Source organism: Prionailurus viverrinus, chromosome D1 (genome assembly GCF_022837055.1).
Source record: "Prionailurus viverrinus isolate Anna chromosome D1, UM_Priviv_1.0, whole genome shotgun sequence".
Lineage (NCBI taxonomy): Eukaryota > Metazoa > Chordata > Mammalia > Carnivora > Felidae > Prionailurus > Prionailurus viverrinus.
Window position 1 is genome coordinate 115,352,684 of NC_062570.1, and position 65,889 is coordinate 115,418,572.

Consider the following 65,889-nt stretch of genomic DNA (forward strand, 5'->3'; position numbering starts at 1 on the left):
AGCGTGGCCCCCAGCCCCCAGTTAAAAGGAGTCGAGGCATGGGGCACCTGGGTGGCTCAGTCGGTTGAGCGTCCGACTTCGGATCAGGTCATGATCTCACGGTCCGTGAGTTCGAGCCCCGCGTCGGGCTCTGTGCTGACAGCTCGGAGCCTGGAGCCTGCTTCGGATTCTGTGTCTCCCTCTCTCTCTGCCCCTCCCCCGCTCATGCTCTGCCTCTCTCTGTTTCAAAAATAAATAAAAACATTAAAAAAAAAAAAAAACAAACCAAGGAGTCGAGGCAGCCTGGAGGCAGTGGGAACGGGAGGCCCGCCTCCTGCTGTACTTTGGCCTCACGGAGGACGACGGCTGGGCAGGGTGCTCTGGAGCTTGGAGGAGGAAGGAAAAGGGAGCAGGGTCCAGGGTCCGTGGCCCACGGAGGCCTCGTGCTCTCCCCAAGACAGGGCAGCATGGAGCCCGACACGGGTTCCATCCTGCGACCCTGGGATCATGACCTGAGCTGAAATCAAGAGTCAGACGCTCAGTGGACTGAGCCCCGCAGGCGCCCCGTAATGATTCAGTTTGTAAAAATGATGTGTGTTATGGAAAACTTGAGGAAAGCAAGCTGAGGGAAGAAAAGCGTATCCCTCCATTCACAGTTATATATATTCAACCTACTCTTCAGTTATTTTAAGGCATTTTCACTCAGTTGAGACAAAAAATGCATATGTGTTTTTAATCTGTGTTTTTTCACTTAACTGTGTAACATAAGCATTTTCCCATATGCGCGTAGCACTTTGAAAGAATACTCTGTAACGGCTCAGCGCGTTTTCTCAGACGTCTCCCTGCAGTTGGACATGCAGGTGGTTTCTAATTCTTGCCTCGAAGGACAGATTCATATACATTGTCATTATTTTGGGGTTTTTTCCTTAGGATAGTTTATAAAAAGTTAAGTTAATAGAGTATAAGCAGTTTTAAGGCTTCTGATGCTTTTTGCTGAATTGCTTTCCCAAAGGGCTGTGCCAGATGGGACCTGGTGATGAGATCGGCCTTTATCTTACATCCTGCACCGAGAGTAGGACACCTGTCCCTGTCGGGCCAGGCATTCCTCCCCCACCTGGGCTGGAGACGCCTGCAATGACGCCTGTGTCAGGGGAAATCCATTGGGTTGTTTTCACGTGATGCGAATGTAAATGCAGACAGACCGCCCTGCGCGGGTGGAGTTGGAGACCAGGAGGAGACCGAGCCCAGGAGCTGGCTGGCAGCGTGGACCATGAGTTCGCAGTACTCGTGCTCAAAAGCCCTTGCCTCTGTTCCCTGAACTCTAATGGGCCATTTGAAGCCTGTTGGCCTGTGCACACTGCTGTGTGACCCTAGCGTCCTTCTCAGGAAAAGTGATCGTAGTTCCCAGGCTACCTTGCAGGAAGTTGTGGGCAAGTGACCAACTATGTGACAGGTGGAGCGCCCCTCCTTCACTTTCCTCTCCCTGCTGGCTTGAATGTGGCTGTGATGCCTGGTGGTTTAGCAGCCACTTTGAGCCATGTGGTGAGACCAAGTGTTTACAGTGGCAGAACAACAATTAATACCAGTCCTGGACTAACCCTGCCATGGGGACTCCGCGGCCTCAGTCTTAGTGCACGCGTCTGGGTTTGCTCCATCACACCCGCACAGGCTCCGTGCCGCTAGGTCCCTCTCTCCGTCCCTCTTTGTCACAGTTTGGTCCTGGCCCCTGCTGCTGTCACAGCCTGCCATGGGGTTCCCGAAGCAGAAATGTGGGTGAGATGGAGCCACATAATCCCAGAGCAAATGTGTGTCAACGCTGGGCCTGGACCACAGGGTCACATGGGCTGCATGATGATGTGCCCCGACGCTGTGGGCGCTGCCTGTCCCCCGTGACCTCAGGTGCCCACTAACGCTGTTCCATGTTTCCACGTGCCTCGCCCTGCTGCAGTTCCGCTCCGTCCTCAGCTTCCGAGCCGGGTGCCCCACGTCCCTGTTGGGGGCACTCTGCTCTCTGGTGGCCCAGAGCCTTCCCCAACTGCTGCCCTAGGACCATAGGATCCATGCGGCCCAGGGCCAGCGTGTGCCTTCAGGATCCCAAAGGTCCTCCCCTCTCCCAGTTGGGGTCCACAAAGCAGGGGCTCAGGGCAACAGATTCTTCTTCATCTTCAATCCTTCCTGCCCATTTTTTCCTCTAAGGGAACAAACACTGGACTTGGGGAGTGGGAGTCAAGGGCTGGATGCTCTGGGGGCGAGGGGCTGGGGGAAGTGTGTCCTGGGATCTGGAAGAGTGAAGCCTGGGAGAGTGGGGAGTGCTCATGCGCTCCACGCGTGCTGTACCCCAGGAGGGAGGCGCCAATCTAACTCATCTTATAGGGGAAGCCCCCTGCAGGTGAGGGCAACGCCCTCGGGTCGGGGGAGGGGTCCCCACCTGACCAGGTCCTCAGGAAGGTGTCAACACCCCCCCCACACACACACACACACAGGGAGGGGTGTGCCTTCCAGCACAGGAGTGGCAGCAGAAGGATCAGCCAGGAGAAGGAGGAAGAAGGAGGGAGGGGTGCGTCCCACGCGGAAGTCAGGTAGGACACGCCCAGCTGCCTTGCTGCCACACTCCGGTCCAGCTCTGTGGGCACCGCGATCGATCGCTAGCCCCTCGCCAGACTCTGGGACCAGCATGCAGGTGAGTCGGGCTGGGCGGGGTCCATGCTTGTGGCCAGGCCACGCCCACCCCGTGGGCCCCTCCAGCCAGCCCTGCCAGCCTCGCCTGGAAAGTGCCCGTGGAGGTTCCCTGGAGCCCTCAAGGCTGAGGTGAGGGTGGCCAGAGCTCAGACGGAGCCCCTGGGTTGGCTGGGGGTTGGAGCAGGACAGAGGGCAGATTTCCTCCTGCCCAGCCAGGGATTCTGGGGACCCCAGGGCCAGGCCTTTAGTGCATACGTAGGGCCTACAAGAGGAGAGCTTGTCCATCTCTAGACTTTGCAGCTCTGCCCTGCAGAGGGAGAGAGGGCTCTGGCCCCCAGGGTGGGCTGACCTGGGGTTGGGGAGGCCCAGGGTGGCCGACCGGGCCCTCTGCTCCCTGGGAGTCCTGCCCCAGGTGGGTTGGTGGCCGGCTGGGGGATGTTGGACTCTGATTCTGGGAGGCAGAGTAGGAGGCTGTGGGAGTCCCAGGGAGGTGGGCAGGAAAACATCCTGGGAAGACATCGTTTCTCCCCTCTGCCAGGGAAGGTCATCCGGGCCTGGGCCAACGACTGGGTAGCTCTGGGAGGAGACCCATGCTGAGGATGAGAGCGAAACCAGCCTCCCACTCAGCCTCCCTGGGGCTCTGCCAGGTGTGGGCCAAGCAGGCGGCCTCCCGCCCCACCTTTGCCCAGGGCCTCCTCGGCCCTTCCAGAACCAACTCTGGCACCTGGCTGCTCAGGCTAGCACACGGGCACACCTTAGCCTGACCCCAGCTTCCTCTGCCAGCCCTTTCCCCTCATGCCAGTCCCAAGCTGGGGTGAGGGAGACACTCGGGGCTGCCTAGGGGCGGGTGGGGAGGTGGCACGGGGTTTGGCTTAGGCTCGAGAATCAGTGCCTTGAAAGGGACGTACGCAGATGCAGACGGCAGGGAGGACTTGGTGACCCCAGCCACGAGCGGGATCTGAACACACCCTTCCACTCCAATCCCGTCCATGGCTCCCCATGGCCCCAGCGGCCTGAGCAGCTTCCATAATCCCTCTTCTGCCAACCCCCAGCCTCACTTCCTGGCAGCTCCCTTCTTGCTCTTTATGCTTCTGCCAAGCTCAAGTGCTGAGTTCTGAGTCCCTGGGAGTACTAACTACCAAGTCCTTGTTGATGCTGAGCACTGAGTCTCTGGGAGGTACTGAGTACCAAGTCCTTGGAGGTGCTGAGTACTGAGTCCCTGGGAGGTCCTGAGTACCAAGTCCCCGGACACTGATTGCATGCTGCCCCTCAGGGCCTGTCCCTACATGTTTCCCTCTCCCAGGAACGCTGCCCCTCCTTTTTTGCCTCCTGCCAGCCTGTTGCCCTACAAGGCCAAGCTCCGGGCCGCCTCTCCAGGCCCCCGCGTCTACTTACACCGCACATCACCCTCAAGCCTGCTCTGTAGCAGGCTGCATCATAAAGGGTCTGGGGATGGGTGGATGGACACATGCGACGAGGAACTGACAGAAGGCAGACGGACAGCTGAGGAGGTGGAGGGGGGCTGGGGGGGTGCAGATGACTGGCTTCAGAAGTTGAAGAGAGAAGCAGGTGTGGGGAGATTCGTTCAGGAAGGGTGGACCCAGGGCGTCTGGGCTGAGTAAGCGAGGGTGGGCTTCTCTGTGCTTGTACGCTTTAGTGGGGGCAGGAGGGTCCCCTGCTGGATGATGAAAGTCCAGGATGCCCATGGGGCCCAGGCAGAGGTGTGCTGTGACCCCAGGGTGAGATGTGCCACGGAGAGTGAGGGGCGGTCCAAACGTATTCCTTGTGCAGCTGGGGTGTCACCCGTGCGTGCTCCACGTGACCCACCTGATCAGGAGCTGGGTGGCAGTCCCACTGCACAGCAGTGTCCTCAGTCTCACTGGTGACCTAGAGGCCAAACTGGGAAGGACTGCCCCAGCTCTAACTGTTCGTGTCCTGTGCTGTCGGGGCGGGAATGTCTCCCAGGAGTTGTGGTGTCTCCAGAAGTTTCCTCGTTTGGAGCCACTCTGGCCCGTGTTGCGCCGTGGGCCCTGGCCCACTAGGTGTGCGGCTCGCCGGGGGTGGAAGCTGGAAGGACTAAAGGGAGAACAATATGGGTCTCCGAGCCTGCACCCCTCATCTGTGCAGGGACTTGCCTGGGGTCTGCACATGGCCGAGGCCAAGTGTGTAGGGACAGCCCCTGTCTCTGCCCTGGGGGTCTGGGGGCCTGATGGGCACACACAGCTTCCTGGAGGTGGAGCTTGCTGTAGGTGGGGGCGCCTTCACATAAGCCCAGTCCCCACGTGTGAAGGCCTGTCACCCCGGAGGACAGACGGACCGATGGACAGCCTCGTCCTGGAGGCCGTGGCTGTGGCTGTGGCCCACAGAAGGGACTTGCATCCAGCGAGTGACCTCAGGGATGGTGAGCCCAGAGTACATGGGAAGCAGATTCTCAGAACCTGGTCCCTGTCTGGGTGTGGGGAGGAGGACGGCCAAATGGGAGGGGGGACCCTGACCTGACTGCTCCTGTGGGTGCCTGCCCATTGTCGGGGGTGACCAGGCAGTGACCTGGGGGGGGGTCTCTGTCCAGTGGCGGGAATCAGATACCTTAGGTGCATCACTCCCCACTGTCCAGGTCACACGCCAGGCCCCCAGAAGAGGCCGAGTCAGCCTTTCCCAGTTGCTCTGGGCAACTGTCCCAAAGCTGTGCAATGTCTCTGGTAGGGGAAGGTGCTGTCCAAATCGGGAGCTGTACCAGGCCCAGCAGCCTCATTTCTGGGATTCAGTAAGGGCCCCCCGCCAAAAGCCTGAGCTTTGAGGTGCCTCTAGGACAGTCCCTCCTCCCCAGGCTCCATCCTCCTGCTCGGACCCCCGTGTTCTGCCCAGTCTGGTTTCCCTGTGCTAACCCTTCACCACCTGGGGTCCCATCTCCCACCCCTGGTTGTCCTGCCTGTTCTTCCCACTGAAGCTGGGGACTCTCCTCGCAGGATCTGCCAGAGGCGCTCAGTTCGGGGTTGGGGGTGGACAGGGAGAGCCCCCTCCCGCGTCTGAGGTCAAGCACATGAGGTCCTGTCGGTGCACGGGTCATCGTCCGACACGGCACTTGCTGAGCCTGTGGTGGGCGAGTCACAGAACCCGAGGCTGATGACCTGGATGTCCCTGTTCCCATCCAGTTGAGACTTTACTCTCTCCCCCGAGACAGAGGCACGTCAGCCCAGGGGCTCTCCCCGTCCCTGCAATTCTGTGAACGGCAGGTTTCTCCTCTGGCCCAAGATGGGACAGGAGTTTCAGACACCGTAAGCCACATCCGAGCGCTAGAGGCTTGTTGTCTGTGTTAGCCCAGGCTTCTGAGATGGACACAGGGAGAGTGGGGCCGACCCGGGTCCCACCCTGGGGCTAGTAGTTCCTGGTGTGCCTGGGTGGGGTTGAAGGCTTCGAAACAAATAAAAAACAGATACCCAGTTAAATTGAATTTTACACGAAAACTTTCTTTTTAGGTATAAGTGTGTCCCATGCAATAACTGGGACACACTTATACCACAAAGCACCTGTTGTCTGTCTCGGATCCAACTGGGACCGGGCAGCCTGCATTCTTCCTGACAGCCCTTCGGGGCGGACCGGCTGGAGCAGTCCAGGGAGGCTTTCTGAAGGAGGCAGGTCTTGAGCTGGGTGGAAAGTGGTTGTGGAAGGGAAGGGGTAGGAGGTGGGCGGACCAGCAGGGGGAAGGAGGCCTGGCGGCGGGCAGGATAGAGAGGAGGGTGTGATGTGGTGCCAGACAGCCACGGCCCACACTGAGCTCGTAAGCCAGGAGAAGGGCGGCCGGGGTGGTGGGCTGGCAGGAGGCCATGGCAAGAGCCCAGCAGGAGCGAGGTGGGTGCTCTGTGGGCCCAGCCCCCAGCGCGTCCCCCGCACCCTCATCCCCGGGACGCTGCAGGGTCCCTGCGCCTCCCCGGAGAGCTGCCGGCTGGGAAGCACGCTTAGCGCCACACTGGGGTGCAGGGCGCGTCCTGCAGCCAGGCCGGAAGAGGTGGGCAGTCTTGCCTGAGGGCGCACAGGGTTGGCAGCCCAGGCTCTGGGCTCCAAGGCCAAGGTCCCCTCCACACCCCAGCCTGGAGCTCCCCCCTTGGGACCCACTGTGACTGTCTGCCCTCGTCGCCCGCCTCCCGCACCTCCACTCCCTCGGCTGCCCGGCCCCGCGGCGAAAGGGCCCGGGTCTGCCTCGCAGCCTGCTGTCCGTCTGCTCATGAGGAGTGAGGCCTGAGCCCGCCCCCTCCCCACCTGTGCACGTTTAGCGCCTCTGTGAAGATTCCTGAGGTGTATAGAGACAGCACGAGGCTTCTCAGCGCCCCTCGCCCTGCTGCCCCGACGCCACAGCCCCGTGGCTGGGGATCTGGCCAGAACCTAGAGCCCGACACGGGCAGCCGGACTCCGATGTCACCAGCTGCCCCGCTTGCGTCCTTCCTGTTCCCGGGTCCTTGCAGGATCCCACGTGGCACTTATCCTCACGTCTCCTTGGGCACCTCCCGTCTGTGACGTTCCCTCTCTCCCTCCTTGTCCCTGGCCATCCGGCTTTGAGTCTGCTCAGGCTCTGGAGAAAGTCTGCTGTTTTCTCAAGCTGACCCAGGACTCCGCGTTTTGGTGGGGGGGTCGCTAACAGCTAACCCATACCCCTGTGACCTAGACCTTCATCATGTAGGGTGGGGGCCGCCGCTGGGCTCCTCTCCTTCCCCTTCCCACGTGTCCTTTCTCGGCCGGGAAGGCTGGAGCACACTCACAAGGGGGAGCACCGAGGGAGGAAGAGAGAAGGCCCCGTGCTGTCCATAAACGCCGCCACAGTAACGGGGGCCCAGGAGGGGCCCCGGGGGCTGTGGACTCGTCCGCCTCCTCCTTGAGGTTCTGCCCCTGACTTATGATCCGTCCGTCTGGACGTGCCTGCAGCACGTACCTCCGGGGCTTCTCATCGACTTTGGCTGAGCTCAGAGCCGTGTCACGTTGGTCCCCAGGGCTCCGTGTGTCGCAGCCCGTTCACATCTCTGCCGCGTGATTGTCCACCGTGTGCGGGATAACTTCATCCGGCCACCCGCTGGTGGGAACTCGGGTTATCGCCGCAATTTCTGTATGCAATATGCTACCGGGAGCATCTTGTTCAGGGGTCGGTGGCCCGCCCGGCTGTACAGTCTAGGATGCTCAGCTTTGTTTCGCAAATTCGTGCGCAGGGAATCTGTGTGACGCGGTCGGGCCAGTGAAACGCCCGTAACCCAGTGGGTAGAGGGGATGCCTCCGGTGACCTGAGCCGTGTTTCCCTGACCGTCTAGAGCTCCCGCGTCTTCCTCTTCTGCGAAACCCTCTCTGCTGCTTGCCTTTTCTCAAGGATTTGAGGAGCGGTTTGCTTACGTTTTTGAACAGACCTTTGCCGGAGGCCCCGACGCCTCTCCAGCCACCCTTGCTCCTTGTGGTCCCAGCCCCGCTTGCAGCTTCCCCCTCGCCCGCTCGTTTTCCTGCACCCCTGCTTTACGTGTTGCCCCGTGCTGCCCCTCGGTGCTGAGGCGCCCCGGCCCGGAGGGCTCTCCCCGCAGGAATGAGCCCCACCCTCCTCTACTCCCAGGCTGAGGAGAGCCTCCGGATCCTGGTGGGGACCGAAGGAGACAGCCTCCCGCTGATGGAGATCAACGCCGGTGAGGTGAGTCCCCTGGTGAGGGGAGATGGGTCCCACCCATTCCCGGGCCCCGTGCCGGCCCCAGCCTCGCGCCTCCTACCTCCAGACCGAGGCCTCCGAGCAGTGGGATTACGTCCTCGTGGCTGACCGCCGCACCCAGAGAAACCCCAGGCAGGCCTGCCAGCAGCGACGGTTCCTGGAGGAGCTCAGGACAAAGGGCTTCCATTACAAGGTGTGCTGGCTGAGCGCCTGGCTTGGTGTGGGGCACAGGGGACGAGTGTGTCCCGGGGGCCCGGAGACACGGCTGGGGCCTTGTGCCTGAGGTGGAAGGGACAGGCCGGTGTCAAAAAAGGACGAAGGGGATGGTTTCCAAAGTGGAGCGGAGGTCCCCAAGCGCCCTCCCGCCCCCCAGATGATGGAGGACCGCGAGAAGGTGTTCTTTGGGGTCCGAGCCGACAGCAGGATCTTTGATCTGTACCGCACACTCCTCATGGAGCCTGAGGGTCCTGCCGCCAGAGTGCAGCCTGCCAGGCCAGCCCCCATCCCAGCCACCACCAGGTGAGAGGCTGGCCCAGAACGCCGTGTCCCTGGTCCGGTCAGGCTTCCAGGCGTGGTCTCGTGTCAGAGGTCCCAGGGGCCGGGCTCCGTGACTCGGTGTCCGTGTCTGTCTGTGATAAGGGACAATTTAGTTCTTGCTTCTAGGAGAGTTCTGAAGGTTACGTGTGTTCCCCGAAGGGACGGCGGGATTTGGACAGGCCGGGAGGACCCTCCCAGCCAGCCCTCCCCCCACCCCCGCCGACCTGGGATGTGGGTCCCCACCCCCCCTCTCCAGACCAGCTGCGCCTCCCTGGACCTCTCTCCTCAGCCTCCCAGGCCTCCCAGCCTCTTCTCTGCAAGCATCTCCTTCCCCTGCTGAGACTCCACCTTCCACACCACTCTACCCTCGTTCCCCATATCCCTCCTCTGTCACCTGCCTGGCCTTGGCACAGGCCTCTCTGAGCCTCAGTCTCCCTGTATGCAAAATGGCTCACGGGGTGCGAGGGGGATTTGTGCATGTAAAGGCGTAGAGTGTGCTCTGAATGTGCGGGGGCTCCAGGTGGGAGGTGTGATTGGAGGCGGGGGGGGGGGGTCCAGGCCCAGTATCTGGGAGGGAACGGTGCAGGCCTGAGCCCTGGGAGGGGTCCTGGGAGGGGAGGGCCTACCCTGAGAGAGCCCCATCCTGGAGCCGTGGGGCACAGGCCACGGGAGGACTTAAGAGGTGGGGGTCGGGCTCCCAGGTGAGTCTTAGATTCTGGGCTCCGGTCAGGCAATCAAGGCAGGCAGGCTGGAGGCTCCACTAGGGACACAGAGGGGCCTGGGACCTGGCCAGACAGAGGGTGGGGTCCCCTGAGGAGCTCTTGTGTTCCAGAATCCGAATTGTCAACTTTGTACTGAACAGCAAGACAGCAGCTGGTGGTAAGGATGGGGTGGGCAGGTGGCCTGTGCAGCTCCCCACCCCTGCCCCAGGAGGGGTGTCGATGTGGGGAGAGCAGGGCAGGGTCCCCCCTAACCCCTCTGACCCGACACTCCCTGTGACCTCCAGACACGTTAGAGGATTTGGTGAAGAATGGGGTCTTTGAGACCAGATTCGCCCTGCACAAGGTGAGGGGTGGCCAGGGCTGGGAGAAGGCCTGAGGGCGGGACCGGAGGCAGGGAGCCCTCGCTGTCTGTCACCTGTGCCCAGGGGGAGGACGACCTGAAGAAGAAATGGGCCCAGTGGAGAAACATGGTCAACAAGCAGCCAATTGATGACATCAGGTGACACTGCCTCAGACAAATCACCTGTGTCCCCACAGACACACCCGTGGCCCCACAGACATATGCATGTGCCCACCTACACACCCAAGATCCCAGACACACCCGTGTCCACGGCAGACAGATGTGTCTGTGCTCCTGGGTGGGACACAGCAGTCTGGTCTCCCCAGGTGGCACCTGGACCCCGGCACTGGCCTGTGGGGTCACATCCGGGGGTGGGGAGGGGCGGCCTGACGGGGCAGCCTCCCCACAGGGACTACTTTGGCGAGAAGGTGGCCCTGTACTTCGCCTGGCTGGGCTGGTACACATACATGCTGGTGCCCGCTGCGGTGGCCGGCCTCGTCATCTTCCTGAGCGGCTTCTCCCTGTTCAACGCCAGTCAGATCAGGTGGGGATGGGAGGCCTGGGGCGCGGGGGGGGGTGCACAGGACCCCTCAGGGACCCCTCCTCCCCGAGTCAGGGGAGAGCCGCCACCAGCCCGTCCCTGCGCCCTCAGCAAGGAGATCTGTGAGGCGGACGACATCCTGCTGTGTCCTCGCGGGGACCATGGCCGCAAGTACCAACGGCTCTCGGACACCTGCACATTTGCCAAGGTTTGCGGCTCCGGGGGTTCTGCTCCCCCCCACCCGGGGGTCCCCTCCGGCCATCCTCTCCCACGAGCAGGGTGGAGGGTCTGCCCCTGCAGAGCCGTGGGGTGGGGGGCGGCAGGCCACAGAAGGCTGTCCCCAGCCTGGCTGCCGCTCTCCCCAGCTCACTCACCTCTTCGACAACGAGGGCACCGTGCTCTTTGCCATCTTCATGGCTCTGTGGGGTGAGTCGCTGGGGCGCTGGGAGGGAGGTGGGGGGGGCGGCCTGAGCCCCGGGGCCACTCCCCGCCCCCTGCCACCACCCCAGCCCTGCCCCCTCTTCCCCCCCCCACTCAGCCACGGTGTTCCTGGAGATCTGGAAGCGGCAACGAGCCCGAGTGGTCCTGCACTGGGACCTGTATGGGTGGGACGAGGACCAGGTGAGCGGCCGGCCATGCGGGGCTCTTTCCAGCGCCCCGTGCGGCCCCCACAGCGCGTGGGACGCGGGTGTCCCTGTGTGGCAGGCCGTCCCCCGACTGAGTGTTGCGTTCCCTCCACAGGAGGAAATGGCACTTGAGCTCATTAACTGCCCTGATTACAAGCTCCGGCCACACCAGCACTCCTACCTGAGAAGCACGGCCATCCTCACTCTGTGTCTCTTGATGGTACTCCTGGGGGGCCTGCCGGGGGGCTGGAGACCTGGGCCGGCGACAGCCCTCCTGAGGACCCTCCCCGCAGATCTGCCTCATGATCGGCATGGCCCACGTCCTGGTGGTCTACCGCGTCCTGGCCGCCGCCCTCTTCAACTCGGCCCTGCTCTTCCAGGAAGAGCAGGTGACCACGGCCGTGGTGGTGACCGGGGCCCTGGTCCACTACGTGGCCATCCTCATCATGACCAAGGTGGCTGGAGGGGGGGTGGACAGAGGGAGAGCGGGGTGGGGGTCTCCACCGAGGCCCCAAGTGAGCCATCTGGTCTCCCATCCTGCAGGTCAACAAGCGTGTGGCCCTCAAGCTCTGTGACTTCGGTGAGAGAGGAGGCGTCCGGCGCCTCTCTGGCCTTGGGGGGAGGGGTGCGCGGGGGAGGGACAGGACCCTTCGGGGCTGGGAGCCTGGGTCCCTGGATCCTCTGTATCTCCGCCGCCTCTCACAGCTGGCAGACAGGTGAGGGCTGGCGGTGTCTCTGAGTTGTCGGGAGAGGGACAGGTTGGGGACGGGAGAGGAACAGCTCCCGTCTCATTCTAGAGAAGCCCAGGACGTTCTCAGAGCGCGAGAGCAAGTTCACCGTCAAGTTCTTCACTCTGCAGTTCTTTGCCCACTTCTCCTCCCTCGTCTACATCGCCTTCATCCTGGGCAGGTAGGGGCGGCCCCTCCCACCGCCTGCCTCCGACTCTTTCCCCTTTAAAGGAAATACCTGCTCATCTTAATTTTTAAAACGGTTTGTGCTCAGAGCAGTTGGAGCCCAATGTAAAACCACGTGCAAGAGCCCACGGTGAACCCCCGGCTCTCTGCTCCCTGCCCTCGAGGTGACCCTGTAACCGTTCGGTGGGTCTTTCCAGAACTTTTTACACATTGAGGTACCCACGCATGTACACCTGTCGACATACACTGCCGTCTCCTGTAAATACTCCTATCTTCTCTTTATGCTGAAAACATACCATGGGCACCTCCCACATCCGCATGGATGCTGAGGCCTCATTTTTTTTTAAATTTTTTTTTTTCCAACGTTTATTTATTTTTGGGACAGAGAGAGACAGAGCATGAACGGGGGAGGGGCAGAGAGAGAGGGAGACACAGAATCAGAAATAGGCTCCGGGCTCCGAGCCATCAGCCCAGAGCCCGACGCGGGGCTCGAACTCCCGGACCGCGAGATCGTGACCTGGCTGAAGTCGGACGCTTAACCGACTGCGCCACCCAGGCGCCCCGAGGCCTCATTTTTAAAACCACGCTATGAGCGCTATTTTGTGGAACGTGCTGGAATTTGTTTTCTCAGTTCAGCTGGTGGACGTTCGGCTCATCTCCAATGTTTGAGCTTCACAAAGCTGCATCCCGTGTAACACACATGCACCCCCCATTCCCTTTCCTTCTGGCAAAATGGACACGTTTTCGGTTCAACCAACATACACTTTTTTGTCCCTCCTGAAAAAAATAATTGCTTCACCTGTTCTGTGTGTTTAAATAGCACAAGACACAAACCTATTGCCAATTGGTTCCAAACTCCAGCAGAACTTACAAAACCAACCCAAACCACACCAACTCCTCCAAGTACGTTCAAAGGCATCAGGCGGTGCCTAGACCTGGGCCGTCCTTGGAGATGCCCCCGCCTAGGGGCCTGCCCGTCCCCTTGCGGCTGTGTGTGCTCACGCTGGGTCCGGGAGCCCCTTGTGGTCTGCCGTGTGGGACCCCAGGTTTCCCAGGCTTCCTGAGGAAGGGTCCGTAGGAAATCGGAGGCCCCTACTGCTGGAGGCAGACCTCTCCCTGCTCTAACCTCGGCTACGCTGGCTTCTGAAATCTCTCAGCAGACTGTCTTGGTGGGTGTTTTCACTGGACGGGCTTGAGCGGTTCGCCTCTCTCCTCTGCCTCGACCACGGCGATCTCTGTCCAGGGTCATCTCCACCTCCACACAAGTCTCCTGCCCTATTCCTTTCCAGGAGTGCTCTCAGCAGTGCGCCCGATGTCTGGGCCTCCCTGCTCCTGCCTCTCCCCTCCCCAGGCCTGCCGGCCCTTCCCTGGACGCCCACCTCTCCTCTTCTCCCGGCCTCGAAACATGCCAACGCCCCGGTATCTGTCCTCATGACCTGACGTCATCTAGACACATCAGTGAGGCCCGCGTTCCTGTCTCCAGCACAGATCTCTCCCTGAAATCCAGACTCACGGGTCCGGCTGCCTCTCGTTCCCCCTCAGATGCCCCGGCGGCACGCCGGCCTTACCGCCCGCTTGTCCACGCCGTCCCTCCTGCGCCCAGAGCCCTGGTCCCCCCACATTCCCCACCTTCCCTCTGGCCCCACGCTCTCTTTGCTGCAGTCTCTCTTACGGGACCGCAGCTCCCTGAGGGGTCTTTGCCGAGTGGGCAACCACAGCAGGCTTGGCCTGTAGAATCGACCTCGGTCAAATGGGCAGAAATGACCAGGCACTTGCTGGGCCCGGAGCCTCGGGTCCTTCAGTCGCGAGTGGCTTTCATGCATCTTGTGTCTTTGGACACAGGCGCCATTCCTTTTGTTTGGAAATGGGACCTTCTGAACGGACCGCCTAACTGCTTTTGCTTTTTTTCCTCCCGTTTTTGCTCCAGCTTCTGGGAGTTCTTCTCGGCACTGTTTCCCAACCCTTCGATTGAATGTTTTACTTCTGTACACGCACTTCCCCTCAGGGCCCTCCTTTGGACAGTTCCTTCACAGCCTCCTTCTCATGCCCCCTGACCCCGTGGCTTTTCTTGTCTGAGGAGCTTCCTCTTTTTTCCCCTTCTGCTCTGCGATTCCTTCTATGCTTTCCACGTTTCTTTTACTCTTTTACTCTTTCCCTAATGGTCTCCGATTTGGATGTTAGCGGCCTCCTTAGATGTCCTCCTTAGATGTTCTCGGCCCCTGTCCATCAGTGAGAAAGGCGCGTGCCAGTGGCTGTGCTCTGGGCCACACCTCTCCCGCGAGGGGCTTTTGCTCTGTCAGTCCCTGCATCCTGCCTGGTGGCAGAAGGAAACTTGTCAGTGTTGCTGGGAGCTCAGTGGGGGAGAGATAGTATGGGGGTCTCGGTATGCAGTGGTCCAGGCCCCTAGAAGCAAGACTCTGTCTTCCTGACCGTTGGCGAGGAACCTGATTTTTGGTTTAATGCAGTTTGTATTTTTTTTTATCATGTAAGGGAAAGGAGGTGGTTTTAAGCACAAAGTAATCCCGTGTGCACGGTTTCAATGGGGAGAAACTGAGGCCACTCCTAACAGGTCTTGTCAAGCGCCTGTCTGCGCCTGGGATGGCCGGGCTGCTTGTGTGTGTGTGTGAGTGCGTGTGGAGGGATGTGTGTGGATGTGGGCAGGTCCCCCACCCCCACCCAGTCAGAAGCAAGGTCTGCCCCTCCCCTGGCCTAACTGTCCTTCCTAGGATCAATGGTCACCCCGGGAAGTCTGTGCGCCTGGCGGGGCTGTGGAGGCTGGAGGAGGTCAGTCTGTCCGGTACACTTTGTCATGCTGTCCCTGAGCACCCGCCCCCCAGCCCTGCCTCCCCATACCTGACCTCCCATCCCAACCCCTGACCTCTCCACCCCTGACCTCTCATCCCCCACAGCCCTGCCTCCCCATACCTGACCTCCCATCCCCACCCCTGATCTCCCACTCCCCACCCCTGACCCCCTGACCCCCCCATCCCCCCACAGTGCCATCTCAGTGGCTGCATGATGGACCTGTTCCTGCAGATGGCCATTATCATGGGTCTGAAACAAACACTCAGCAACTGCATGGAGTACCTGGGCCCGTGAGGACCTCCCTCCTTCCCTAGGGCCCTCCCGCTCCCCCCACCCCACCCCAGGGAGCCCCCCCATCTCCACATCTCCCAGAGCCAGCAGTCCCAAAGGGTCCTCAGCCCCCAGTTCCCCTCCCTGTTCCCCACTTGTTCTCATCACCCCCAGGTGGCTGGCCCACAAGTGTCGCTTAATACGGGTCAAGCTGGGCCACGCATCCGAGGACCCTGAGCTCAGGGACTGGCGGCGCAACTACCTCCTGAACCCAGTCAACACCTTCAGCCTGTTTGACGAGTTCATGGAGATGAGTACGTGGGTGGAGTTGGGGGCCTGACCTCGAGTCTCAGGGGCAGGTACTGGGGGACTGGCCGAGGGGGAGGGCACTGGGGGCGGGCCTTCTGGCGGGTGGCACGCCCCACGGCACAAGGGGCCATCTCCACACCCCCCAGTGATCCAGTACGGCTTCACGACCATCTTCGTGGCGGCCTTCCCGCTCGCCCCGCTGCTGGCGCTCTTCAGCAACCTCGTGGAGATCCGCCTGGACGCCATCAAGATGGTCAGGCTGCAGCGGCGCCTGGTGCCCCGCAAGGCCAAGGACATCGGTCAGGGGCCCGACTCGGTGGCGAGGAGCACGGGCGCTCCAGCCAGGGGCGGGGTGGCGAGGGGTGCTGGGACCAGGTGGTGCCCTCGAAAGGATCCCAAGATAAGCCCCTCCCCCCAGCCCTTCCCCAGGTTCTGCCTAGGCTGAGAGCTGGCCTTGGAGAGTGGTGCTCAGGCCCCGGGAAGAGGCGGGGCTGGTGTGCACCCGCAGGCCCCTGCCTCCCTCCCAGAGGAGGATCCAGCTTGGGGGGGTGGGGGGGCCCAGGCAGAGGAGCTGGGCTCTGAGAGCCCGGAGCTGAGGGAGGGAGGGGTCCAACACCTGGGGGCAGGGGCTAAGAGGTGGCCTCCGTCACCCAGACTGTCCTTGCCGAGATGGCCAGGTATCAGGGAAGAGCAGAGGGGACTGGGTGCTGGGTGTGGGCAGAGGGAGGGGGGGGGGGGGAGAGGCCCCACTCTAGGGCCCAGGTTAAGGTGTTCTGACCCGGGAGTGGGGCAAGCTTGAGGCAGCTGAGGGGTTCAGGCAGAAGATGGGGGCCGGGGGGACCTGAGCCCCTCCTGGTCTATGTCCGCCACGGCCCAGGTTTTCCTCGTCAGTGAATGCTGCCCACCGAGCAGAGGCATGGGCAGAGGCGACAAGGCCCCATGACCATCCACGCTCCCAGCCTTGGGGGACCACGGGTGGCGGTGGGGCAGGCAGTGCCAGACGATCAGGGTTTGAGGAAGCAGACTGCTTCACCCCACTGCTGTGGCCCAGGGACCTGGCTGCAGGTGCTGGAGACCATCGGCGTGCTGGCGGTCATTGCCAACGGAATGGTCATCGCCTTCACGTCGGAGTTCATCCCCCGAGTCGTGTACAAGTACCACTACGGCCCGTGCCGAAAGGGGGCCGACCCTGCAGTCGAGTAAGGGGGCGCCAGGGGAGCCTCAAACTGTCCCGAGACGCCTGGGAAAACTGGCCCAACCACAGCCCAGCCCTAGGGGAGCGCAGGGCAAGGGCTTGATGTGGCCAGTGTTGTCTGTGGTTGTCATGAATCTGGGCCTGAGGGGGGTCCTGCCCTCCCATGACAATCTGCTAGGAACCCCTATGGGGGAATTAAGGTCCCAGCAGGAGCTGTTTTCTGAGCAGCCACCACCAGAATGACTCCCTCCCAAAAGTCAGATCCTCTGGGGTCTGCTCCACAGAAGAGGGCCGAACAGGGGACCACTGCTCCTACAGACGGGGTTTGCAGGGGTCTTCCTCCAGAAGGCTCCCCTTGGTTTTTGCCACGGAAGGCGGGGGGGGCCCTCTGAGTCCCTTCAGTCACCCCCAGAGGCCCCTCTCCCACGCAGAGAAATGAAGGGGGTTCCGTGCTGTGCTCCACCCTGACAGCCCCCACCACACAGGGATTAGCTCCAGGAAAGCACCCTGGAAGCCAGAAGAGGCCACGCTCTGCAGCCCACACCTGCCTCTGCCCTTCTCTCCCTCCCCCAGCTGCCTCACAGGTTACATCAACCACAGTCTGTCCGTGTTCCACACCAAGGACTTCCAGGACCCCATCCGGATAGAGGGCTCAGAGAACGTGACTGAGTGCAGGTCTGGACTCCCCCAGCCCCCATGAGCAACCTCTGAATTCCTGCCCTCGGCCCCCTGACCTCAGGTGCTTCCCCCCCCTCCCCCCCCTCCCCCCCGCCAGGTACCGGGACTATCGCAACGCTCAGGACTACAACTTATCCGAGCAGTTCTGGGTCCTCCTGGCCATCCGCCTGGTCTTCCTTATCCTGTTTGAGGTGGGCCAGAACCGGGGGAGGGGCCCCACAACGGAGGCGGCTCTCTCCAGCCCTTCTCCCTGGCCCCCAGCCCCTAAAATGCCTGCTCAGCCCTTGTCCCGTCCCCCCACGCCCAGCACGTGGCCTTGTGCATCAAGCTCATTGCCGCCTGGTTCGTGCCCGATGTCCCCCAGTCGGTAAAGAACAAGGTTCTGGAAGACAAGTACCGGGCACTCCGGGAAAAGATACGGTATGGGAGGCTGAGGCCAGGCGGGGGTGGGCTGGCCTGAGGTAGGGCCTCACCCTGAACCCCAACACTTCGCCCTGATCCCCAACAATCCCGGTCCTGCCTCCAGCTCCAGCCGCAAGAGCACAGATGTGTAGGAGACCCAGAGCTGGCCAAGAAGACTGGTGCCCGGAGCTGGGACTCAGAGCCACCACCCCCCCCCCCCCCCACCGCTTATGTGTGGGGTCCCGGGAGGCCAGTGTATACGCGGGGTCTTGGAGGGCCTGCGTGCGTTTGAGGTGTTGCGGAGCAGCACTCTGTGGTCTAGGAGGCCTGTTTCACGTGTTAGGGCTCAGGCTTGGTACAGCCCTGACTGGAACTCTGACTGACTCCTGCCACCCACAGAACTGGGGTGGGGGGTGCTTCTCAGCGGTCAGAACACAGGAAAACCAGCCCAGCCTCCTGAGCCTCTCTCTGACTTGTGGGACCCATATCCTAACCCCCCCTCCCAATTCTGGCTGGTCAGGGGGCCCTGACCCCACCTCTCTGGCTCTCCTCAGCCTGAAGAACTTTCTATAATAAAATAAAAACTTCTTCATGTCAATTCTGGGCCTCTTGTGGATTGTGTCTGTCCTCAGGGCTAGATGGGAAATTCTCCCAGATGGAGCAAAGTCTGGAATGTGGTAGCCTCCTGGTCCTTCTCTGGTTTTCCGTGGGTTTCCAAGCGAGCAGCGCCGTGTTGAGATCCTACCGTCCCTGCACGGGAGGGTCAGGGGCAGGCTTCCCGGAGGAAGAGCTGGGGAGGAGGGGCAGAACCAGAACGGTGCCCGGTGCCCCTGGGGACAGTGGAAACTCTGAGGAGTCCCCCAGGTCCAAGACTCTGCCGGCTGGTTGGGCCGGTTCGCCCTCTGCCCCCAGGCTGCGTGGCTGCAGTTCCGAGGCTTCCCGGCGCCTGAGAGCAGGACGGTCTTAAGCGCCGGACTTGGGCGCAAAGCGGGACTCTCGGGTCCGCCCTCAGGCCCTGGCTGCTGGGCGGGGCTGCACCTGCCGCCGCCGCCGGGATCGTCGCCGCTGCGCACCTGGCTCAGGTGAGCTGCCCCGCCCCCGCGGTCGGCGCGATCCCCAGGTCTTGGCAGCAGGTGAGTGGCTCAGACCCACGGAGGTGAGTTGAGGTCGCCGGCCCCTGGGAGCCGGACTAGGCTTGGAGCTTGGGGGCCCCTTGTCCCGAAGAGCCTCTGGGCCGTGGCGGGCGCGGTCCCGCAGGAAGTGGCTCGGAGTCGGGCCGGCTGTCCCCGTCGCCCGGAAGCCTGAGTTTGTCGGCGTCCCGGCCCCGTGGGCCTGGCGGCGGAGCGGGGGGGGGGGGGGGGGAACCGCAAGGGCCACGTTTCCCGCTCCGCCCGACGTGGGCAGTGGCTTCCTCGTGACCTTTGCCCAGGGGAGGGAGGTGGGACGCGGAGGCGCGCGGGGACCCTCGCCGCCGCCCGCAGCTCGGATCCCAGGCGCGAGGCCTCCCAGGGCCCCCGGGGCGTACCGAGGAGCCGGCTGGGGCCGTGCGCGGCGCTGGTCGCCGGGCGGAGCTACCGTCACGCGCGCGCTCCCGCCGTCCGTGTGTGGCCCCCACCTGCCGCGCTAGGCCTGCGCGCCCTCCGCGCCACCGCCGTGCGCGCCCGACCCGCCATCCACGGCCCCCTCGTGCGCGCCCCAGTCCGCCCTCGGCTCTCGGTGCGCGTTCCCATCGCGATACCCGCGTCCCCGCCCTCTGTGCCCGACCCCCACCCGCGTGCTCACCGCGCCTGGAGGGTGGGGGCCTGCTAAATCCGGATCGCCCCTGACTAAGGCGGAGCGCCGGAGGTGGGGTGTATAGTGGAGGAGAACGGGGCGTGTGGCCCGGGGGAGCGGGACAGAGCTCCTCGCCTGCGGGGCCGAGACCTTGTGGACCTTGTGTGCAGTTGTCCTGCGGGAGACACGTCGGGGGGCGCAGCAAACGCGTGGCGCACAGAGGGCTGCAGGCCCGCTGAGCGGAAGATGTAACGAGACCGTGGGGTCCTAAGCAGCAAACCAGACGGCGGAGGGGTGGGATCGCCGCCCCTCCCCCCCCCCCCCCTTCCCCCGCCGTTTCCTGCGCCGCCGCCGCCGAGTGAGCCAGACCTCCAGTCAGAGCACAAGCAGAAGACCCGGAGCTTTCTAGGAACCCTTGGGGATGGGGGTGGGGGTGGGGTGGGGGGAGGGGAGGGGCGGTTCTTGATGGTGCCTGAGGTGACGTGGGCTTGTGGGCGCTCACCTTGGAGCGTGAGCCTGGGGAGGAGGGTGTGGTTTAGAGGAAGAAGGCGGGGGCCGTCATGGCTGTGAGATGGTGGCACCGGGGGACACACACTGAGCAACAGGAAGTCTGGCAGGAACTTTGAGAGGCAGCAAGGCTGCTCGGGGCTCTCTGTGTCCTCCCTGGGTACCCCTAGGCCGGTCACTGACGACTGTATGCCAGGTGCTTACACCATCCACCTCTGGGCGTCAGGCCCATTGAGGCACCTTCCAGGAGGGGCTGGTAGCAATACCCGCGCGCAGCCAGGAAGCTGCAACTCGGTGGGGAGAGGCTGCGGGCAGGTCTTCCGGTAGTTCTGTGGGACCCTGAGCCCTAGATGCACCATCAGCTGAGGGTCTTGCCAGCCATGGGGTGGGGGTGGGGGTGAGCAGGGCTGGGGCAGGGTCAGAGCAAGGACAAATGAAAGCCAGTACTGAGGGTGGCCCACTGGTGGGCCTCTGCTCTGGGTAGGTGAAAGCAGGGACAGGGCCTGAAGGGGACTCTTGCCCGGTTTCTACGGGTAGTGATGCCAGCCACCGATTTCTGGGCCCTGAGTCCCAGTCAGTCTGGGAGGGAAAGTGACAAAAGGGGATGCCAGCTGCCTTGCCTCCCCCCCCCCCCCCCCCCCCCGCCCCACAGCTGGGCTCAGAGCCCAGGAACCTCTATTGAGGCCTTTTCTTGTTTCCTTATCTGGAAAAGGGGGGACTGCCTTCCCATCCCAGCCTGAAACTAAGGTCCATGTGATACCACAGCCCCTGTCTGGGCACTGTAGGGGGGAAGTGGACCGGGAGGGAGCCCAAAAGCTCTGCTCAAGGCCCCATTATTGGCAGGAATATCCACAGGACTCCCGTCACCCCAGCAGGTCACAGGCCAGATGCACATTGGAGGCTCTCACCATCCTGAGTGTCACTCTGTAGGCTGTGTCTGGGAAGCGGTGACCCTATGCGATTGTGTGCGGGATGACCCTGACTGGGGGGGTCTCCTTAGGACCCCCTCACGTCACCCGGGGCCCCAGCCTCTCCGCAACCTCCTCTCCATCGCCCAGGCTTGGCCTCGGGAAGTACACTGCCTCGGTGGGCTGGGGTGGGCCCCGGAGGAAGGAGCCGCTTGACTCTGAGTTAACAGGAAGAAGTTGAGCAGGCGGGGCAGGGGCGAGAACCACCAACTGCGCGCCTGCCTGGGTGGGGTTTGGGGTCAGGAGAGGATGTGACTGTAAAGCCAGGAAGCTGCAGGGAAAGTTCTGATTAAAACACACACACAAACAAAAGGCAGGTCCTCATTGTGCTTGGCGATGTGCTCTGGGGCTGCGGTGCTGCGGGCCGGACCTGGGGCCCAGCTGAGCACACAGTTTGCTCCCAAGCAAGCATCAATGACCTCGACGACCGCCATCCCCCCCCAGGAGGAGAGAGCCGGAACCAGGTGACTTCGCGTGCTCCCCCGACAGCCCTGCCGCTCCGCGTGGGCCTGTGTGTGCCTTTAAGAGCAGGGGGTGACAGGAGGCTGTGTGCGCGCCATGGGTGGCAAGGGCAGGTGTGAGATGCAGCGTGCGGTGTGGGGTTTGTACAGATGCTCGAGGCCATGTGCCCTGTGCGAGCCGTTGCAAGTACGTGTGTGCTGTGTGTGTGGCCACAAGAGTGCTGGAGGTGCGGGGGGGGGGGGGTGCATGTAGTGCAGGTGTGCATGGGGAGAGGGCTGTGTGTGGATGTGGTGTGCAAAACAGACTATGCAGGGGAGGGTGCGCAGGGGGAGGTTGTGCAGTTTGGCCTTACCTTCCAGGAAGGCCGGAGACTGCCTCCCTGGGAGTAAAAGATCTTAAGAGTTTGAAAGGTGTGAGTGTTACTGCAGGAGTTTCCCTGGGACCCGCCGAGCTGGGGACCCCGGGGAGGGGGTGTGCGCTGCCCCGTCTCCCACAGTCTCCCAGTGGACTGGTTCTGCTTCAAGGACCTTCCCGAGACTGCCCCCCACCAGAGGGCTTCGGGAAGGAACCTCCTCACCAGTTCCCTGCCTGATGCTCCAGCAATCCCCAAGGAAATTGAGCCAGCCGAGCCCAGGGCTCCTGGGGGTGTGGAGGCTGGGCCAGGCCCACGGTGGCATCACCCACACAGAAGGAACGCAGGGGAGGCTGAAAGACTTGGGGCCCTAGGCGTGGGGAGGACAGCCCTAGGCAGGAGGGGAGTGAGGTCTCAGTAAGTACCTGCTGCATCAGCTGGGGCTTCGAGGATGTGGCCCCAGGCCTCTGGCTCCTGCGCTGGGGGGTTTGTCCCCTCCTTTCAGCCCAGGTCGCCCTAGAGCTTTTTGTGTCAGGAGGCACCTGCGGCTGCTCCCAGTCCGGGTTCGGATGGTCCCAGCCCCACAGAGGAGAGGAGGGTCACCCGTGGTGGGGTGGGGGCCTCCCTTGGAGAACTAGACAATGTGGACAAAGGTCTTTGGTTTTGGACATGACAAACGGGGCGGGGGGGACACGGGTGTGGGACCCGGAAGGAGGGGGGACCCACAAGGCCTTCTGGAGCAGACTCAGTCCAGCCAGGCCCCCTCCCTCCTGCCTTGAGGACTGTGGCCTGGCTCAGCTCAGGTGCCCTGTCCCCACACACGCGTGCACACGCGACATGTCCAGGACAAAACGCTACAGCTGGGAGTATGGCTCCGAGTCCAGCAGCCCACACCCACCCCGTGGTGGCAGGCAGGTGGCATGTGACCCTCGGCGCTCAGGGCCTGGGTAAGCGAGGTCTGCACCCTAGTCCTCCTTGTCTGTGGCGTCCCTATCCCGGGGAATAGTGGGGACACAGCCACGTGCCACCCTATGAGGGGTGCCAGGGGGCCCTCCCTGGGCCATCGTGGTGACACCGGAGCAGGCGAAGGTAAGTCTGAGGGCTCCCCAAGCCCCCTGGGCCATGCCCACTCCAGCATGAGGTGCCACACATGCTGCTGTGCTGGTGTGCCCGGCACCCTCCAGGCAACTGGTACGAGGTTACATGTTAACTCATCCCGTTCTTGTTTAACTTTCTCCTTTGGGATGGCAGCAGCCTCTGACCCCTCCCGGTGTCCTGACTGACCGGCCACAGAGACAGAGAGCCCCGGGGGACCAGTCTGCTCAGCCAAGGAGCCCTGAGGAGCCGGGGGGGTGGCACCAGTGCCCAGCCTGCCCCGAGAAGGCCCCGGCCAGACCATGGCAGGTAGACGGGTCAGAGAGGGACAGGCACGGACCCCACTCCCACCCCCATCCCTCGGGCTGGCTCCATGCTGTGATGTTGACTGGCCTCCGGCCAGGGGTACAAAGGCCTCTACTCACCCCTCCCACAGAGCCCAAGGTCCTGACCCCACAGTTAGGGCAGGCCCTGCGCCTTCTCCTTCCCAAAGCCTCTAGACTATGGTCGTGGAAGTCAGTAAAGCGGAGAGACACTGGAAATGGCAGCTAGTGGGGGGCCCCTTGGGGGCAGGATGGGTAGGTGTGGGCTACCGAGAGACCACACCACCAAGATGACGGTGGTCTCCTCTCACGTCCCCTGGGACTCCTCGCCCCGATTTAAAGAGCAGAAAGCGTACGTCTCAGGGAGGTGGGAAAGCTTGCTCGTGGCCAGCAGAGGAAGGTCCTGGAATCCCCTGCTGCCATCCCAAGTGGAAGGAGTGGCACGCTCAGCACCTGTGCCCCCCCAAGCCCCCGGTGTTTGCACTTGTAGCTCCCCCGGCAGAGGGGCGGGGGGAGGGGTGCAATGCCTGGCCGTTCACCTGGGCGGGAGTCGCAGTTGCCGGCAACAGGCGCACACAGAAAATGTGGGAGCTGGGCTCATGTCCCGGGTGGATGGGCAGTCAGGTGGGCCCCCTGAGCTGGGGTGGGTCAGCTCAGCTATGACTCTGGCCCCTGCCTTCCAATGTCCTCTGTGGACAGAGCAGCCACATCGAAGGCAGGCAGAACACCCAAGACCCTGCCGGGCCCTGTCCCCTGTGGGACCTGTGCATGGACATGGTGAGGCCACCAAGCATCACATGGCACTGACCGTCTTGTTTTCTTCCTGGCCCACAGACCATCTGTGGTTGGTGGGAGCCCAGCATTCCAGGCATGGCTAATCACTGGGTCCTCTCTCTGCAGGTGTCTGTGACACGGCCCCCAACTTCCTCTCCCCGTCTGGAAACCAGGCCCTGGAGCCTGCCCTGGGCAGTGCGGTCTCCCTGAACTGCACGGCCTGGGTGGTCTCTGGGCCCCACTGTCCCCTGCCCTCAGTCCAGTGGCTGAAAGATGGGCTGCCGCTGGGCAATGGAAGCCACTGTGGCCTCCATGAAGACTCCCGGTAAGAGACTGGGGTGTTCAGGGTCAGGTGACTACCCTGGTTATACCCGTGGCCACCTATACCCTGGTCTATAACCACCTGGACATGGGCAGAGTGCCACTTCTGACACAGACCAAGGGTCAGTGACTGCAGGGACATATGGCCCCTTGTAGACAGCCCAGGGCCAATGGTGCTAGCACAGTCCTATGGCCTGAATTAGGCACTGGCCCCCCAAAACCCAGACCCAAGATCACGTGACTGCCCCAGACAGATCCACACCCCCACCAGGTTTTGGCCACTTCTCTTAGCTTTTGGCTCAAGGGCTACTCAGGAAGCCCACACCTGCATCCTCCGTGGGTCAGTCCAGGGACATCCACTGATGCTCTCAGGCCCCAGGTAAGAGGATTGGGCCTGGTCTCCCCAGGATCAAGGCCAACTCATCAGAGGTGCTTGTGTCCAGTGTTCTGGGGGTCAACCTGACCAGTGCTGAGGACTATGGGGTCTTCACCTGCTCCATCCGGAATGTCAGCTCCTCCTCCTTCACTCTTTGGAGAGCTGGTGAGTGGGAGTACACTGGGTGGAAGGTGGGAGGCCTGGGGGTGGGGGGCTGGGGAGCCTTGAGGCTTGGAGAATGCCGGGTGGGAGTGGCAGCGGTTCAGACTGCAGCTCTGTCCCAGGCCCAGCTGGCCACCTGGCCGCAGTGCTGGCCTCACTCCTGGTCCTGCTGGCCCTGCTCCTGGCGGCCCTGCTCTATGTGAAGTGTCGACTGAATGTGCTGCTCTGGTACCAAGACGCCTACGGGGAGCTGGAGATGAACGGTGCGTGGGGCCAGGATGGACGAAGAGAATGAATCAGCTATGAGACCTCCCTAGGCTCAGTTTTGGGTGGGCGGGTTGCCCCGGAAGGTGTGGAGGGGGGACCCTGGAGGTCCCTCAGGGCTGTTGAGCGCGCAGTCCAGGAAAGAGGGCAGAGGGCTGGGGTCGGCAGAAGCCAGATAGGCGGCCAGCATCCAGAGCTGGAGGCGGCGTTGTGGGCGTGCGTGCGGGATCTGCCAGGTGGGATCTGCCAGGTAGGCAGGCCTGGTCCCCCCAAGCTCGTGGGGAGGGGTTAGAGGACCCGGAATGGGCGGGGGCGGCGGCCAGGGTAGCGGGCCCCGGGCCTGGAAAGCCGGGCGCTGACCCTTTGCCGTCCGCAGACGGGAAACTCTACGACGCCTACGTCTCCTACAGCGACAGCCCCGAGGACCGGAAGTTCGTGAACTTCATCCTGAAGCCACAGCTAGAGCGGCGTCGGGGCTACAAGCTCTTCCTGGATGACCGCGACCTCCTGCCACGCGCGGGTACCGCGGGCCCAGCCTGGTGGCCTCGCTCCAGTCCGGAGACCTTGCCCGCCCACCCATGGCCCCGCCCCGTTCTGGGCCCGGGCCCCGCCCTCCCATAGTACCGCCCCCGTTCCGGGACCGGGCCCGCCCTACGTGGCCCCGCCCCATTCTGGGCTCAGGACCGCCCCCCATGGTACCACCCTCGTCCCGGGACCGGGCCCGCCCTCCGTGGCCCCGCCCCATCCCCGGGCCCCGCCCCCGTCCGAGACAGGGCCTGCTCTCTGTGGCCCCGCCCCGTTCTGGGCCCGGGCCCGCCCCCCGGGGCCCCGCCCCATCTCCCTCCGGGCCCCGCCCTTCCTCGGCCCCGCCGACGCCTGGTTTTCGCAGAGCCCTCCGCCGATCTCCTGGTGAACCTGAGCCGCTGTCGACGCCTCATCGTGGTGCTGTCGGAAGCATTCCTGGGCCGGGCCTGGTGCAGCCACAGCTTCCGGTGCGTCCCGCGCAGGGTGGGGTGGGCCCCCGCCTCGTCCCCTCCCTGACGGTCCCGCCCGCGCAGGGAGGGCTTGTGCCGGCTACTGGAGCTCACGCGCAGGCCCATATTCATCACCTTCGAGGGCCAGAGGCGCGACCCCGTGCACCCCGCGCTCCGCCTGCTGCGCCAGCACCGCCACCTGGTGACCCTGCTGCTCTGGAAGCCCGGCTCCGTGGTGCGGAGAGGGGCGAGGGGAGGGGCGCCCTAATGGGGATGGTGGTACCGGGCTCCAAGGAGGGCCTCCTCCGTGGGCAGCTCTGTGGTGTGGGGACTTGTGGATGGGACCCCGTGGGGGTGAGGGTTCTGTGGCCTGCTGCCCAGAAGAGGGGCCTCTTTTGAGGCCCCTGGAGCCAGGTGAACGCATGCCTCCAGGTGTGCTCTTTGGGGCCAAGGCCACCAGGCTAACAGCCCAGTCCTGGCCCCCAGGCGCCTTCTTCAGAGTTTTGGAAGGAGCTGCAGCTGGCACTGCCACGGAAGGTGCGGCACAGAGCCATGGAGGGAGACCCCCAGACCCGGCTGCAGGGTGACAAGGACCCCATGCTGATCGTGCAAGGCCACCTGCCCGAGGGTCGCACCCTGCACCTGGAGCTGGACCCCGACCCTGAGGGGGACCTGGGTATGCCCCCCTGGTCCCACACCGACCCTGAGAAGCTTGGCCTGGGGCGGAGGGGGTGCACGGGGCTGAGGAGCCCAGAAAGGGGGCCAGGTGGCGGGGACTTCCTCCCTGCAGCCCATCGGTGGGCTTGACCCCCAGCACACCCTCACTGCCTCTTTCCCGGAGGCACGCGGACCCAAGGCCTGCCTGGGAATCTCCAGGACCTCCGATGCCACTATGCAGGAGGGTGAGCAGGGAGTGACCCTCATTCATGGGTCCTAGCAGAAGTCAGGCTGTGGACAGCCCAGCCTCAGGCCTGGTGGTACCCTCTTCCCAGGTGTCCGAGGGCCTATCTTTGGGGAGCCATTAGCTCCACCCCATGCAAGTGGGGTCGCCCTTGGAGAGGGCCGGGGCAGCGAGGTGGATGTCTCGGACCTCGGCTCCCGCAACTACAGTGCCCGCACGGACTTCTACTGCCTGGTGTCTGAGGATGACGTGTAGCCTGCACCCGCCGGAGCGTCAGGATCACCAAGGACAGCTGGGTGCAGGGCGGGGTGGGGTTTTTCTCCTCTCAGCAGGACTACCAGCCATGAGACCTTGAGGGAAGTGGGGGGACTCTAGTGTGCCTCCTTGTGCCAGAAAATAAAGTCCTTTTAGATCCTGCCTGAGCCTCAGCCTCTCCTCTCCTGGGGCAGGAAGGGGCACGTCCATCTCAGGGTCTCCACGGCCCTCGGCCCCTCCCCTTCCTCATCCCCACGGCCACCCAGTCACAGGTCTGGCTGTCCACGCAGTCCCGCCCTCTCTCCAACCTCCATCCTGAGCCAGCTCAGACACATCTCTTAACGGTAGCCTCCTTGGGTCTCTCTGCTTGGGGGCGTGACAGTCCCCAGCCCCGCTCTGATCCACACAGGTCCTGGAGGAGGGGCAGGCCCCTTAGAGTCTGCAGGTTCTGAGCTTTGCAGAAGAAGCCTTTTGTTGTAAAAATGTGAGTGGGAGGGAGCTTCACCACCAAATGTCCTGGTTTGGTGAGATGGGTTCCCAGGGCTCAGTCAGACGGTGCGAGTCCCTGGTCAGGACACCCCCAGGCCCGGCGAGGCAGGGCAGAGACAAGTGTTGGGTGTGGACGGCCCAGCAGGGCAGCACCTCAGCCAGGGGAGGTCACAGCTCTCCCAGGAGTGGCCACCCCTCTGCACACACGGTCCCCAACACTGCTGCGTTTGTGCCTCGGTTGGCCCCTGGGCTGCCTCTGCTGTCTGCCCTGGTCCCTCCAGTTCTCTCCCCACTGGATACTCTTGTCCTGGTCCTGGCCATTCTGACCTGGAGAAGCATCTGAGTGACTCGGGGTGAGTATCATTAGGGGCAGGTGCGGCTATGCTCAGGGACGCTGCTGAGTCCCTGGCCTGGACCCCCAGGTCGAGCCAGCCGAAGAAACTTGCAGGGCTGTGTCCATAGCTATCTTTATTCCCAGGACTGGCAGTTCACCACCTCTGCCCAATGACCCGGTCACCACCCCACACACCGAGCAGCCTCAAGCCCTGCCCTACCCCTGCCCTATAGAAGCCAAATCCCTAAAACAGCGCCCCCATGCCCTCCCTGGTGCCTGGGCCCCTGCAAAGTGGCACACGGGGCTCCCGTGAGAGGCCCCGGGCCATCAGCCTTCTCCGCCAGGCTGGCCAGCGAGCAGCGCAGAGCTGAGCCTATCCCTTGGAGGCTAGGCGACGTTGCATCCTCCTCCAGGAAGGCCTCACCTATGGGCCCAGGAAGTCCTCCTTTCGATAGCCTTTCTGCAGTGGAGAGGGGGGCCCGGAGTCAGGGTTCCTGCCCGCGGGCCCTGTGGTCCCCATGCCCCACTCCTCCCTGGGCCTCTGGTCTCCTTTCTCGTGTTCCCCACTTCCCGAGTCTCCTGTTCCACGTGAGTTGCCAGGTCTGTTCCCTGCCACCCGATGTCCCGCCCCCGGGTCCGGCCCTGCCTGCCCTGGGTCGCCAGAACGTACCGCCCGGAAGTCTCGGTGGAGCTTGCTGTATTGCCACAGGTTGGCCAGGAGGCTGGAGGCTGCTCGGGAGGACTTCTCGCTGTCGGGGCTGGGGTGGGGCGGGAAGGGCGGGCGTCAGCAGGAGGACAGGCTGGGCCGCGAGAGAGGGTGCCGGAGGGGCCTCACCTGTCCCGCTTCTTCTTGATGAAGACCAGCTTTCGGAGCCCGTCAAAGTAGAGCAGGTCTCGGGCAGCGATGGGACTGGCCACCACCAGGTTGTTGAGCACGGCTATGATGTTGACCAGCACGTCGGCGGGGGGACACTTCTCGCCCACGCTGCCCGGCAGCTTCTCGATCAGGTGACTCACCACCTTGGTGGCTGCCGGGAGGCCGGGAGGGGGGGAGGTCAGGAAGGCAGCCTCCGCTCCTGGCCGCCTGCCCACCCCCGGTTCCGCACCCCCCCATCTATCCGCTCAGCTCTAGCTCGCCAGGGGCTCGCCCAAACGGGCAGCAGGAAAGAAACCCCAGGTGTGAGCCCAGCTAGGCAGGGTGAGGGCAGAGCCCGGGCTGCGGGGTGGCCTGACTCACACATCTCGTCCTTGTTTCTGGCATTCCGAGACAGGTTTCGGATGAGGCCAGTCAGCGAGCGGAGCTGGTGGTGGTCAGCGGTCCGAACCCGGTCCAGCAGCGGGTTCAGGACGCGCTCCTGCTCCAGGGCCAGGCGGCTCAGCACGCCCGCCCACTGCGGGCAGGAGAGGAGCTGGTGAGCGCCGCGGGTTGGGGCTCTTCTCTGTCCCCGTCCCTCTCCCTCCCCAGAACCCTGAGGCAGGACTGGACCCCACCGTCTCTCACCTGCTCTGTTCTTTTTATTTAAAAAAATTTTTTTTCCAACGTTTATTTATTTTTGGGACAGAGAGAGACAGAGCATGAACGGGGGAGGGGCAGAGAGAGAGGGAGACACAGAATCGGAAACAGGCTCCAGGCTCTGAGCCATCAGCCCAGAGCCTGACGCGGGGCTCGAACTCGCAGACCGCCAGATCGTGACCTGGCTGAAGTCGGACGCTTAACCGACTGCGCCACCCAGGCGCCCCTCACCTGCTCTGTTCTTTCTGCTTCTGCCCTCACAGCCCAGCCAGGAGCCTCATCACGTGTGACTTGGGTCAGCCCCTTCTCAGCTCACGCCTCTCCCTAAACCCTCAGGGATCCTGTGGGCCTGTCCCGTCTGGGACACTGGCCTCACACTCCTGGCTGCCCCTCCTGTCCCCTGCCTCTCGCACCCTGGCTGGACGTCCTGTCCCCCTGTGTCCCCTGCCTCTCGCACCCCTGGCGGCGTGTCCTGCCCCCTCCGGTGTCCCCTGCCTCTCGCACCCCTGGCAGCGTCCTGTCCCCTTCGGTGTCCCCTGCCTCTTGCACCCCTGGCGGCGTGTCCTGCCCCTCCGGTGTCCCCTGCCTCTCGCACCCCTGGCAGCGTCCTGTCCCCTCCGGTGTCCCCTGCCTCTCGCACCCCTGGCGGCGCGTCCTGTCCCCTCCGGTGTCCCCTGCGTCTCACACCCCTGGCGGCGCGTCCTGTCCCCTCCGTCTTGGGTTTTGGCTCATCCACCTGGCTGTGTTCATCCCGCTCCAACAGACTAAACTGGAAAGCTCCTGCACCCTCCTCATTCACCCTTCGTGTCCCCAGTGCAAGGCCACACGTGGGTCCTCACCCTGCGGTCGCCCGCGGTGATGTTCTGCAGTGCTCCCGCGGCTGCCTCGGTCGTGTGTGGGTTGAGTTCACAGCGCTGCAGCAGCCGGTTGTACAGCCCCACGATCTGGGGGCTCCACAGCCACTCAAGACCCTTGGGGTCCTTAGACACCTCGGCGAAGGTCAGTGCATCAGCCGTGAGGGGCAGCTGGGTGGGAGGTGTGGAGGGTCAGCTGGGTTCGGGCCGGGGGGGCCTGCTCCCAGCTGCCCAGGCCCGCGCCCACCTCTCGAAGCCGCCGGCTCTGAGGCGTGAAGCAGCCCACCACCTCGCCGGGTGGCGCCCCGGCCGTGTCCCTGCGGCCCCGGCCCTCGAGCCGCTGCAGGGCGGAGGGCGGCATCTCATCATACAGGCGGTAGGACAGGTTCCTCAGCACGCACACGGCGTTCTCCACACTCTGCAGAGGGCGGACCGTGGTCAGCGTGGGCCAGAACCCCCCAGGACCTTTCGGCAGTGGCCGCCCCTCACCTTGTCCTCACACTTGCCCACGTCCAGGGCGTGGTTGATGTAGGTGACCAGGGCGTCCACCAGCCCGTGGCACTCACGCATCTTCTGGCGAGTGGCCTGGGAAGCTGAGCTGAGGTTCCTGCGGACGGAGGCAGACCGGGGACCCCCCCCCCCAGTGGGAACCGGTCCCAAGGGCCGAGCCCTTGAGCCCCAGTCACCTCCTTGCCCTGAGCTGGGCCCCGCCCCCTGGCACCTGCAGCCCCTCTGCATGCCCATCCTCCCCCACCCCCCGCCAAGTGTCCAGAGTGGAGGGGAGCCTGCGGACCCCAGGGCCCGCTGCCCCCTGACATATCATCGCTCTGCCTGGGACCAGCTGCCTGTCTCACTTCTGTGCCAGCACCCGTACCTTGCGCGGCCGACCTGCTTCTACCTGCCGCCCTGGCCAGCCCCACCCTGCCATTCAGACCTGGGACTCAAGTGCCCCTTCTCCAGGCCTCCCCTGCCCCCTTCCGGGCACCCAGTTCTTTCCCCACGGCCACCGTCTTAGCCTCTCTCTCTGCCCCCCGCCCCGGCGCACCTGAGGAAGCCCGTGGCATTATAGAAGATTTCAGCCTCAGAGGCATTCTGCTGGATGAGGGGTGGTCCTCCGGCCCCCGAGAGGGGGCTCAGCACCAGGTCTGTGAGCTGTTCCAGTGTGTCCCTGGCCAGGCGATCCTTCAGATGGTCGCTGGAGGACAGGTTCCACAGGATCCCTGGGGCAGGCGGGGCCGTGGCCGTGGTCAGCAGTCGCCCGCTAGTCCCCGCCAGGCCCTCCAGGGAGGGTGGGGACGAGGCTCCCAACCTCTCCCAGGGCCCCTCCTGGCGTTTGGAGCCTCGCTCGAGAGCCCCATGGAGAGAGCCTGCACACAACCTACAGGTCACGGGGCTGTGACACAGCTGAGAGACCGTGCTTGGGGACACGGGGCCCGGGGGCTGGAGGCTAGCTGCAGACCTATGGCACAAGAACAGTCGGGACCGATGGAAGGGGCGGGGACAGAGGGACAGAGGACGGGGGGAGGGAAGGAGAGGGCTGGCGTGGGCTGGCAGGGCACCTGTGACGTTCTTGCGCAGCTCGTCGTCATGCTCACGCAGCGTGCGCAGCAGCTCGAAGATGCCGTTCTCCTCCACCAGGGCCAGCTTGTTGTCCGCGTTGTCGTAGATGAGGTTGCGCATGGCGCCCGTGGCGTGGCGTTGCACCTCCTGGGTGGCGTGGTTGAAGAGCTTCACCAGCCTGGGCACGGCCTGAAGGCTGCGGGCCTGCACGCACAGGCACGCGGGTGTGAGCAACGTGCACACAGGCGTGTGCAGACGGGTGCGAGTACGGGAGGGCGTGTGCTGGTGACGGAGACGTGCAGGTGTACGCAGGCGTGTCAGGCGTGTGCAGGGGTGCGCAGGTGTCTTTAGATGTGTGCAGATGCGTGTAGGTGTGCGCAGGTTGCGCAGAGGCACGCAGCTGTACTTGTACGTATGCACATCACTCCCTCCTGCCCCTCGTCTGCCGGGGAGGCTCTGGGCCAAAGGGGGGTCTGCCTGCCCACTCAGCGTGGGGACCGTTGAGGGGTGGTTAGGGACCGGAGATTAATGACAAGTGGGAGGATCACCGAGGGTGGTAGGCAGGGGTGTTCACGGACCAGTGGGCCGCAAGTGGCACCAGCGGGGGCGGTCGGTCACCTGCTTCTTGGCTGCCGCATCGCTATAGCACTTGTGCTGGATGTAGGCTGCTCCCAGCACCTGCAGGTTGGGGTCTGAGGCCATGAGGTACTTGACTGCTGAGGGCAGGTCGATGTCGTCAAATCTGTAGGGACGGGGGCCAGGAGGGGTCAGGCTGACCCTGGGGCCGGGCCAGGGCCGTGGCAGAAGTCCCCTCCCCAAGCCAGGCCCAGCTCACCCACTGCTGAGCCTCTGCAGAGTGCGGTGGCCACCGTAGCTGTCCAGTCCACGCACATCCGGCAGGTGGCTGGAGTCGGCCAGGCTCAGGCTGAGGCTGCGCACGGATGGTGCTCGGGCCACAGGCTCCAGGACACCCCCTGGGGCCACCCCGGCCACGCCACGGCTGCGGTGGCCGCTCTGGAATCGCTGCAGGGTCCGCATGGCCGGCGCACGGATGGTCCGGCTGGGCGGCCCCTCAGCGGCTCCCGGCCAGTCCAAGCCCCCTGACCGGCCGGAGCTGGCCTGGCGCTCGTAGCCAAAGGCCCTGTAGGCGGAGGCAGCTGGGGGCTCCAGCTGCTCGGATACCACGCTGTAGCGGTCATCCAGGCCCCCGGCCCCTAGCCTCAGCGAGCGCAGGGACAACGTGTCGTAGTCCACCCGGCTCCCCGCCCCCCCACGCTCGTGGAAGGACAGGGGCCGGGTAGGCATGGGTGCGGCAGGCTGGGCTCCCCCGTACCCCGCGACCCCAAAGGCGCTGCCCCCGTTGTGGGCAGAGCTCAGCCTCCGACTGGAGCTCAGATCCACAGCTGAGCGGGAGGACCAGGAGGCCGGGCTGTAGGCTGGCTTGGCAACGGGCCGGAAGGTCTGCGGGGCAGGGAGGAGAGCGGTGAGTGGGTGCTGGGGGCTCACCCGGCACCAGCCCCTCTCCCTGACCCGGCAGCTCCCAGCTTCCCCCAGAGCCTCCCCCACGAGCCTCTCCTGAGGCCGGAGAGAGTGTACTCACAGAGACGTTGTCCCCACCGAGGCTCTGGGAGCGCGAGCTGAAGCCAGACTGCAGGGTGTGGTAGTGACCGCGGGATGTGCCTGCCGACAGGGACAATGGTGGCCTGGCTGGGCCAGATGCCTCATGGGTCTCCTCCGCTTGTGGGTCCACCCTGGTCGGACCTCTCCCACAGCCCCCTGCCCCTCCAGCTGTGCTGGGGGATGGGCATGCTCACCACCCCCCCCCCCCCCATCTCCCACCCCCGACCCCCTGGCTGCCTGGGAAGTGTGCCGGCACTCCATCAACTCTCTAGTCCCTGCCAGGACACACACCTGACCCCCTCCTCCAGGAAGCCACACTGACCTCTGTGAGCCCGTCCTTTGCTGTGGTCACACGGGAGTGATGCCACACTCGCCAAGGACACACAGTTCCCTGTCCCACCTGGAAAAGCCACGCCCGCCCCATCCAGCCACACAGAAACTGAGGCTGCTGGCGCCAGCCCGACTCTGTGGTGAGTGGACAGACAGGGGGGGTGGGTAAAGGGTGGAGAGATGGCAGAGGAGGAGGGAGGGAGGGCTGGTCGGACCGTTGGAAGGAGGGGTGGATGGACAGATGGATGGCTGGTTTGATAGACAACAGGTGCATGAGCTGGAAACACTGAGGACGGTTGGGTGAAGGTCAGACCAAGGCAGAGCAGGGGGATGGACTGGGGTGAGGTGGCTCCGGCGTCTCTGGACAGGGAGGAGGTGCCCGGAGGGGATCAGCCTCTGCCAGGGTCCCTGCTAGGGCCATATCTTGCGGGAGAGGGGTCACACGTCCCCAGAGAGCCTAGGCAGGGTGAGTGGCTGAAAGGACTCATGATGTGAGTGAAGGGAGGGGGCCTCAGCCCCTCCCCCGGCCTCTTCCAACTAGGTCTGGGGGGCTCCCCTCCCAGTACATTCCCCAGACCCGCCCTGGTTAATGAGGCTTCTGGGCAGGGGCTATTAACCCTTTGACGCTAGTGAGGCTCAGCCTGGGGGGACACACCCCCAGCCTGGGGACCTTACTCCCACCCCCAAATTATAATCCTCCCCCTAATTGGCAGGGTAGCCAGGGTGGTAATTAACCCTTCCCTGCTCCCTCCTCCACCCCATGACCCCTGGGCACCCAACTACTTAGCCACCAGCAAGGCTGAGGCCCAGGGAGGAGAGGACCCAGGAATCCAGGCTGCTCTGGCAGGCCCCTATGCTGGCTGACCCTCTCCCCCCCCTGTCTGGCCAGCATCTGGAGACCTGTCCTGGGAAAGGGCCCTCTAAAGGTCACATGAACCACTGTGGAACTGTTGTCTTGGCTCCTGACATCCTGGGAAGTTCACCTTACTATCTAACCTTGATCCCTGTTGCTGCAGTCTGGCCAGGGAGGAAATGGCATTTCTAGAACAACTGCTCTGAACTCACTGTGTCTGTGGGATCCTTTAACAGGCATGCGCCCACATGCGCACACATACATCCACACACACATGCATGCACACTCACGCATTTGCTCTCGAACTCACACACACCCTGGTAGAGCCGGGGTTCCGACACAGGGCGGTCTGCCCGCACCGAGGGGGCACTCCCCCACCTGAGGTTCTCGGGAATGATATCTGGGTCACTCCTGCGGGCCCCCACCCCCACCCCGCCGCAATTCCACAGGGAGACCCCGGTCCAGACAGGCAGGTGGCTCTGGTCCAGGCTTCCCAGACCCGCCCCCTCACGTTTCTGTCTGCTTATTCCCTTGGGGCCTGGAGGGTGGTGGGGAGGGACGCTGGAGTCTGGGTGTCTGTGTCTCAGGGTGTTTGTGTCTTAGCGGGACTGACGTGTATGGCTGCGCGCCCGAGGCCGCGTGCGAGCCTGTGTTACGTGGGACCGGACGTGTGCGCGGTCCCGTTTTGCCGACAGAGGCTGGCCCGGGTGGCCTGCCACGTGCCGATCGTGCCACGTGCCGACGGCGGCGCTCGCTCGGGGCGGAAGGGGCGGCGGGGCCCGAGCTCGGGGGTCCCCGCCGGCTGGTGGGAGGCCGCACCCATGCCTTCTCCCACACCTGGCGGGCGGGGCGGGTGACTCAGTGCGAGGCCTCGGTGCGTCAGGGCGCCGAACCCCATGCGGGCCCTACCCCGGCCTCTGGCCCTCGTACCGCCACACCCACCGAGGCCACCTCTGCCCGCTGCCGTTCCCGCTGCCCGGCACCCACCCTGCAGGCGCCCGCTTACCTCTGGCCACCTCGGTGGCGCCCTCGGGCTCCGCCGCCCCGTTGTGCCGAGCCTGCCGGCCCAGCTGCAGGAGGCGGGCGCAGACCTGCTCCTGGACGCGGGCCGCCCGCAGCCGCTCAGCGTCGGGCCCCTCTGCGCCCCGGCGGTCCAGCTGCAGGTCGGAGGGCAGCGCCAGGGAGCACACGCCGGCCTCGGGCTGCAGGGCCGACAGCAGGAAGTTACCGTCCTGCATGGCGGCAGGCGCGCGGGGCTGGGTGTGCGCCCGGCCTGGGCCGCCGCCGCCGCCGCCGCCGCCGCCGCCGGGGCCTCCTCGGCCTGAGCAGTCTTCACCGTCCCGTCCCCGAAGTCCCCTCCCCACTGGCCTCGCCCAGAGCCAGCCTGGAGACAGACGCCTGCCCAGCCCTGAGCTTGGCTGGGGGCGGGGACACCTGGGCCAGGTGAGAGGGAGGGGCCACCACCAGCTTAAGGTGGAATTTGGGCGGAAGAACAGGCCCCACGTCCCGGCCTGGCCTCCCCGTTCCTTCCGCCTGTTCCGGGACGGGGTGGCAGGGTCCGGGCCCATCTGGGTTCCCCGGCCACAGTGGGGCCTTTGGGGTAGGGGCGGGATAATCAGGCCCCACTGTCCTGAGTGTCAGGGAAGGGCCAGGTTAGGTCACTGGGGAAGCTACGGCCAGCCACCTCCAGGAGTCTGAAGGGAGGGATCTTCCCTCCCTGGGTGACTGGGGGCCCTGAGCCAGGCAGGGGTCAGCATCCTGGGTCACTCTTAGGAATCAGGGGTCGATGCTAAGGGTGAGGACTGAGGACAAAGGGCTTGGGGTGGGGGGGCTTTGGGGTAGAAGAGGGCCCCATGGGCCTCGATCTTTGGTGCCCAGGAGACCCCAGAAGCATACAGATAGACTGGCCCACACCCTAGTCTTGTGACCCTCTGGATCTCTGTCCTGTAGACCCCAGAAGTTGCCCCCATCTCCCCAACTTCTGCAGAGGCCTCCAAAGGGCTGGCTTGGCCCTCTCTCTCACCCCTCCCTGGCTTCTGCCCCCCAGGCTGTGAGGTAGAAGGCCATTCCCTACATGTGAGTCAGGGCTCAGCTCGACAGAGCTCTGATGGGGCAGGGTAGGCAGGACTGCCACAAGGCATTGACTCAGAGGCTGTGTCAGGGGAGGAAGAACCCAGGAGTCCGGCAGAACAGTGATTAGGAGGGGTCGGCATCAGGGGTGGGGAGGGGGGCCCGGGCCTATCAGGGCTTGCCCCCAGAAAGTCTCCCTGGGGTGCTCCCATCCAGCTGGACCAGCATGCTGCAAGGCCTCCTGGATAGGCCTGGAGTGAATCTAGGATAGGCCCCTGGTGGATGGAGCAGGGGCAAGGGGTGAGCTGGGCAGGGCTGGAGGGGTGGGGGGGTTGAGTGGCTTCAGGTACCTCCTGGGGCCCCCTTGAGGAGTCACTGTGGGGCCCACCCTAACAGCCTCCTCTCTCCCGCGGGAGTCCCTTACCCTGGCCCCTGAAGACAACTGCCTTAATCTGCAATCAGTCTTTTCAGGGGATGTGGCCCCCGGTGGGGATGGTGGATGGGGGCCTGGGGGTGAGGAGGGAGGTCAGGGTCAGAAGGCAGGCCTAGGAGTGAGGTCAGTGTTGGAGAGGAAGGGGCAGGGTGGGGACAGGCTCAAAGGGGAGGGGAGGGTCCTCGGAAAGGTCAAGGTGAAGCCTGGGGTGGGACTGCTGGGCCGAGGTGGGCGCTTGGGTGGGAGACCTACCGTGCTGGGGGTCTGGATCCTGCAGGCTCCATGGCTCAACCCGGAGGCCACTGCTACAGGCAGAGGGGTCCTGGACTCCATCCCAGACCCAGCGCGTCCGTCTGGGGCGGCCTCTCACTGCAGGACGGGACTGTGGGGGCACCAGGAGGGCGGGGTGGGAACGCCCGCACGCCTAGCTCATCAGACCGGTTGCTTCCCTGGGAGACGTGTTTTGTGTGGAAAAATCCTGGGAGACAAGTTTGTGCGGCGCTGAGCTCACCTGAAGGCACACGCCTGGCACGGGCCTCGGGCCCGCCCTCCATCTGGGGTCTACCTGGGCCCAGCTGGGGCCCTGCCTGGGGAACCAGCCTCCTCGAGGCTGCAGGTAGGGGTTCAAAGGGCTTGTGGGGTAGCCCCAGGGGTAAGCCGGGTCAGCCGGGGCTGCAGAGGAGTGGAGGGGGCTTTGCTGGGGTGGCACGGCTGGCTCCCACTGCCCCAAAGCTGTGCTGAGCATCCCTGAGGACATGTGGACCCCTCCCCCACCATGGACCTCTTACCTCTGTGACCCAGCGTTCCTAGGAAGTCTGGGATTCTGGGCGCTGTAACCACCGCAGGGCCAGGAGGCTGGCCGTGGCCCAGACCTGTCACCAGCACTCTGAAGCCCAGGCTGGGAGCCACATCTGGCCTCTGCGACCAGCCTTCTGCTCTGTCCTCCTCAGAGTTCCCCTTTCCCTGTAGTGCAACGAGGATTCAAGCCTAGGCTTGATGGTAGGCTTCCTGGAAGGGTGGGTTTGTGGCAAATGGAAGATCCATCTAGGGAGCTTAGAAAACGGATAGGGCCGTTTGTGGGCCAGGGCCTGGGAACCCGCGTCTAACCCTCCAGATGGCTATGGTGCCTCATCAGTGTTGAGAACCTGAGGCCTGGGGCCTCCACGGGGGAGTAAGTTAGGCTCTCACTTGGGAGGTGGGCAGCTCCTGGGGGGAGCCTGGACTCTGCTCTGGGGAGTTCCAAGGAAAGGCCGTGGCAGCTTGAGTGGGGTGACTTAGCATTTATACTCCTCCATTGCACTGGGCATAGAGGATGTGCCAGGTGGTCGACTGGAGGTGGGGACCCCCAGGCGGCTGTTAGAAAAACCTCTGGAAGAGGAGCGGGGGACAAAAATCAGGGGGCAAGGGATGGCGAGGCCTCCAGGGCTCAGTGCCAGAGTGGAGGGAGGGGGTGGAAGGAGGACCCCCTAGTGCTGGCTTCAGTGACCTGGAACTGGAGGAGGGGCCCAGAGGGCACCCCAGCCCTACCCCACCATCGGGAGCGGGGTGTGGAGTGGTGGTTATTAGGGAGCAGAAGATGGGGAAAGTTTGCGGCAAAAGAATGTCGACAACAAATGTGGGCGCTGGCGCACAGAGCGGTTAAGCGGATTGCCTGGGACCACACAGCCCGCAAGGGTGGGGGTGGATCGGCGAACCTGCCGGGAGCTGGCGGCTGGAGGGGAGGGCGCAGCAGCTCACTGGCGGCAGGAGGGCCAAGGCTCGCATCTTGTTTCCTTCCCGCTCCAGCCCCCCGGGCGCAGCCTCCCGGGCTTCCCGTCTGTGAGCCTGTGCCCACGCTCGCAAAGCTTCCAACGTTCCACGGGCTGGGATCCCGCCAAATGCAGCCTGCGCCCGCTTCGTCCACAGAGCCCACCTGGGTTAGCGCGATGGCCACCAACCCCCTGGCCCTGTGGGCAGGCTGGCCTCTGCGTCCAATTCCCGGGGACCCTGGTTGGGAGGTTTGGGACCTGGCATCCTCTGTGCCCCCACCTCTTGCCTTGCGCCTTTGGTGTGGAAGGTAGGTGAAGGATACGGGCGCCAGGTGGCCCAGGGAGCGGGGTGGCACTTTGCGTCTCCACACCCATCCACCCAGCTGTTCCCCCGCCTCTGTCCGTCTGTCCGTCCGTCCCTTGTGTGTTGGTCAGATGTGTCCTGAACTCTTCTAGGCACCTGGGGCTGTTCTGGGGAAGGCAGGTGTGACCCAGATGTGTGCAGCTTTCCCCGGGAGCTCTCCTGCCCCGCAGGAGAAACCGGCGCTGACCTGCCCTGCCCCGCCCCGCCCCGACCCGGGCCGTGTTCTCCGGGATCTTCACCTCTGAAGCCCGCTGACCTCCTGTGCCTGTGCATTGGCTAAATTTCTGGCATCAGTTGGTTCAAACTTTTGGTCCTGGCATGTATTTATTTCAGAAAAGTTTTCTCCTGCTACATCACTCACATACTTTTCTTCTCTTGTCTCCTCAGAAATCGCTTTTAGCTCTGTTCTTTTCCATTTCATTTTGTGCACTTTTCTGGGACTTGTCTTCTGTGTCCCTGGTTTTTATCATTGATTTTTAAAGAAGACTGAATTTTTTAGAGCAGTTTTAGGTTCCCAGCAAAATTAAAAGGAAGGTACGGAGATTTCCCCGCCCCCCCCCATGCATAGACTCCCCCCTTTCCCAGCATGCCCCCCCAGAGTGATACATTCGTTACAATTCACAAGCCTACATGGACACATCATTACCACCAAAGTCCACAGTCCACACTGGTGGTGTATACTCTGTGGGCTTGGACAAATACGTAATGACATGTGCCCATCACTGTGTCAGCCAGAGTGGTCTCACTGCCCTAAAACCCTCGGCCTGCTCATCCCTTCCCCCACCCTTCCAACCCCTGATAACCACTGGCCTTTTCAGCTGTGTAAGAAACTGGCAAGTGTCTTCCAGGGTGGCCACACCAGTGTGCATTCCCACCAGCGATGACAGAGCTCCTGGTGCCCAATGTCCTCATCAGCGTTTGCTGTCAGTGTTCCAGATTTGGGCCATTCTAACAGGTGTGTACAAGGATCTCGTCGTTTTACTTTTCATTTCCTGATGACGCACGACACACAGCGGCCATTCGTGTGCTCACTTGCCATCCATGTATCTTCTTTGGTGAAGTGCCTGTTAAGGTCTCTGGACCACTTTCTACTGTTTATTTAAAAATGTTTTGTTTTGGGGGCACCTGGGTGGCTCAGTCAGTCAAGCGTCTGGTTTCGGCCCAGGTCATGATCTCACCGTTCGCGGGTTCAAGCCCCGAATCGGGCTCTGTGCTGACGGCTCGGAGCCTGGAGCCTGCTTCAGATTCCGTGTCTCCCTCTCTCCTTGCCCCTCCCACACTCACGCTCTGTCTCTCTCTGCCTCAAAAATAATTAAACAAACAACAAAAAGACATTTTAAAAATGTTTTGTTGTTTATCTTTTTTTTTTTTTTAATTTTTTTTCAACGTTTTTTATTTTATTTTTGGGACAGAGACAGAGCATGAACGGGGGAGGGGCAGAGAGAGAGGGAGACACAGAATCGGAAACAGGCTCCAGGCTCCGAGCCGTCAGCCCAGAGCCCGACGCGGGGCTCGAACTCACGGACCGCGAGATCGTGACCTGGCTGAAGTCGGACGCTTAACCGACTGCGCCACCCAGGCGCCCCTGTTTTGTTGTTTATTTTGTTATTATTGAGTCTGAAGAGTTCTTTCCGTATTTTGGGTAACAGTCCTTTATCAGATGTGTCTTTTGCAAATATTTTCTCCCTGGCTGTGACTTGTCTTCTCATTCTCCTGATACTGTCTTTCACGCAAGTTCGTGAAGTCCTGCTTACCAATTACTACTCTCATGGACCATGCCTTTCGTGTCATGTCTAAAAAGTCATCATCATGCCCCAGGTCATCCAGGTTTTCTCCTGTGTTGTCTTCTAAGGGTTTTATAGATTCGTGTGTTACATTAAGGCCTAGGATCCATTTCAAGTTAACCTTTGTGAAGGTTTAAGGTCTGTGTCTGTTGCACGTGGACGTCCAGCTGGCCCAGCAATGTCGTTGAAGAAACGGTCTTTGTTCCTTTGTCAAGGACCGTGTTTATGTGGGTCTGTTTCTGAGCTCTCCGTTCTGTTCCATTCACCTATTTGTCTACTTTCCATCAACATCACAGTCTCGATCACTAGCTTTTCAGTCAGGTGGCATCCACCGAAGTTTGTTCTCCTTCAGTGTTGTGTTGGCCATTCTGGGCCATTTGCCTCTTCGTATAAACTTTAGAATCAATTGTTGATATCCACAGAATAACCTGCTATGATTTTAAGTGGGATTGCATTGAATCTACAGATCAAGTTGGGAAAGAACAGGCATCATGGTAGTATTGAGTCTTCCTATTCATGAACGCGGATATTTCTCCATTTATTTGATTTTTCTTTGATTTTGTTCATTACAGTTTTGTAGTTTTCCTCATATAGATCTTGTGCATATTTTGTTAGGTTTATACTGAAGTAACTAATTTTTTTGGTATTAATGTGAATGGTATTGTGTTTTAAATTTCAAATTCCAGGGGCGCCTGGGTGGCTCAGTCGGTTAAGCGGCCGACTTCGGCTCAGGTCATGATCTCGCGGTCCGTGAGTTCGAGCCCTGCGTCGGGCTCTGTGCTGACAGCCCGGAGCCTGGAGCCTGTTTCAGATTCTGTGTCTCCCTCTCTCTGACCCTCCCCCATTCATGCTCTATCTCTCTGTCTCAAAAATAAATAAACGTTAAAAAAATTTTTTTTTAAAATTTCAAATTCCAATTGTTGCTGGTGTATAGGAAAACAATTGACTTTTGTGTATTAACCTTATTATATCCTGCAACATTGCTACAATTGCTTATTAATTCCAGGAGGGTTTTTTCTTTTTGTTTTTTTTTTCTTTTTTTTTTGCTGATTCTTTTAGATTTTCTACATAGATGATCATCAGCAAACAAAGCCATTCATGTACGTAACCCTTTTATTTCCCTTATGTATACTTTTTATTTCTTTTTCTTGTCTTATTGCATTAGCTAGTACAGTTGACCCTTGAACAACATGGGTTTGTGCTGTGCGGGTCCACTTATTGGTGGATTTTAAAAAAAATAAATACAGTACTGTGCTGTATTTTCTCTTCTTTATGATTCTCTTAATAACATTTTTTTCTAGCTTATTTCAAGAATACAATATATAATACACATATTTAAAATACATGTGTCAATTGGCTGTTATCGGTAAGGCTGCCCGTCAACAGTAGGCTGTAAGTAGTTAAATTTTGGGGGCGTCAAAAGTTATGCACAGATGTTTGACTGTGCAGGGATTTTGCCCCTAACCTGGAAGTCAGCTGTACTTCCAATGCTGTTGAAACGGAGTGGTGAGAGGCATTTACTGCTAATTAAAAAAAAAAAAAAGTCCTCAAGTGTCACCTCTGAGCCCTTGTACCCCCAGTGGCATCCTTGGTAGCTTTACAGCCTTCAGATCTTTTCTGGGATGTCACCTTCTCAGACTTGCTTTTTCTGACCACTGTTTACAACTGCAGTCTCACTCAAACTTACTATTCCCTTTCCTGGCTTAATTTTTTCTACAACAGTTGCCACCATCTAATATGCTAGACGTTTTCTTATTCTGTCTCTCATCCGCCAAGTTCTACAAGGACAGACTCTTGTCTCTTTTGTTCACCTTTCCTCAGCACCTAACACAGTGGGTGTTCAATGAACAGTTGTTAAAATGGATTAATAAACTATGGTTTATGTATAGTCCAGATTATATGTGATTTTGAGATTTTCTTCTGCTTCTGGAAGTAACCTTTTCTTTTTTTTTTTTTTTTTTGGTGTGAGGCTTCATCTGCCTGTTGCTTGCATGCCTCCTGCCCTTCAGAGAATGTATTCCTTTTTTTTTTTTAATTTTTTTTTCAACGTTTATTTATTTTTGGGACAGAGAGAGACAGAGCATGAACGGGGGAGGGGCAGAGAGAGAGGGAGACACAGAATCGGAAACAGGCTCCAGGCTCCGAGCCATCAGCCCAGAGCCCGACGCGGGGCTCGAACTCACGGACCGCGAGATCGTGACCTGGCTGAAGTCGGACGTTTAACCGACTGCGCCACCCAGGCGCCCCAAGTATTCCTTTTTTTAATGTTTATTTATTTTTGAAAGAGAGAGACAAGGTGTGAACCAGGGAGGGGCAGAGAGAGAGAGGGAGACACAGAATCCTAAACGGGCTCCAGGCTCTGAACCCTCAGCACAGAGCCTGACACAGGGCTCGAACTCCTGAACTGCAAGATCATGACCTGAGCTGAAGTGGGATTAACTGAGCCGCCCAGGCGCCCTGAGAATGTATTTCTAAATCCAGCACTCGTTTTTTTCTTGTTACGAAGTATCTGTGAGTGGAGAAAATTCCCACTCACTAGATACTTGAACTAGATACTTGGGGAGAAGTGGGCAGTGTGAGCTAAAGGCATCTGGTAGCTTCTGAGCAGGTATGTGGCAGCGTGGTGGTGTCCTCTGCCCTGTAGGCACTTGTGCTCCGTGGACCCGCAGGACTTGTGAGGCCCACGTTATTACGTGGGACTTGGTGTCTACACACATCTGCTGGCTACTCTGGTCAGCAGTGGCAGTGGTCAATGTCCCTTCCAGCAGGGTCATTTCTAGAGTCTTCTCAGGGCCAGATGGTGGTATCCATCTGGTTCTTCTTTCATCGGAATCTTTCCTGCTGCCCCACGTTCATGGTGAGGTATGACCTAAGGAGACAACTTGGGTCAATCTCACAAGGGTTATTTGGGCTGCTGGGTGCATGTACTGCCTTCCCACTGAATGTCAGTGAGGAGGTACAGAGAATTATGGCCCCAAAGAATCCAAGCCCTAACCCTGGAACCTGTGGCTGTCAACTGACGTGGCAAAAAGAACTTTGCAGATGTGATTACGTAAAGAATGTTAATGGAGATGGGGAGATTATCCGGGAATAATGGAGGGGAGCAGTGTAACCACACATGTCCTTACAAGAGGGAGGCAGGAGGGCCAGAGAGATGTGATGATGGAAGCAGAGGTGACAGACACAGGAAGGGAGGGCTCTGAAGATGCTAAGCTGCTGGCTTTGACATAAGCAGCAGCCCTGAGCCAAGGAACTCAAGTGGCCTCTAAAAGTGGGGACAGGACAAGGCAGATGCATTTCTAAAGCCTCCAGGGGCGCCTGGGTGGCTCAGTCGGTTAAGCGGCCGACGTCGGCTCAGGTCATGATCTCGCGGTCCATGAGTTCGAGCCCCGCGTCGGGCTCTGTGCTGACAGCCCGGAGCCTGGAGCCTGTTTCAGATTCTGTGTCTCCCTCTCTCTGACCCTCCCCTGTTCATGCTCTGTCTCTCTGTCTCAAAAATAAATAAATGTTAAAAATTTTTAAAGCCTCCAGATCGGGCCACAGAAACCTTGTTTTTGGGCTTCTGACCTACGGAACATGGAGGTCATACATTCTGTGTTTCTGGAAATCTGTCAGGGCAGCCACAAGGACTTCATATAGGCAGCTGCTTAGTACCAGGCAGAGCACTGGGACCCATCTTCAGACAGCTGAGACCCCCAGGGAGGGGCTGGGCCTTGACAGCATCATCCAGCCTCTGGGTCAGCACTCTCCTGGTGTGCTCCCGACCCTGAACTTCCACTGACACGAACAGAAGTAAAATAATCACGCCCCCACCCCCACTGTGGCGTAAACCAGCTTGAGTTGGGTTTTCTGCTCCTGGCAGCTCAGCCCTGAGTGCCACTCCCAACGTGGCCACAGAACGGGTGCCGAGTTCACCTTGACCTTCTAGGAAGACCGGGTAGGGCTAACATCCAAGTTCTGTTTTCAAAAGGAGTGAAATGACCGAACGTTCTTTTCTCAAAGCTGTGCAGGCCCTGCCCCATGTCTGTCACTGGTGGCCACGACTCCACGGGCACCGAGCAGCAGGAAAGAGGCCCGAAGCCCTTTCACCTCCAGGTCCCACCTCTGAAGGTCAAGAGGAGAGGGCAGGAAGAGAGTGGTCTCGGGAGAGGGTGGGGTCGGTAGCCGCTGCTGCTGTGGGACAGGAAGGGGCCTCGGGGGCAGAGAGAGTGCCCGTGAGGGCAGGGCTCCTGGCAGTCACTGAGGCTTATCTCTGCCCTCCCAAGAGAACCAGGCAGAGGACAAGTCAGAACTAAAAAAAATATTTCATTTCATTCTGAATAAAAAACGGAACAGACAGAACTCTCGGAAATCCTGAAAACAACGTCATCGCTACAGCAAAATTTCACAGAAATCATCGCGCAGAGTGTGGAGACCAAGCCCGGGGCCCCAACCAGCTGTGAAGGCTGCCTCTCTGGGGAGGGGCACAAAGGGGGCGGTGGCCTCGCTGGGCCAGGCACAGGTGGTGGCCATTCCCCTGCGATAAGCCTTGCCGGGGTTCCCAGGGACCAGGCTCAGGGCCCGGCCTCCAGCCCCCACCAGGGGACGGGGGCCAGGGGCCGGAAGGGGGTTGCCTGGTCTTCAGGATCCCTCGGTGCGGGAGCCCTTCCGGCCACGTGCGCCCCACATTCCCCGCTTGGAGTGGTAGTGGTGGTAGAAATTCCGCACTCGGAGTCGCTCCACCTCCAGCCCTGCCTGCAGGACCCTGGGTGGAAAGGGGGTGTCAGGACCCTGGAGAGGGGTGCCTATAGGATCTGGGTGGTAGGGGGATAGTTGTGGCTGCCCTGGTTCTTCCGGAGCCTGGGGCAGCGTGGAAGTGCTCAGGACCCCGGCCCAAGGGCTAGGGGTGTCAGGCCTTCCACTACTGTGGGACCCCGGTGGGAGATGGGGACTCAGGGCCACCACTGGGCCTACAGGATCTGGGGACAGAATTTGTTGCAAGGCTGTTCCCGAGTCTGCAGAACCCTAGAGATAGGAAGAGGTGTGGGGTGGGGTGGGGTCACAGATCCTGGGATACGAAGCGGAAGTCCCTGCAGCACGTGAGGACCCTGGGGTACCCTCCCCGCTCAGAGAAGGTATCCTCAGTCCCCAAGATGGGGGGGTAGTCACCTGTCCAGGAGCTCCCAGTCCTCGCCCCCCCACTGGTCCCGGAACTCCTCAGTGTTCATGCCCCCGACGCGGTCGAAGTCTGACTTGTAGATCCCGAAGAGGCCGAAGCCATTCACCTCCCAGTAGCCTGGGTAGGGAGGTGCCCTTCAGACGCCAGAACCTGCAAGCCTTCCTCCCCAGCCTCCAGAAGGGGTGTGCTGCAGGGTCCCATCCTTAGAGGGGTGTCAAGGGTCACTCTTCTGTGTGGGGTCATAACCTGCGGCCCTGCACACGACTGGGGTGCTGGAGGAGGTTCCCAGGCATGACCCTGGAGGCTCTGGGGTCCTAGGCAATAGGCGGGGCATTGATGGATCCCCAGGCCCACCTCCGGGGTTAGGAGAGGCCCCCAGGGGCCTGGGCCTCACCCTGCCGTTGGTGGAACTCCCAGTGTTATTGGGGCATGGGGGGGGGGCATCCAGGGCATTACCGTGCGGGTCCCCCGGCGAGCTCCCACAGCCCAGGCGCATGACCACGGGCGCAAAGGCCAGTTTGCCCTCCACGCAGTGTTTGCGGATGCCGTCCAGGATGTTGGGCGGGAAGTGGATGTGCAGATCACAGAGGAAAACGATGCTGCTGGCATCCTGGAGGCCGAGGTCACGGGGAGGCCTGAGCACGCCCCTCCGCTCCCCCAGCGGAGCTCCTTCCTTGGTGGTCTGGACGGGCTCTCCCTGCTCTCCCAACCCTCCCACGCACCTCCACTGCGTCCACTCCAGCCTGCAAGCCCGCCGAGCGCTCAAAGTTTCCAGTTCGCCTCAAGTACTGGTACCTGGGGGAGGTGGGGAGGAGAGTGGGGGGAGGGGGGGGTGGGAGGTCACAGGCCCTGACCCCTGCGGGCCGGGGCTAGAAAACCCGCGTCCCGGAAGGGGCGAGGGAGGCAAGACGCGCTCAGCCGTCCCTGGCGGGGGCGCTGTTACCGGGGCAGCCGGGCAGAGCGCAGCGCCTGCTCGACGTCCATGTCCTCGCTCTCAAAGTCCACCAGGGTGATGCTGAAGTGCGAGTCCCCCGTGCGGGCGTGCAGCGCGGCCATGTCCGCCAGGAACTGGGCCACCCAGCGCGCCTGGTTCTTCACTGGAGGAAGGTGGTGCCGCTGAGCCCACCCCGACCTGACTCCGCGGGACCCGGTGCACGGCCAGCGGCGCTCCCACTGGCCGCGGGGGCTCGGGGAAGCCCAGCCCACGTCCCAGGTGCCCGGGCCCGAGGCGGTCCCGCGCACCTGGCACGATGAAGTGTACCATCACATCCTGGCGCCAGGCCAGGCGCAGCGGCCGGCAGAGCTCGGGGCGGCCGTCGGGGCGCGTGGGGGCGGCGGGAGCGGGCTCCGGGCTCTCTCCGTCGGCGTCGGCGCCTCCCGCGTGGGCTCCGGGCAGTCGCAGGAAGACGTACTCTGACAGGCGCAGGCGGCCGCCCCCGCGCTCCTGCAGCTCCAACTCCAGCAGGAAGCGGCTTCCGCGCGCGGAGTCCCGGCGCTTCTCCACGTTCACGATGCGCAGAAGCGCGTAGCGCCTGGGAAGCGGGGGCTGGGTCGGCACGCTCGGGCTCCGAGCTTGCGGCCCTCCCTCTTCCCTGCCCCCCTCCCCCCCGAGTGTCCCTGCGGGTCGCCCCCAGCCCCAGAAACCAGGCGGCCACTCAGAAGAGGGGCTGGGGCAGCTGCCGTGGGTTCCCTCGTGTCCCAGGCTGCCATACCCCGCCCACGCCGCGTCCTGCCGGGGAGCTCCGAGAGGGCGGGCGCCCATTTCGTGCCTCCCCTCCCTAGGGCGGCCTCCTCTGTGGTCTTCGAGTCACCGCTCACGCACCCACAGTGACCTTTATGACGGCGCCACCCACTGTCCACAGGACGAGGTTCGCTGGTCTCACACTGACGTTCTAGGGCCTTAAGCCGACTCGAGCTTGCCTTCAAGCTGAGTGAGCCGACTTCCTCCCGCACTGGCTCTTTTTTCTGGGGTATCCAATCTGCAAGCTTGCCCCAATCCTCCCCGGCTCTTTCCGAGGCTCCGCAGATAAGCCTCCCTTTTGCCTCTTCTGGCACCAGCCCCGGGGCTATCCTGACCCAGGGGAAGATGCCGCTGGGCCTACCCTGAGCCTCTTCTGCCCCTTCCCTCCTTCTGGCCCTGCTGAGCGTCTTCGTCCTCCACTCTGTTACCAAGCAGAGGCTTCTCATCCCGGGAGAACAGGACCCTGCCCTCGACTAAAGTGGCTTCTTCCTTTCTCCAAATGTCCTCCCTTTGCAGCCCCCTGACCATGGGAGCCTACCTGTGTGACCCCCAAGGAGTCCCCACTCCTCCCTGCAAACCCCGCCATTCCCACTGTGCTCTCCCCAAGCGTCAGGGACTTTCTGCCCCAAACACTCTGGGTCTTTCTGAACTCTCAGTCCTTAGGCCCACCCACACCCTACTCTCAGGAAGCTTTGAGCCAAGAACTCAGCCACCTAGAATCAAATCCCTGCCCTTCCCACACCATCTCATCACTGCCCTGGCACAAGCCAGGCAGTCATGGCCCCTGTGGGCTTCCCATCCCGTCCACTCCCCTCCAAGGCAGCGACAGGCCTGTCTGCAACCCCAACAGGTCGGCCCCTGTCTTGCTCAAAACCTGGTACGGTCTGCAAGAAAAATGAGTCCTGAGCAGGTTGCTCGAGGCCCACGATGGCCCCTTCTCCGTCCTCTGCACACCGGGCTCCTGGCCTCCTGCCCCAGTGCCTTTGCCTACCAGTGCTGTCTGTACTGGTTCTACTCCTCTTTTAAGGCTCACAGAACCCACCAGTGTCTCCTTTGGGGCCAACTTTGGGGCCTCCCATTCTCTGCCCCGCTAGCCTACATATGGGGGTGGTGACAGGCCTGGATTCCTGGGGGGTGGGGGCAGGGATCAGAGGCAGCAATGGGGCAGGAGCCCTGCGCTCCCCTGAGCTGGAGAAAGACCCTCTGGGAAGACCCAGGAGCCCTGTACCAGAAGACGAGGAGGGGTCCAGGGACTCTCAGCCTGACCTTTGGGTCTCTACTTGGAGGAGAGCCCTGGCTGGTTCAGATTCATTCTTGGGTTCAGGCCCAAGGTGACAGGGTGGGTTTGGAGGTTCAGGACAAGGGAGCCCACCCTGGGTGCCTGTGAGGAGGTGAGGCTTCTAACACTGAACAGGGACCTGGACACTAAGAAGCCCCAGGAGACAGGGAAGAGACAGGGAGAGACAGCTCTTCCCTTGGAGGTCCATGTGCCATGCCCAGACCAGCACCCTGTTAAACCCTGGGAAGGTGTGAAGGTTCCACAGAGGCCAGGACTTCCCCTTCCCAGGCACACACTTCCCAGGGCCTCCCTCCCACGCACCCCTCCAGGTCCTCCCCTTCCCAGGAACCCCCCCCTTCCCCCCTCCTCCCCTCCTATCCGCATTCCCCAGGGCCTCCCCTCCCACTCCCCCCCCCCCCACCAGCGCCTCCCCTCCCACACGCACCCTCCCCAGGGCCTCCCCTCCCACACTCACCCCTCCAGGGCCTCCCCTTCCCAGGCGCACATCCTCCCAGGGCCTCCCCTCCCACACTCACCCCTCCAGGGCCTCCCCTTCCCAGGCGCACATCCTCCCAGGGCCTCCCCTCCCACACGCACCTCCCAGGGCTTCCCCTTCACAGGCACCCCCTCCAGGACCTCCCCTCCCATATGCCCCCCCCCCCAACATTCACCACCCCCCAGGTCCTCCCCTTCCCAGGCGCACGTCCTCTAGGGCCTCCCCTCCTACGCGCACACTCCGGACGCACCCGCCGTGGCGCGCGTTGAGCCGCTCCATGTACTGGGCCACCACGTCCACGGCCTCGGCCTCGGGCAGCTGCAGGTTCCCCGACACGTTGCAGCGCAGGTCGTTCCAGTCGGAGCGTAGCTGCTCGAAATCCACGGCGCCCACGCTGAACGTGCGCTGCCAGTCAATGGCGTCTTCGCGCCAACGGCCTCGGGGGGCTCCCGCGGCCTCCTCGCTGTCCTCATCTTCGCCCCGCGCCCCGTCGTCGTCATCGTCTGCCTCCTCCTCGTCGCCCGCTGCAGGCAGCTGCGCCCTGGACACTTGGGACAAGCTCAGGAAGGAGGTCACGGGCTGAGCTTCCGACGACAGGTTCGCGGCCGCGGTCGGAGCTGGGAGTCCCAGCAAGCGCGGCTGGCCCTCCAGGCTCCCCTGGGTGGCCTGCGCCCGGGCCGGGGGCCTCAGCTCTGCGCCCGGGGAACCACCGGTCCTGCGGCCTCGAGACCGCGGCGGCCGTGGGGGCGCCCGCAGCTGCACCCGGGGAAGAGGTCTGGGGCGGAGGAAGACTCCGGGGAAGGGCGGCCAGGGTGGGCCGCGTGGGCCGAGAGGCGCCCGCAGTCCCGGCCGCACCCGCGTCACATACACCTTCGGGGGCTGCTGCTGAGCCGCAGCTCGGGGGCGCAGGGCGCGACCCAAGAAGAGGGGCAGGGGGCGCGCGGCCCGGGCGGCCCAGCTCAGCGCCCGGGAGCGCCGGGTGGTGGGCAGGTCTCCGGGGCTGGGAGGCACCGGCGGGGCGGGCGTGGCTCCGGGCGCGGCTCCGGGCGCTGTGGGGGCCGCGGGCAGGGGGAGGTGGCGGCGGCTCTGCAGGGGGGACGCCTCCGTGGGCTCCAGGCTGTCTAGCAGCTCCCCCTCTTCCTCATCGTCCAGGAAGTCTGCGGGAAGCAGCCCAGGTGGGCACAGGCTGGGGGGGGGGGGCGCACTCCACGCCCAGGTGGGCACAGGCTGGGGGGCGCGCGCGCGGGGGGCGGTACTCACCATCCGGGTTGAGAAAGAGGAAGGCTCGGCGCTGCACCTCTTCCTCCTCGTCTTCCTCTCCCTCCTCCCTGTCCATCTTCATGTATTTATAGAACCCAAACCTGGGGCGGTGAGGGGCATCAGAGAGGAACACCCCTACTGGCCGCTGCCCCCCGCCCCACCCCTTGCCTGCCCCGCCCACCTCTCCAAGTACAGCGGCGACTCTCGGTAGAAGCACTTGTTTTCCGTCTCCATGTGCGTGAGGCGCGTGTGGTCATTGGGGTAGACAAAGGACAGGTACACCTGTGGGCGGGGCAGAGGGCTCAGGGGACCCTGAGCAGAAAGCCGGGGCCTCAGGGAAGGTCTTGGTGAGGGGCACTTACAAACTGCAGCCCCTGGTATCTCGCGATTGGAAAGTCCTTGACAACATAGGTGGGGGCGTAGGCGCAGGGCTCCAGCACGTTCTCCAGACTCGAAGGCTCCACCCGAGGTGCTGTGGGAGGAGTGGTCACAGAGTGGCAGGCTGGGTATCCCTGCCCCCCCCCCCCCCCCACTCCACGGTCCCCTCTCACTGAGGAAGAAGGTGTCTCGGGGGTCTGGGCGCAGCATGTCAGCTCTGGGCTCCTCCTGTGGCAGGCGCCCCCCCACGTGGCTGGCTGGAGACTGGGGGACATGGGCCACGTGGTCCATCTTCAGGGACGATTCATCTGGGGACAGAGGAATGTGTGGGGTCCTCAGGAGTACCCAAGGACCACTCCTCACCCCTCCCCACCCACATCCAGAGACTACCCCAAAGAGACCGCAGATCAGGAGCCCACCCCCCTCCCCAAAGAGGCACTGGGCTCCACACCTGTGTACAGGGAGATGTGAGCAGAGCCTATGACCTCAAACTTCAGGCCTGGCAGGAAGGCTCGCCACTAGGGAAGGGAGAGAGCGGTCAGGACCAAAGCTCTGTGGTCCTGGAGCTGGAGAGGAACGGGTCTTTTCTGAACGTGGGCACGGGGAGCAGGTGGGGACAGCCCCTTCGAGGGCACAGGAAGCTTGGAGGTTGGATGGCAGAGGGGTTCTTGGTGGATGGGACACCCCCCTCCCATGCTCCCTCCAGGCCTTTCCTGACACCCTAAGCACTTCCTTGCCCGCTGGTTATGGCTTTGCCACCGCCTCCTTCCCCATGCTGCAGCCATCGCCTTCCTGGCGGTCACAGCTAGCCTTCTAGAGGCCCCTACCCCTCGCCTCACTGGACCTCACCCTCCCTGTTTCCCCATTCCTGTGGCAGCTCCTTCTCAGTCTCCTCCTTTGCAGACTCGGTTCCTCCCTCCCTCAAGCTGGGGTTCCTGGGAGCTGTTCCAGGCCCTCTCCCTTCCTAGCTCATTCTGGGTCTTCTTGGCACCCCCTTGGCTTCCACAAGATCACCCCAAGCCTGCGTTTCCAGCCCGGACTCCCTGCCAGCTGAGCTGGGTTGATGCCTAGCACACACAGTCGACAAATGCCCCATCTCCCCTAGCCAGGCTCAGGCCCCACCTCCCTGCTTCAGGGACCATGTCTAAAAGATCCGCCCCCGCCCAGGCTCTCTGCAGCAGTGGCCAAAGGGTTTTTCCTGAAATGCAAACCCAATTGCTTTGGGCTGTCCAGGGTTCGCGTTGCAGGCCCTGCCTGGCCACTGGATCCTCTGGAGTTCTGGAAGAACTCTGCTGTTCCTCTGCTGTTCTTGAGATCTGGAGTTCACCTGAGGCACCCCAATTCTCTCCTCACTGGATCTCCCTACGAATGTCTCATCTCTCAAGACTCTGCTCAAGCACCACTTCTCCATGAAGCCTCCCTGGGCAGAGTTGATCTTGGACCCCGCTGTCCCTGAGTGTCTGCTTTGCTAACTAGATGGGAACTCCTGGGGTGAGGGGGCAGGACCCACACCATTGTCCTGCAGGGAGTGTTGGGAGCAGAGAGAGCAGGGGAAGGGACGTGGATTCTCCAGAAGCCCACGGATGGCAGGCCACACTCACGCCCACTTCCACGTGGTCTGAGCCTCGGTCGTCCTGCTTGTGCAGCAGCTCAAAGTAGTACCTCCGGGAGGCCATGAGCCTGGGGACATAAGCGGTCAGGGGGACATGCTCCTACCATGCTCCAGGAGCCCCAAACAGAAACCCCAGAAAAGGTGGGGTGCTCAGGGGCGGTCCCTCGGGGCGATGGCAGAGTGGCCACGACAGTACAGGTGCAGTGGTTTCCTGTGTGCTGGTGCATGTTCCCCCCGCCCCCCAATACACCCCGGTGCACACACGCTCCCAGTCACTCACCGCTTGGGCTTGGACACCTGCGAGCTGAACTTGGTGAATTCCCCAGGTGCTGTCCACTCTGAGCCAGTCTGGGAAGCGATACAGAAGGGTGGGGGGGTTCACCCTCTCCTTGGGGGCACCAGCCTCATCCAGTCCCCGTCCCTCAGAAGCTGGAGGAGACAGGTGACGGAGGCGGAGGAGGCCCAGTGAAGACAGATAGGGGTGTGGGTGGAGGGGCTGGGGTGGGAGGGCTGTGGGGTTAAGGGTACCTTGCCCACAAAGGCCACCAGCTGGGCACCCGCCGGGCTCTCATTTGGGCTCAGCCAGAACTCAGAGTTGTCATCCGAAGCCACAGAGAACTGGACGTCTCCTAGGCCACAGGACAGGGGCTCAGGGGGGTGGTGTGGGGCCCTTCCTGCTGCCCCCTCCCTGGCACATCCCCACCCCCGCACCATCTCTCGCCGGGTGGATGAAGCCGAAAATCCGTAGTCCGTAGTTCTTCCACTTGGGGGACACAGCCAACTTCTTCACGGTGGTGCGAGTCTGGGGGGGGCAGTGGCCTCTGACGTCAAAGCCTTTCCCTGTCCTGGCCTGCCCCCATCCCCTGCCAGCTCCCTACCACTGGCACTCACGTGCGGAAACAGCGGGAAGTGCAGGTTCCTCCTCAGATGGCCCACGGCGCCTCCGCACCAGTCCTCAAACACATGCAGGTTCACCTGCCCCTTGTACTGGGGGGCGGGAGGTGGGCCTTACCTTCTGCACAGCCCCACCCCCAGCCCTCCCCTGAAGCTCATCACAAGCCAAGCAGAGCTCACCTCTTCCCACCACGGGGGAACCTGATGGGTGAGGTTCAGAGGGGGTGGCTTTCCAACCCCCACAGGAAACAGCATGTTTGGGTCCCGTCCTTCTGGCTACAGGACAGAAAAGGCACCAGGGTCAAAACAGAGCAATGGGAAGACAGGGAGGAGTCACCCCCCCACCCCCCCACACACCGGGACACACCTCACAAGGACTCCCCTGCACACATCCAGCCATAAAGTCCTGAACCCATGGTACCCCAACCACACACACCCAGAGGACCCTCACCACACCTGCCCAGGCAAGCACTGTCCAGCACACTCGTGCACACCCATGCCTGCCGGACGCGAACCGCAGGCTGGGCTGTGCTCCGTGCCTGCACCCGCATCCTCCATCCACCCAGCCCACAGGTCCCGAGGCCACTGGCACACTAGTGGCCTCAGGGATGTGTGTGTGCCGCACACACGTGTTCTTTCCCACAGCCCTGCTCACCACCTGCTCCTCCTCCCGACTCTCGCTGGAGTCCTCCGCCCTCTGTGTGGACAGCGCAGCCCGGACGCCCCTGCCCTCCGTCACACCGCTCAGCTTCTCACCATCTGTGGGCGGCACGTGGGGCATGACTGGGGCCCAGGCTCTCTCCGAGGCGGCCCCTGCCGCTGGGGGTCAGGTGGGGACAGCAGTGTCTCCTGCTGAAGCCTTCGCACTTCAGTCTGCTCCCCGTGCTGCCCAGGGCCCCACCTGTGGCTGTGCAATTGCTCTCTGGGTCCTTCTTCCACATTCCGCCTCTGGGGTGGGCAGCCCCCTCTCAAGCCCTCCACCTGGCTTTTCCTAGCCCCCTGACTGGTGCCAGGGAGCAGAGTCATGTGTGTGCATGTGCTAATGCGTATACATACACACATCTGGCCATCCTCACCGCGGCTCTGCCTCCGGGAAGGCCCCCAGGACTACTGCACTGCGCCCTCAGCACTTTTCCCTCGTCCTGAGGGTTCCGTGTTTCCCTCCCTCATCAGAACTGCGTGCTAAGGGTTAGTGCTAGCGCTTGTTATTGGAAAGCTGGTGCTTTTGTCTTCAGGCTAAGCCAGCCCCTGCTCACAGCACATGTGCCACCTGCTGGCCTTGAGAGGGGTTCAGGACCAGAGGAGTCCTGGCACCAGCCTGGACAGAAGAGGAACAGACATGCTGGTCTGGCTGCTGGGGGGCCGGGGGCCAACATGGCTCCAGCGACTGTGACCCTGAGGAACCCCTCCTAGGTCTGTCTGTGGCTCTCTCCAGAGCTTGGCACCCTTATAAACAACCCCCATCCTAGGGCCGACCATCCCCATGCCCCTAACTCCCTCAAATTCCCAGGCTTCTTGCCTCAGCTGTGGACCTGAACATCCCAAACTGTCCTCTGGGGGGAGGGGTGTGCCACACCTTGGGACTCAAGGCTCTTCTGGGAGGCTTTATTATATCCTACCTCTGCCCCCAGCCCCGTGCTCCCAGCCAGGGATACCCAATCCAGGAGCACCCCCTCTGCTCCAGGGCAAGCTGGAATTTTGACATTCATGCCCATCCTTCAATCCAGACCCACAGATTCCTGTGTGGACACAATTGGCCTGAGTCCCTTCTCCGGGGGAGGGGAGCTGACCTTAGTCTCCCGCCTGTAGGACCCCTGTGGTACTTGCCCACCTGCTCCTTCTTCTGGGTTCCTCCCCCACTGTCCTCTGTCCAGCTGGGAGGTGAGCCCCTAAGAGGCTCCTGGCCAAGTCCCCCCAGCCTGGCCCTCTGCTCCCTGCCCACCAAGCTAAGTCCACGGGTACCAGGAGCCTTCTGTGGTGGGGTCCCAGCCCAGGCTTCCACCACTGTCCAGCACAGTGAGATCCCCAGAGGGCTCCTGCCACATGGGTACCCTGCAGGATACCAGGAAGGTAGACCCCCTGTCCCGCTCCAGTGCTGCCTCCCCAGATGGAAGTGAAGACAGCACTGAGCCAACAGTCAAAAAGTCCTCGGGCGTGTCCAGCTGCTCCGCTTCTCACAAGCCTTACCCTGGTGGGAGCCCAGGTGGCTGGGCGAAGAGGCTGCAGCCCAGAGTCAGGACCCATGGGCTGGGGCTTTCCTGGAAGGTGCCCCATGAGAGTTTGACCTTCCAGGACGCTGAACAGCTCCTGCTCACCCAGGAGTCGTAAGGGCAGTCTGCTGGTCCAGCTGAGAGCAGAAATGGGGTTCCCACACTTCTACTCCCTCCCAGTTGCTGAGCTAGACTCCCCAGCTACTCAGGAAGTCAGTTGGTGAAGACCGCGGTTGCTCAGAAAGCCACAGAGGTGGCTGGGGAGGGGGGGTGGGTTTTCTTCTGTGTCACTGGGTCACGATCTGGGATCCTGCCTTATTTGCTGATAGCTGGGGGAGGGGGGCTTCTTTTAGGGACTGAGCTGTGCTGGGGACCCCTCATGGGTGTGGTGGCTGTGAGGGGTGTAGACTCTGGGGGGTTGGGACAAACTCCACACCCCTGGCCTGGGAGGTCTGTGGAGCCAGGTGTCCAGGCACATGGAAAGGAGGCAGAAGGGGACCGAGCAGGGAGGCCCTCAGTGGAGTGGCCCTGGGTGCCGTGGGCCAAAGTCACTGTTAGGAAGAGGGTGAGGAGGCGGGACCCACACCCCTGACCTCTCACCCTAAGGGCACCCAGCACCACACTTCCTAAGAAGGGGTAGGGGCAGCCCGGCTGGGAGCTTCCCTGCCTGGACAGAGGAGGCTTCTGCTCCGGCCTCTGCTGGGAGGTTTAAGGGGTGGGGGGTGGGGGGGGGGAGTGTTATTCGTGCCCTGAGGTGCTTCCCTCTCTCCCATGCCCTCCCCCTTCCCCAGGTTCCAGGCTCCCTGCTTCTCCCCTTCCCACCAGGTTGTCACAGGCTCATCCCTCCTGCCAGGCACACTCTCCCCCCAGATGTCGTGGGCGGGCAGCACCACCTTCAAGGGGCCATCCAGACCCCCCTGCCCTGGCTCTTTCGCACCACACTCACCAGGAACTGACTTGCTTTGTGGGTTTATTGTCTTCACCGGAGTGTGAGCTGGAGGAGCCTGGGAAAGTTTACTCCAGGCAGTTCAGGGGTCCCCAGGCTGGACCCCCATCACTGTGCTTCCCCACCCCCACCCCCACCACAAAAGCCTGCCCCTTGTCACAGGGTTAGTCAGGGGACCCCTCAGGAAGCCTTCCAACTGCACCAGTCAGCTCCCTCCAAACCCTCCCCGACCCCCACCCCGCGGGGAGGCTGGACCCCTCCCTCCTCTCTCCCCCAGCAGACGGGTAAACTGAGGAGACAAGCGGTGGGGGTGCGAGGCCTTCCTGAAAAGCCCAGCCTGCAGGGCCTGCGGGCGATCTCCCTGAGAGCCCGCTGTTCACCCCGTCACTGCTGGCTCCGGGTCACATCCCGGAGTCGGCCCAGGTTCGGGGACGCTCCCCAAGAGGGTCGCGGGCGTCACTGCTGACGTCATTGGGCTCCGGGCCCGGCCGAACCGCGCCCCCTGCCCAAATACCGCAGAGCCGGGAAGGGCGGGCGGCCGGGGTCTCCGGGCGCGGTGCGGAGGCCCGGCCCCCCAAGCGCTCCTCGGGGTGCCCCCGCCCCCCGCCCCCGGGCGCGCCCCCGTACCTCGCCCGTAGCCCAGGCGCTGGCGCAGCGCGCGGCCCTGGCGCACCAGGCTCAGGTGCACGTACGTGAGCCACGCGGCGCAGGTGACCAGCACCAGCAGCAGCAGCAGCTTGATCTGTTTGCGGATCTTCTTCACCGGGAACCACGGCATCGCGCCCGGCCCCGCCCCGCCTCGGGCCGCGCTCAGCGGCACCGCTGCGGCCCCCGGTTCCCGCGCGCCCCGCGCCGCGGCCCCCGGCCCCGCATGGCCCTTTGTCCGCCGCCCGCGGCCACACCGAGCGGCCGCGACCCCAGGCTGCCCCCCGCCCCCCGGCCGCGGGCCCGGGGTGGGCGGCGGAGCGGCTCCCGGCGGTGCCCCCGCCCGGCCCCGCCCGGCCGCTCGGGCTCCACGCTCCTGGGGGCCGCGGCGGGACCCAGCAGCATCCACGCTGCGGTGCTACCCACCGTGAAACGGGCCCGGCGGCCGCGCGGCGCGAGCCAACCGGGGCCCGGCCGGCCCGCGGGGAGCCAATCGGCGGCGCGGGGGGCGGGGCCGGCGGGTTAGGGTGTGCCCGCCGCCCGTCTCCACGCAACGCGCGCGCATCCACCTGGGCGCGCCGGCCCGCGCAGCTCCCGGGCGCGGGGGGCCGGAGGTGCGGAGGCCCGGGGACGGGGCCCCGGGAGGGGTTCACGGAGGACGGGGAGGTGCGGGGGACAGGGGAACGAGGGTCCGGGGGGGGGGGTGCGCGAAGGACGCGGGGACACGGGACAGAGGTCAGGCGGTGTCCAAGGGACAATGTGGTGCGAAGGACGCGGGAAGCTGGGACGGGGGATGGGGAGGTGCAGAAGCCGCGGGCAGGGGTGTTGGTGGGTGGGGACGGGGGCGGGCATAGAGGCAGGGGACATGCAGAGGACCGAGGACCGGGGTTGCTCGAGGGACGGGCTGCAGAGTCAGGGGGACGCGGGAAGTGTAGAGGTGCGGGGTAGGGGAGACACAGAGCCCTGGAGGATGTGGACGTGGTTACGCGGGGGTGGGGACCAGGGTGTGTAGGGAGGGAGGCAGTGGAAGGCGCAGGCTGTGTGGGTTGGGGGACAGTCGGGACACAGGCAACAGAGGACTCAGGGACAGGAAATGGGGGGCACCAGAGCTTGGGGAATGTGGGGGAAAGCTGGGGATAGGGGTACAGCCTGGTCTTGGAGTTGGAGCCAGCCTCTAGAAAACAGTGCAGCCAGAAGGAACGGGGCTCCAAGTGGAGGAAAAGAAGTTTGGGAGAGAGACAGGTGGTAGGTAATGATGATGGGTGAGGGGGGCAGGAGTGGGTGTGTGGGCCTTGCCACGGAAGTGAGACGGAGGAGGGTCTCCAAAGCACGTGGCTTCATCCTGCAGGGCCAGAGTCTTAACCAGGCTTCCACGTGGGTGGGCGGCAGAGGGGCCTGGTGGTGGCTTCCAGCGAATGCAGAGTGAACACGGAGAGAAGTTGCACAGACAGATGGGGCAGGGCACACTGGAAGGGTCAGGAGGGGTGCGCAACGTACGTCTTCCACGTCCACTGTGGACTTGAGTGCTGGGGTCTGGCGTGCGGCTCCCGCTGAGCTGATGGTGAACTTTGTGCACTTGGTTCCAGTTCTTGCCTGGGCCATTCTGACCCGCCCAGCGGCCAGCCCGACCCTTCTCCCTTTACCCCTTCCTGCACCTGTTCCAGTTTTGTGTTGCTGTGTAACCAACCACCCCAACATTAGTGGTGTGAAACAAGGCCTACTTATTGTGTTCATGGATTCTGCGGGTCAGGAATTTAGACAGGGCCTCATGGGACAGCTTTTCTCTGCTTGATGATGTGGTGGGAAGATGCGAAGGGCTGGGGTGACTGACGGCTGGGCTGCAGTCATCTCGTGTTGGTGCCTTGGTGGAGACGGCTGGGCTCAGCCAGCCTGGTTAACCGGAGCATCTGGACATAGCCACTTCCAGGAGGTGGCCTCTGGGCTCCAGCAAAGGGGCAAAGCGCCCGATGGGTCACCACACAGTCGTTCTGCCACATGCTGTCACAGGCCACCCAGGTTTGAGCAGAGGGGACGTGGACCCCACCTCATCCCGAACAAATTGTGTGGGAAGTTGCAATTTGGGTGTAACATGCACACGCCCTTCCTTTTCTGTCCTTTTATTTTAATGTTGGGGCACAGAATCAAGCTGGCCACATCCCACGATTACAGCATTCTGTCGCCTACCCTGTGGACGATGCCCCCATCTTCAAATGTCCTCACCCACCCCCTCTCGTTCTTGCCCCTTCCCTCCCCCAACTCACCTTCCATATTTAAGTTGTCTGCACACTCATTAAAACATATCAAGCTGTGTGTTTTAAACGTAGAAGTATAGTAGAGAATGGTCATAGGAACCAAAATCTGGGACGTAGGTGTGTTTATTGCTGCTGGAGTATTGTTTCTTTGTGCCCCCTTAGCAGACAAGGCAAAGAGATATATGCCTAGACCAATTGTATATACATGAGCCTGTTAATGTTTCTCTGCGCAACCAGCTGTACCTACGTTAAGCTAAACACGAGTTCTTACTACGTCTCCGACCACCACCCGTTACCCCAGGGCCCATCCTCCCCTCGATCCCCTGTAACCTCCCACTCAGCGGTGAGACCGCACGGGGCTCCGGCGGCCTCGTACTCAGTCGTTCACTCCAGGACGCGGGCCGCAGGATCAGAACTGGTCACCTGACCCCGCCGGGAACAACTTCGTCAACTAGAGCCCGGAGCTCGCGGGCGGGTGCCCTGCCTTGAGTCTTACAGACTCCTGCCCTTTCAGTGAGGGGGTTTCACGTGTTTGTAACACCCCGAGAGTCTGGCCACCGTCTGCATCCCTTCCTGGGTCCCCGACGTCCGAAATTATCTTTCTTTAATTCATGAACATTAGGTTTACTCTGTGTTGTTGAGTTCCATGCACGTTGACAAATCTACCGCTACAGTAGTGTTCAGAACAGCGTCAACATCCTCCACACCCCGTGTTCCCCCCAGTCATCTCATCCACCTCCTTCTGTGTCCCTGGCAGACACTGGTCTTTTTACTGTCGCCTTATTTCCCCTTATCAGAATGTCGTATAGTTGGGGTCTTTCCAACTGGCTTCTCTCGGCAACATGCATTTATGGTTCATCCATGTCTTTTTGTGTTTTGGTAATTATTTTCTTTTTAATCCCTGAATAATATTCCATTGTATGAATGTACCAGTTTGGCCATTCACCCGTGAAAGACATCTTGGTTGTTCCTCGCTCCCAGTTTTTGGTAATCACGAATAAAGCTGCCACAGACATTTGTGTGCAAGTTTTTGCGTGGACATAAGTTTTCAACTAGATTGGATAAACACCCAGGAGTGCAATTACCGGGTCATATAGCAAGACTGTGTTTAGCTTTGGGGGGCGTCTGGGGGGCTCAACTCATTAAGTTTCCAATTCTTGATTTCAGCTCAGGTTGTTATGCCCAGAATTCATGATCCCCAAAGACCACTAGGGAGCCGAGTCCGATGCAAAAGCAAATGGGCCTTTATTCGAGCTAGCTCGAGCTCAATCCCCTACCTGCACCGAGGCAGCGGTGAGATACCGGGGAGAGAGTTTCAAAAGGACAAAGGTTTTATTGGGGCCTAGGGGCAGTTGGTGAGGTAATGGCTGTGGCCTCAGCCGATTGGCTGGGGAAGGGTCGGAGTCCTGTTAGGCAGGTGAGCGGGAGGTTACTCAAGGGGAGGAGGCGTGGTCAAGGTGAAAGGACACAGAACAAGATGGAGTTGGCCGACGTAGGCCTGCCCTTTCAAGTTCGTGATCCCAGGGTCCTCAGATTGAGCCCCGAGTCCAGCTCAACACTGAGCGTGGAGCCTGGTTAAGATTCTCTCTCTCTCTCTCTCTCTCTCTCTCTCTCTCTCTCTCTCTCCCTCTGCCTCTCTCCCCTGCTTGTGTGTATGCTCTCTCTCAAGAAAGAAAGAAAGAATCTTTACAAAGACTACATTTAGCTTGGGAAGAAACTGCCAGATGTCTTCTAACATGGCTGCATCAATTTGCATTCCCTCCAGCGATGAATGAGACTGCCTTTTCTTCCACATCCTTGCCAGCATTTGGCGTTGTCAGCTTTTAGGATTTTAGTCATTGTATTGATATCTCATTATTTTAATTTGTAACTCCCTAATGATACATGGTGCTGAGTATCTTTTCAAATTCTTATTTGGCATCTGTACATATTTGGTGAGGTGTCTCTTCACATCTCTTGCCCATTTGCCCATTTTGAAATTGTTTTCTTATTGTTGATTTTTGAGAGTTCCTTGTGTATTTTAGATATAGCCCTAAATTTGATATATGTTTTAGAAATATTTCTTCTAATCTGTGGCTTGTCTTTTTTACTGTTTTGCTAGTATATTTAGCAGAGCAAAATTTAAAAATTTTAATGAAGTCCAGCTTAACAATTTTTTCATTCATGGATTTTCTTATCTAAAAAATCATTGCCAAATCCAAGCTGACTTAGATTTTCTCCTATGTTATCTCCCAGAAGTCTTAAAGCTTTGCAATTTATATTTAAGTCTATGACCAATTTTTTAGTTAATTTTAGTCTGTGTCTAGGCTCATTTTTTTTGTTTATGGATGTTCAGCTTTTCCACCACCATTTGTCAGAAAGACTATCCTTCTCCATTGTGTTGCCTTTGCTCCTTTGTCAAAGATCTGTATCTGTATGGATCTATTTCTGGGCTCTTTGTTATGTTCCATTGATCTATTTGTCTAGTCTTTTGTCAACACCAGGCTGTAACTTTCTAGGAAGTCATATAATGTCAGTCCTCTAATCTCGTTATTCTTTTCAGTATGGTGTTGTCAATTTCTGGCCTTTGCCTTTTCATATAAACTTGAGCGTCGCTTTGTCAACATCTACAAAATCACTTGCTAGGGTTTAAATTGGAATTACATTGAATGTATAGATCAAGCTGGGAGGAACTGACATCTTAAATGTATTGAGTTCCTCTCAATGAGCACAGAGTCTCCATTCATTTAGAACTTTGATTTCTTTCATCAACATTTTGTTGTTTTACTCATGTAGGTCTTGTACGTGTTTTGTTAGGCTTATACCTAAGTGTTTCATTTTTTACAGGGCTAATGTAAACGGTATTGTGTTTTTTTTATTTTTTATTTTTTTATTTTAGGAAGAGAGAAAGAGAAAGAGCAAGCAGGGAAGCAGGGCAGAGGGATAGAGAATCTTAAGCAGGCTCCACACTCAGCACAGAGCCTCACTTGGGGCTCTCTATGAGGACCCTGGTATCACGACCTGAGCTGAAATCAAGAGTCAAATGCTCAACCGACTGAGCCATCCAGGCTCCCCAATGGTATTGTGTTTTAAATGTCAGATTTCCATTGTTCATTGCTGATATATAGGAAAGCAATTGACTTTTGTATATTAACTTTGTATCCTGCAACCTCACAACAATTTTTTATTAATTCCGGGAATTTTGTTGTTAATTCTTTGGGTTTCCTACATAAACAGTTATGTCATCTGTGAACAAAGATAGTTTTATTGTTTCCTTCCCAATCTGCACATATTTTATTTACTTTTCTTGTCTTATTTCACACCCTAGATTCCCAGTATGCTGTTTAGTGGCCCTGGTGAGAGGGGACACCCTTGCCTTGTTCCTGATTTTAAGGAGAGAGCATCTAGTTCCTCACAATTAAGAAATTTGTTATTTGTACATTTTTTGGTAGATGATTGTTAATCGAGTTGAAGAAATCCCCCTCTATTCCTAGTCAGTTGAGAGGTTTAATTTTTTTTAACATATATTTATTTTTGAGACAGAAAGTGACAGAGCACGAGCGGGAGGGGCAGAGAGAGAGGGAGACACAGAATCTGAAACAGGCTCCAGGCTCTGAGCTGTCAGCCCAGAGCCTGACGAAGGGCTAGAACTCACAGACCGTGAGATCATGACCTGAGCCGAAGTCAGATGCTCAACCAACTGAGCCACCCAGGCGCCCCTAATTAGTTGAGTGTTTTAATCATGAATTTGATTAAAATGCTTTTTTTTAATTTAATTTTTTTATTTTTTTAAATTTACATCCAAATTAGTTAGCATATAGTGCAACAATGATTTCAGGAGTAGATTCCTTAGTGCCCCTTACCCATTTAGTCCATCCCCCCTCCAGTAACCCTCAGTTTGTTCTACATATTTATGAGTCTCTTCTGTTTTGTCCCCTCTGTGTTTTTATATTATTTTTGTTTCCCTTCCCTCATGTTCATCTGTTTTGTCTCTTAAAGTCCTCATATGAATGAAATATGGTTTTTGTCTTTCTCTGACTAATTTCACCTAGCATAATACCCTCCAGTTCCATCCATTTGCAAATCTTGCAAATGGCAAGATTTCATTCTTTTTTTTTTTAATGTTTTTATTTTCGACACAGAGAGAGAGAGACAGAGCACGAGTGGGGGAGGGGCAGAGAGCGAGGGAGACAGAATCTGAAGCAGGCTCCAGGCTCTGAGCTATCAGCACAGAGCCCGATGCAGGGCTAAAACTCATGAACCATGAGATCATGACCTGAGCCGAAGTCTGATGCTTTACTGACAGCCACTCAGGCGCCCCTAGATTTCATTCTTTTTGATTGCCGAGTGATACTCCATTGTGTGTGTGTGTGTGTGTGTGTGTGTGTGTGTGTGTGTGTGTTTATCACCTCTTCTTTATCCATTCATCCATCAATGGACATTTGGGCTCTTCCCATAATTTGGCTATTGTTGATAGTGTTGCTATAAACGTGGGGGTGCATGTGTCCCTTCAATACATCACACCTATGTCCTGTGGATAAATGCCTAGTAGTGCAATTGTTGGGTCATAGGGTAGTTCTATTTTTAGATTTTTGAGGAACCTCCATACTGTTTTCCAGAGTGGCTGCACCAGCTTGCATTCCCATGATTAAAATGCTTTTTAAGAAAGCTCTTTTGATCAAATGTTTTTTCAACATCAATTGATAAGATCATATTTTTCTACCTTAGCCGGCATATATGATAGATTATACTAGTTGATTTTTAAAATATTGAACCAGCGGGACGCCTGGGTGGCTCAGTCGGTTAAGCGGCCGACTTTGGCTCAGGTCACGATCTCGCAGTCTGTGGGTTCGAGCCCCACGTTGGGCTCTGTGCTGACAGCTCAGAGCCTGGAGCCTGTTTCAGATTCTGTGCCTCCCTCTTTCTCTGACCCTCCCCTGTTCATGCTCTCTCTCTCTCTGTCTCAAAAATAAATAAATGTTGAAAAAAAAATTAAAAAAAAAATTGAACCAGCCTTGCACACCTAGAATAAATCCCACTGGTTACTAGAATATACTTCTTTTGTGGTGTATAATTCATTGTTGGATTGGACTTGCTAATAATTTGTTGAGGATTTTTGCTTTTGTGCTCAAGAGATATTTGATCTGCAATTTCCTTTTCTTTTCATGTCTATCTGGTTGTGGTTTTGTCAGGGTAATGCTGACTCAGAATGAATTGAGAAGGATTCTTTCTGTTTCTATTTTCTGGAAAATATTGCAGAGAATTGGTATCATCTTTTTCGCTTCAAATATTTGGTACAATTCACCAGTGAAGCCATCTGTGCCTGGTGGTTTCTTGTTTGGAATATTATTAATTATCGATTTAATTTTATCAATAAACATAGACCTATTTAGTTTACCTATTTCTCCTTAAGTGGGTTTTTGTAGTCTGGGGCCATTTCATCTAAGTTATCAAATTTGTGAGCATACAGTTGTTCATAGTATTCCTCTATTATCCCTCTAATGTCAGTGGGATCTGTAGTGATGGCTCCTTTTCCATTTCTCATTGTAGTAATCTGTTTTCTCTTTTCAGTTTTTATTAGCCTGGCTAGCAGTTTATCAATTTTATTGACTTTGTCCCTCATATAAACAGCTTTTGGTTTCATTGTTTTTTTCCCTATTGCTTCCTGGTTTCAATTTCATTGATTTCTGCTCTCATTATTATTATTTTTTTCCTTCCGTTTGCTTTAGGCCTCTTTGCTGCTTTCTCTAGTTTCCTAAGATTCCTAAGGCTTTTTTAAAAAAAATGTTAACGTTTATTTTTGAGAGGCAGGGAAGGGGCAGAGAAAGATGGTGACACAGAATCTGAAGCAGGTTCCAGGCTCCAAGCTGTCAGCACAGAGCGGATGCCAGGGGCTAGAACTCATGGAC

At 60.7% G+C, this 65,889-nt stretch overlaps 4 protein-coding genes across 12 annotated transcripts; 2 read left to right on the forward strand and 2 right to left on the reverse strand.

The window, feature by feature from the left end:
* Positions 1–2,542: 2,542 nt before the first annotated feature.
* Positions 2,543–18,250, forward strand: ANO9 (anoctamin 9). 2 transcript variants are annotated; one of them, XM_047877708.1, is made up of 24 exons: positions 2,543–2,659; positions 8,243–8,317; positions 8,400–8,525; positions 8,706–8,851; positions 9,702–9,748; positions 9,876–9,934; positions 10,017–10,090; positions 10,341–10,475; positions 10,584–10,680; positions 10,838–10,898; positions 11,011–11,093; positions 11,214–11,318; positions 11,392–11,553; positions 11,642–11,678; positions 11,896–12,007; positions 14,739–14,796; positions 15,010–15,107; positions 15,262–15,401; positions 15,543–15,695; positions 16,448–16,595; positions 17,165–17,266; positions 17,367–17,460; positions 17,577–17,689; positions 17,796–18,250. In XM_047877708.1, exons 1-24 carry the CDS (start codon positions 2,654–2,656, stop codon positions 17,821–17,823), a joined length of 2,259 nt encoding a protein of 752 aa, XP_047733664.1. In that variant the 5' UTR covers positions 2,543–2,653; the 3' UTR covers positions 17,824–18,250. The 2 variants fall into 2 exon arrangements, with proteins under 2 accessions (XP_047733664.1, XP_047733665.1); XM_047877709.1 differs by lacking the exon at positions 2,543–2,659 and adding an exon at positions 3,249–3,305.
* A 2,106-nt stretch (positions 18,251–20,356) lies between these two features.
* SIGIRR (single Ig and TIR domain containing) lies at positions 20,357–27,340 on the forward strand. Of its 5 annotated transcripts, XM_047877714.1 has the most exons (11): positions 20,358–21,383; positions 22,579–22,680; positions 22,985–23,137; positions 24,052–24,250; positions 24,654–24,787; positions 24,907–25,047; positions 25,425–25,568; positions 25,938–26,040; positions 26,107–26,257; positions 26,509–26,698; positions 27,015–27,340. In XM_047877714.1, the coding sequence occupies exons 3-11, from the start codon at positions 23,131–23,133 to the stop codon at positions 27,176–27,178; spliced, it is 1,233 nt and encodes a 410-aa protein (XP_047733670.1). In that variant the 5' UTR covers positions 20,358–21,383; positions 22,579–22,680; positions 22,985–23,130; the 3' UTR covers positions 27,179–27,340. The 5 variants fall into 5 exon arrangements, 4 of the variants coding, with proteins under 4 accessions (XP_047733670.1, XP_047733666.1, XP_047733669.1 ...); XR_007156236.1 differs by lacking the exon at positions 22,579–22,680 and having other exon boundaries at positions 20,357–21,383; positions 26,509–26,924; positions 27,015–27,151; XM_047877710.1 differs by lacking the exon at positions 22,579–22,680.
* A 781-nt stretch (positions 27,341–28,121) lies between these two features.
* On the reverse strand, positions 28,122–37,567 carry PKP3 (plakophilin 3). 3 transcript variants are annotated; one of them, XM_047877707.1, is made up of 14 exons: positions 37,487–37,567; positions 35,738–35,933; positions 33,529–33,608; positions 32,764–33,389; positions 32,547–32,670; positions 31,928–32,132; positions 31,414–31,588; positions 30,858–30,975; positions 30,616–30,786; positions 30,354–30,539; positions 29,239–29,392; positions 28,837–29,029; positions 28,672–28,759; positions 28,122–28,461 (listed from the first exon to the last, which is right to left on the reverse strand). In XM_047877707.1, exons 1-14 carry the CDS (start codon positions 37,565–37,567, stop codon positions 28,426–28,428), a joined length of 2,433 nt encoding a protein of 810 aa, XP_047733663.1. In that variant the 3' UTR covers positions 28,122–28,425. The 3 variants fall into 3 exon arrangements, with proteins under 3 accessions (XP_047733663.1, XP_047733662.1, XP_047733661.1); XM_047877706.1 differs by lacking the exon at positions 37,487–37,567 and having other exon boundaries at positions 35,738–36,139; XM_047877705.1 differs by lacking the exon at positions 37,487–37,567 and having other exon boundaries at positions 31,414–32,132; positions 35,738–36,142.
* Positions 37,568–45,415: 7,848 nt separating this feature from the next.
* B4GALNT4 (beta-1,4-N-acetyl-galactosaminyltransferase 4) lies at positions 45,416–57,882 on the reverse strand. 2 transcript variants are annotated; one of them, XM_047877703.1, is made up of 20 exons: positions 57,732–57,882; positions 54,604–54,707; positions 54,129–54,224; positions 53,946–54,041; positions 53,766–53,856; positions 53,583–53,683; positions 53,335–53,402; positions 53,044–53,122; positions 51,894–51,960; positions 51,616–51,750; positions 51,427–51,536; positions 51,246–51,346; positions 51,065–51,165; positions 50,055–50,961; positions 47,531–47,820; positions 47,232–47,385; positions 47,011–47,083; positions 46,745–46,898; positions 46,279–46,405; positions 45,416–45,874 (listed from the first exon to the last, which is right to left on the reverse strand). In XM_047877703.1, exons 1-20 carry the CDS (start codon positions 57,880–57,882, stop codon positions 45,751–45,753), a joined length of 3,129 nt encoding a protein of 1,042 aa, XP_047733659.1. In that variant the 3' UTR covers positions 45,416–45,750. The 2 variants fall into 2 exon arrangements, with proteins under 2 accessions (XP_047733659.1, XP_047733660.1); XM_047877704.1 differs by lacking the exon at positions 57,732–57,882 and having other exon boundaries at positions 54,607–54,778.
* Between the last annotated feature and the right edge of the window lie 8,007 nt (positions 57,883–65,889).

Excerpts from the sequence above, each read along its gene's own strand:
- ANO9 (XM_047877709.1), top strand. The coding sequence starts at position 3,249 with ATGCTGAGGATGAGAGCGAAACCAGCCTCCCACTCAGCCTCCCTGGGG. Across the intron at positions 9,749-9,875 it reads CAGCAAGACAGCAGCTGGTG|ACACGTTAGAGGATTTGGTG; the intron begins GTAAGGATGGGG and ends TGTGACCTCCAG. Across the intron at positions 15,402-15,542 it reads TGACGAGTTCATGGAGATGA|TGATCCAGTACGGCTTCACG; the intron begins GTACGTGGGTGG and ends CACACCCCCCAG.
- SIGIRR (XM_047877714.1), top strand. Across the intron at positions 24,251-24,653 it reads GGCCTCCATGAAGACTCCCG|GATCAAGGCCAACTCATCAG; the intron begins GTAAGAGACTGG and ends TGGTCTCCCCAG. Across the intron at positions 26,258-26,508 it reads TCTGGAAGCCCGGCTCCGTG|GCGCCTTCTTCAGAGTTTTG; the intron begins GTGCGGAGAGGG and ends CCTGGCCCCCAG.
- PKP3 (XM_047877705.1), bottom strand. The coding sequence starts at position 35,969 with ATGCAGGACGGTAACTTCCTGCTGTCGGCCCTGCAGCCCGAGGCCGGC. Across the intron at positions 30,540-30,615 it reads AGAGCCGGCGGCTTCGAGAG|CTGCCCCTCACGGCTGATGC; the intron begins GTGGGCGCGGGC and ends CCTCCCACCCAG. Across the intron at positions 28,760-28,836 it reads ATCAAGAAGAAGCGGGACAG|CCCCGACAGCGAGAAGTCCT; the intron begins GTGAGGCCCCTC and ends GCCCCACCCCAG.
- B4GALNT4 (XM_047877703.1), bottom strand. The coding sequence starts at position 57,882 with ATGCCGTGGTTCCCGGTGAAGAAGATCCGCAAACAGATCAAGCTGCTG. Across the intron at positions 51,347-51,426 it reads GATACCAGGGGCTGCAGTTT|GTGTACCTGTCCTTTGTCTA; the intron begins GTAAGTGCCCCT and ends CCCCGCCCACAG. Across the intron at positions 46,406-46,744 it reads CTCGCCGGGGGACCCGCACG|GCTACTGGGAGGTGAATGGC; the intron begins GTAATGCCCTGG and ends CTCCCTACCCAG.